This window comes from Felis catus, chromosome B4, assembly GCF_018350175.1.
Source record: "Felis catus isolate Fca126 chromosome B4, F.catus_Fca126_mat1.0, whole genome shotgun sequence".
NCBI classification, from domain to species: Eukaryota; Metazoa; Chordata; class Mammalia; order Carnivora; family Felidae; genus Felis; species Felis catus.
Window position 1 is genome coordinate 42275615 of NC_058374.1, and position 68553 is coordinate 42344167.

Here is a 68553-nt window from a genome sequence, read left to right on the forward strand (position 1 = left end):
GGGTGCTGGCTTTCAGCAGACTTACAGAACGCTGGATGAAAAGGCCACGTGGACAATACGCACACCTCTCCCCACACACTGTACGTGGAAGAGACGAGTGTGAGACAGACTCAGGAGCGACACGCACATTTCCATGGGAGGAAAACTGTAGTTGATACTTAAGTAGACCCTCCTCCTCCTCCTGGCTCATCTGTGGGGTCAGCAGGGCTGGTGAAGCCCAAACTGGGGCCTGAATGGGGGGTTGCTGAGGACAGGGGATATTCTGCAGGGGATCAGGGACGGCGGGGTGGGGGAAGGCTTCTCAGGCATGAGGGAAGCATGAGAAAAAAAAACTTACGAGGAAGAAAACGGGGTGCTGGCTGGTTTGGGCATCCATGTGGAAGACGAGTGAGGACCAGGAGGGCCAAGGGTTAGTGGCCGCACCTGCAGCTGGTAACTGACGGAGCTCGTGCTGGGGGTCCAGTCCCTTAAATGGTGTGGCTTCAGTGTGTGCTGTGGGGGAGAGACCCCTGAGGAACTCGGGGGTGCTGCTGGAGCCTGATGGCTCTGTGTGAGCTATCGCTTCAGTGGCAGTGGCGCCGGGGCTGGGCGGCTGCCTGCAGTCGGCTCCCTCTCCCCTGCAGAGAAGCCTTCTCTCGATGGGAAGGCAAGAGTGGCTGTTGCTCCTGCAAGACTAGCAGGCAGGAGCAAACGTAGCTGTCCAGTTTGCAGCACAGGGGTTCTGCAGGGCAGCACTGTCTGGGACAGCACACTTGTCCTCATGGGGATGAGGGGACCACAGGATACAGGGAGAGGTTCTCTTTCTGGAGGCCTGGGGGAGGCAACACCCCTCCATCTCCCCACCGGCCCCAGGCAGACATTTTATCTGCCTGAGTAGCCAAGGTGAAGGCTATACTGTCTCTGAATCTCTGATCTCAGTCCCTTAACACTTGGGTATAAATATAAGGCACTGTGTGACTTCACAGGCATTGGCAGGGATGCCTTATCCTTAACGGCAGAGTGCAAGACTTTGCTTCCGGTTAAGAGAATTGCGATCATCCAGTCAAGAGGTAAGAGAGAATAGAAATAATAATAGCTAATATTCACCAGTTCTTATTCTGTTCCAGGTATTATGCTGAGTGATTTCACATGGAATTGTCACAAAATTCCCTGGACGAAGGAAATACTCGGTATTGCTTTGTATGACCAGCAAATGGGTCTTATTTACTGAAGGTTGGTGGATGGATATGCTCACACAGCTGGTAAGATGTGGCAATTTGACACCAGACCCTACTCACTTGACCACTATGGAATACTCCTTCCCAATTTTGGCGGGATTTTAGGTTGATCTAGAGCCTCTGAGGCAAGTGATTTATCCATGAACCCAATGGCTTGGTGACGCTGGTGACCCTCTGCTTGGGCACTGGCCATGGGGGACAGAAAAGAGGCTCCTAGGGATGCCCCTTCTCTCTCGAGGAGCCAGAACAAAAGGGAGGGCAGAAGGAAGTGAGACGTGGGACTGGGTGGGTGGAGGAAGGCAGGAGCCCCAGCTAGACAGTGGGCCAGGAAGTCCTTGAGAGAACAGTGGTGCCCTTGTCTTGCTGGAAGGTCAGCTCCATCTCATGCCTTTGGAATCTAAATGGCCTCTGGTGAGAGTGGGTATACAGTGTGGAGCTGTCCCAGAGCCATCCTGTTGGCTGAGATCTAGGGGAGGAGGAGGCCCTGATGGATGCAGATCCTGGCTCCTGGTCAGGCAGGGCCACTGCTTGCATGCTTGGCCTCAGAGACTTTGGCTACCTTCGTTCTTTTTTCCTTCCTTCCTTCCTTCCTTCCTTCCTTCCTTCCTTCCTTTCTTTCTTTCTTTCTTGCAAACCCAGGTCACAGAGCCCCTTTGATTTAGCCGTCATCCCCTCACCTGCTATCTTTTCCCTTTCTGCTATACCTACAAGGTCTCCCCATCCTCACCTGACCATAATCATGGACACAGCCCTGGGATGGCTCCAGATCAGTCCCTGGGGACCCTGATGGCATGGGTGCTGCTGTGATTGAGGGGATTAGAGCCAGGGGGAAGTGGGGGGAGATATGTCAGAGAGCTGGATGGAGGTACCGGAGGTGGTCCCCAGGCTGGGTAGGAGCAGCGAGTTCCAGAAGAGGAGGAAGAGCCTGTGGAAGAGCAGGGAGAGGCAGGAGGGGAGGGGCAGGTCATGGTCAGGGTCAGCCATATCAGCAACTGCTGGCCTCTTACTGGCCTTTGGGTACTGAAGTCTAGACCAGATGTAGTTTTTGCCTCCTAGGGGATAACATTTGCGTTGGGGAAAGGAGTCAATATGGCCAAGCCTCTGCTGTCTCTTGGGCTCCCAGGATTTGCAGTGCCTTTTAAGGGTTCCCTTCTGCTAGTAAGGGGTCCAACCCTGTTATAGAATGGAGCTCCTGGCTGCGATGGCCTTTGTGCTTTAAGAGTTGAGGAATTTCCTGCTTTTTTCCTGGGCTTTCTTTTCAACATGCGGGTCTGGGCATGTGGAGTGGGGGGTCACATGGGAGACAGTGGCTGAAGGGAGGGGGCAGTGGGGAGGAGCGTCTGGCTAGACTTTGCTGCTCCTGCCTACTCTCTGGTCCCCTACCAGAACGTGGAGCCCGAGGCCTCGGGCAACACGTGGCTCTCTGCTTCAGAAGACACACACCTGCTCTTGGCGTATACGCTGTTGCTTACTTTCTTCTGAGATGAGGATCTGTATTGATATAAGGGATCAAGACTAAAGGACCATCTGAATTTCAGGCCAGAGGTTGTTTGTGACCATATGGTGCTATCTGGGCCTGAGGAAGAGGGAATGGGGTAGGGGCCCTGCATGGGGCTGGCTCAGAGGGATGCAGTTATTCCCTCTCACATGGAAATAAACATTTTGGATCCCTGATCATCTCCCTGGGGGTGAAGATTCTGGTCAAAAAAGTCAAAGTTGGTCCCCTGGATTCACAGTTTTGTGTGCTCCAAGACAGGCAGGTGGTGGGACTTTCCTTGAGGGCTATTTCGCTCTGGCCTGGTTTTTCTTCTTTCACAGGTTGGTGTCCCTCCCAACCATCTCTTCCATCTGAAGACAGAGGGAGCAGCCTGATCTGAATGAAGGGTTGGGGTTTTGTCAGGGTGAGTATGTGGGTTCAAAATTGATGGGGGTGGGGGTGTGGTGTGTATGTGCGTGCGTGTGTGCGTGCGTGTGTGTGGTGGGGAATGGAATATTCGACAATGTGGCAGAAGAGGGAAGATTAAACTTGGTGCTTCTTCAGCTCCCACTGCACTGAGTGGCGCCCCCTGCTTCCCACAGGGGAAACAGCAGCCCCAGCTGCCCAGTCTCAGGTACCTGCTTTCACCCACCCCCTTTCCCACCCACCCCCTTGGTGATGTTTCTGAAGCTGCTCAGTCATCCTCTGACTGCTTGTGCTCTTTTGCGGATCTCCAGGCTTCTTGTTGGACTCTGGCTCCTGAAGGGGTGAGGTCAAGTGAAGGATTTGAACTTGCAGCGTGGATGGCTGGATATTCATGTCACACGGGTTTTGAGGGGTTCAGCTTGGACCTGTCAGTTGCCATGGAGGACTCCAAGCTACCGGGTCAGGCCCTCTGGCAAGACTGCAGTGAGGGGTGCTGGACCAGCATGCAGAGCACAGGGGACTGTCCTGTGGGGAGAGGCTTGGACATGCACTGTAAACTCAGAGTGACTAGGACGTCGCATTGCCCTGGTGACTTAGGCAATGGGTGTCTACACATGGAACATCTGCCTTTGCCTTCGCTGTTCCTTGGAAAGGGACAAGGTAGGATCCAGCAGTCCTCAGAGCTTCTGCTGGTTGGCTTTGTCCAGAGAAGGGCTTTCTACATCCTACTCTACTGGGGACATTTGCAGAGAGGCTGGCAGGGAATAAGCTATTCAGTTCCACTCAGTTCTTTCCCAAACTCATTCCAGAGTGTATAGTAGGATCAGTGTTTCAAAACTAGTGACTGTCTTGAATGGGTAGGGGCTTAGCCATTGCAGGAAGAAGGGGCAGTGGTGATCATCTAATGAGCCAGGGACTTTCCAACAAGCCCTGCCTCCCACACAGTCAGGCTCTGTCCCCACCCCATACAGCCCTCTGGCCCCATGGGACTTTTATTCTGAAAGGACCAAGGCCCCTGGCGGTTTGGGTGTGTGTGGGGGGTATCCAGAGGCTGGAGCTGGCCCTGACCCTGAACAGGCCCTGCCCTCTGGGCTGTTTTCCCGGTAGTGATTCCAGGACCCTAAAGGAGGGGACTTACTGTCCTCACTTCTCCCCCTTATCCTCTGTCCCGGCCTTGCTGGCCTTCAAGCAAAGGGTCCCGATAGCCAGGCGTGTTGGTCTTCTCCCTACTGTTGCCTTCACGCCCCTGTGTCCTCATCTTTCTAGCCCTTAGCCTTATATCTTCCGTCGGTTTCTAGCCTTCTTGCTGCCTGTCCTTCCCAAAGCAGACATGGAGGCCAGGTCACTATTCTGAAGCTTTGTAGCCTCCCCCAGCACTGAACAAGGGTCTTACTCTGTCCCATCCCTCTTCCCCAAAGTGTAGGATGGAGAAAGAAGATAGCTAGGATTCATTCAGACATTGGTACGTGTGGTCTGTTGAACTCTGTGTGGGTGAGGCTGTGCCTTGGGATGGGTTCTGTTGAGCACATGAGGCTTTCTTGAGAATAAGGACAAGGAAACAGACAACAACAACAACAACAACAACAACAACAACAACAACTCTACCAGTAGCTCCTGTTTACATTCTTGAACCCAACTCAGTTTTCCAGAAGTTTCACCAGGAAGAGTTCTCACTAGTCCTCAAATGCTCAAAGCTTAGTTCTTTCTTAGATGGAAAAGAAGAAACCAAATGAAATGAAGAGAGTTGAGACCCACTGTTCTCAAGGGGTCTTTCCCCTTTGCCTGTTTCTTTCATCCAGGAGGCCAGACCTTGAACCAGATGTGAGGCAGTGGAGTGTGACAAAAGACTTTGGCCTGGGGGCTACAAGTTATAGATTAACGTGGGGAGGAGGGAGGAGGGACCTGGAGGGAGAGTAAGTGGCCCAAAAAAAGGGACTGCTGACCTGGAACAATCTGGCTTGAAGGGGTATAAGGCCTCCTCCCCAGGAGGAGCCTGGGGACCGGTGCAGTCTGGAGGGCCCCTCAGCTCCTCTCTGGCTATTTGACCTTCCTGAAGACCTGCTCGCACACTGCATCCCTTGCAGTCAGTTCCTGGGGACACAGTAGGAATAATGAGGAGAGAGAAAGAAGGTTCTTGCCAGCCAGAGTTCCTTTCTTGAGGTCCTGGAGCCCCATTTGATCCTTCAGGATACAGCAGTCGGAGTGCTTGATGTATGGGGAATTGTATCATTGTCCCAAACCTTCAACTTTTCACCCCAGAGGAAGGAAGGAAGCTGGGTCACAGAATGTGAAACGGCTAAGTCTCCATCGCTCCAGTCATGATTTATGGACATTCATCTGATTTGTAGCCAGGGGCCCAACTGGCCCCTCTATTTCTTCCTCTCGCTCCTCTTCCCAGTGCTTTTGTTTTCCTTTCTTGCTTGCCTTCCTTGGAGGGGGGGCAGGGAGTGGAGTAGGAGACTGCTTTGATTTGGGCAAGAGGATGTGTCTTAGCCCAAACAGGGGGATGAAACCCGTCTCCCAGCCCTCACCGAGCTTACCAGATACAGCGTCTCTCCCTCCAGCCAGTGTCTCCAGCCTCGGTTGGGGACCTCCCCTTTCTGCACACATACTAGCTGCTCCTCCTCCCAGGTTACTATGGTCTATAGGGAAAGCAAGAATAAGGGAAGATTTGGAGGCAGAACACCCCAAATGCATCCAACTCACTCTGGGCTGCCCCACTTCACACTGCAGAAGATACTGTCTTGCTCCAGCCTCTTCATTCTGAGTGAGAGGGTAGTTTTGATTCAACATGACTCCCCCACCCCCCCTGCCAACTCCTACAGGCTACTGAGGCCATAGTTTGTCTATGGTGACTACTAGGGTAGGGCAGGGATGGAGCAGGATAAACCACGGGTAGAATTGGGTGGTGGGTGATGAAGAACAAAGACTTGGTCCTTGGGATACTTCCAGCTGGCCTGGAAGGTCATTTGGGAAAGAAGAGAGATTGGTTGGGAGTCCCACCAGGGAATCTCTCCTCTTTCTCAGTTTCAAGGACAGCTGAAGTGTCCCTGAGAGTAAAGAATCACCCCCCCTCCCCCATCGGAGTGGGGCGGGCCTGGTATTCCAATCAGCATTTCTTAAACCCTCCTATAGAATAGGCCTTGCTAACCAAGGTGCTGAGAATCTTGATCAGATTGAGCAGGAAACAGGTGTCTACGATGCCAGGCAAGCGCTGGGGAAGAGCTGAGTCTTCAAGGAAGCGAGGGGTTAGTTAGATTGGAGATACTGGGACATTTCCAGCAAGGAAAGGAACAGATAGAGGTAAGAGAGAAGGTCAAGTAGTTGTAAGAGGCTCTAAACTAGGGTGTTTGTGGAAAAGACCCTTGTATTCCATGGACCTCATCTGGAACATAATGGATTGCCACTGAAAGGGTTTAATTCATGGTCACTTTTACATTTTTGATGAATCCTTGTGGCTATAGCATGCAGAGTAGATTAGAGGAGGATTAAGCCTGGGGGCCAATTTCGGGCACCAGGCGAGAAGAGAGGGCTTAAATAAAGGTAGTAATCGCAAGAAAGGCTAGGAAGGATCAGTGATGTTCAGTGAAGTAAAATGGGCCATGAACATAAGTCACATATGTAACTGCAAGATTTCTAGAAGCCACATTAGAAAAGGAAGAAGAAACAGGTGAAACTAATTTTAATGACATATTTTATTTAACCTAGAATATCCCAAACACTACAATTTCAGCACGTGATTAAAATAAAAATTACTGAGACGTTTTACATTTTTTTTGTACTGTCTTAAAAAACTCACTATGTGGGGCGCCTGGGTGGCGCAGTCGGTTAAGCGTCCGACTTCAGCCAGGTCACGATCTCGCGGTCCGTGAGTTCGAGCCCCGCGTCGGGCTCTGGGCTGATGGCTCGGAGCCTGGAGCCTGTTTCCGATTCTGTGTCTCCCTCTCTCTCTGACCCTCCCCCGTTCATGCTCTGTCTCTCTCTGTCCCAAAAATAAATAAAAAACGTTGAAAAAAAAATTAAAAAAAAAACTCACTATGTATTTATACTTATAACACACCTCGGTTTGGACTAGTTACATCTCAAGTGTTCAATAACTGTATATGGCTAGTAGCAACTATATCAGACAGTGTAGATCTTGTAAGGATTTCTTGACCAACTAGATGTGGGGTGTGTGTGTGTGTGTGTGTGTGTGTATGTGTGTGCATGTGTTGGGGTGCAGGGGTAAGGGAACAGAACATGTTGACTGTGATTCCCAGGTCTCTGGTCTGCCTGGTTATCACCATTAACAAAGGCAGTAAATATAAAAGCAGAAATAGGTTTGGGTAGGAAGATAATGAATTTGGATTTGAGCTTGGCGCGTGCAGATGGAAACATTGTCCGACAGACGAAAGCTTCACCCTGAAGTTCGGGAGACAGATCTGGCTGGAGAATACAAGTTAAGGACAGTTTACAGATGGTAGCAGAATGCATGGGTATAGATGATTTAGCTGATGGCTGTGTACAGACAAGAGAGACAAAGTCAAGAACAAAACACTGTGGGGGAACCCCAGATAAAGGGGTTAATAGGGGAACTAGGGTCTGCAAAAAAGACCAAAAAGACGGCATGAGAAACAGAAAGAAGTAGAAAAGAGTGGAGTCAGAGAGGCTAAGGGAAAGGAGACTCTGCATTGACCAACTGTGTCACAGGCTAGAGGGTGAGCAAATATTTCTTCTTTGGACTGAAGGTGACCTGCTCTTTTTGTCCTTTAGCTGGTGATAAGAGGGGGCAGGAGAGAGTGGTTTGGGGGAAGCACCCGGAGACTGTTACCTTGGGGATTCTGCAGCCTGCTGTGGTGGTCACTTTCTCTGGCTGGGAGAGGTCCCTTAGTTTTGCCTCAGACTGTTAAGAGGCACCTATCTGCTCTCCACATGCCCTCCCCCAATCCCCCGGGAAAAGTACCTGGCATTTTCGTCCATCCACGATCCTTAGATCTTCTTCAAACTCAACTCCCACATCGAATTCCAGAATGTAGTTGCGGAAGGTGCTGAGGGTCTTGACTACCACGTGGTTGCCCTGATGGTCAATCTCCTTGTCTGGCTTGAGCAGCAGCGCTATCTTCCGCAAGGCCATGCCGATGTCTGTGGGGGGCTAGCTGTTAGCAGGGGTCCCACCAGCCGGCCAGGAACTTCCCTCCTGCAGGAGTACCTTGGGGCTGTGAGCTTCCCTTTAGCTGGGTGTAAGACTAGAGATTGACTCTCCTACCAGTGCTCCTGGCTAGAAACGGATCCCAGCTCACCTGCCCCCACCTGAGCCTTTCCACAGCTTCTAACCCCAGCACTCCTCCTTGTCAGTGGGATAGAGAGGAAGGAAGGGAAAGGGAAAAAGGGGAGTGAATGGGGCCTGGGGGAGGGGTGAGGCCATTACTTAGGGCTTGCAGGTAATGTTCCATGTTCTTCTGCGAGACAAAGCGGTAGTAGCCGGTGAGGTTGGGAGGCATTGTCTGGGCTGGCCAAGATGGAGATGGAAATTTCAGGAGAATACAGCAGACAGGATGAGGAGGGAGCAGATGTTGTCTGGCAGGTGAGGTTGAGAGACTCCAGGCCAGCCTCTATACACACACACAGTCACAGGCGCGCGCGCACACACACACACACACACACACACACACACACAGAACACTCTCGAACACAGAGGCTGAGTAAAGGTCTGTGCTTACCAGGGCTTTTATAGGGCTGGGCCCTGGTGCAATAAGAGCTCCTACCAGACTTTCCCCCCTCCCCCCATGATGAGTTTGGGACTGGTGCCTGCAGCCTGAGGGAGGGGTAGGAACTTGGCAGCTTTGTGCCTGACCTCGGCTTTTCCTGAGGAAGGAACCTGAAGTAGTATCTGGGGCTGTCTGTCATCCAAGACTTGACCCTTTTCGAAGGTCAGTTTTGGCTTCCAGCCCATTTCTGGCAGGTTTGGGAACTGTTCCAGAGCTCTGAGGGGGGCAGTCTCCCCTGGGAGAGGTCCGGTCCTGCTGTGTGGTGGGGGCGGGGGGAGCTTCCAGACTCATCCAGGGACGAGTTCTAACAATATCCTGAGATCCTGGGATTGAGTCAGGGATCCCGAAAGGTATGAGGGGAAGAGGTGGGGAAAGAAGGGGTGACAGTCAGCTGGCCAGGAGCCACTGTGAAGAGAATTCTCCAGTGCTGCCTCCCACAACTCCCTCAGACAGCTTCACCGAGTTGGGGCCCCAACTCTGGATTCCAAACTCTTTGTCCAATAGTGCTCTTCCCAAGCACAGAGAGGGTTGTCAGCGCGAGGTATCGGGTTCAAAGTCCAGAGCAGAAAGTGAGGGAGGAGTTTGGTTAGCTATTTTGGAGAATTTTCTACTCTTTGGCTTGGGACCCAGGGGTTTCCCTCTCCCTCTGAAGTCACTGATGGAACCATCACCCCCCAGTTCTCAGCCTTTGGACAGCCCATGCTTACCAGATGTATTCCCGTGGCTGGGGCTGCCTAAATTATTGTGTACCTCGCCTCCACCCCCTACCACCTTCTCTCTCTCCCCCTCTCTCTCAGACCTACCAACTTCCCTGGCTTCAGAATCAGCTGGATTGGTTCATCATGGTTTAAGGTGGGAAAAGCAGGGAGAGGGAGGCAGAGAGCCTAGGCAATGGAAAAAAATCCCACCTGCTAGCGACTTGTTTCCACAGGTGTGTGTGTGTTGGGGGGTACACAAACAGCACACTCTTCCTCCAGTCCTGGAACTCTTTCCACCTCCCTGCTGACCATCCCATGGTTTCCTCAGATACTGGGGCCAGAAACTGAAGTGCTACAATCTCTCCGGTTTAGTCTGGGTTTTGCTTCACGGGCTCCCGGGAGGCACGCAGCAGGAACCTGCTGTTGGAAAGGGCTGTGAAAAGAGGTTAATGCAGAGCTGCAGCTGGTGGTGGTGGTGGTGGTGGTGGTGGGGTGACGTGAATAGTGCCCCTCCTCGCCTCGCTCAGGTCTTCGTTGACGTCTCCCCTTCCCTCCCCCGGGCATCTAGCTTCTCGATTCTCCCAATGTCCCTCTTATTTCCCACCCCCTCTACGGCTTTCCAGCTTCCTCCCCAGCCCCCGCAGTTTCCTTGCGCCCGCAAATTGCAGTCTAGGGAAAAAGCCCTAACACATTCTCCCGCCCCTGCTCCCCAGTCCCATTGGCTCCCTCCCCCGCCCTGCAGCACCTGGGCCCCCCCCCGCCACCCGATTGGCCAGAGACCCCATCAATCCTCGCCTCGCTGTGCTGACGTCATCCTGCAGTAGCGGGGATGGGTTGGGAATGAGGGAGAGAGTGAGGACGCCCGGCTCCAGAGCAAACGAGAAGCCTCTGCAAGTCCCCCACCTCAGCCACCCGGGTTGAGGTCTGCCCAGGTCTGCTGTATGGACCAGTGTGGGCGGCAGGCTCCTTTCTGTCTGTGCCCTGCTGCCCCCTAGCTTCCCCCCCACTGCTTGGAGAGCCCCTGCCTCCCTCCCCCAAGGTGGAATCAGCCGGCTAGAGGCTCTCGGGGGAGAGCGATCGCCTGGCCCTGCCCTGCCCTGCCCTGCCCACACCACACCATGACCCTCCTGCTGTTGCCCCTCTTGCTGGCCTCCCTGCTCCCCTCCAGCTCCTGTAACAAAGGTGAGTGAGGTGGGGGAGGGGGCCACTGAAAGAGGGGTATGGGGAGAGCCATGTGGGGGTAGGGGTGGGCAGGGGCTGTTGAAGCTCTCGGGCAAATGACAGGTGTGGGTTCTTGCCACCATCCCCCTTCCCACCCGTTTTCTCGGAGCTGCCCCCTTCTCGGCCTCACATCCCCTTCCCCACACCATCCTCTCTGGTCTGTTTCTACCCATGTGCTTCTCTTGCTCCCGTTTAGTCCTCATTTCTATCCTGGGCTCTCTGCATCCTCCCCGCCCCCCCCCCCCCCCTTCAATTTCACCTCGGGGAGCTATCTCAGGTCTCAGAAGGCCTTGCCCCTGGAGGGTAATGTACATCTCTGGGGGGTTCTCCGTTGTCACTGGGGTGTGCCCGCACTAAGGGTGTGTGGTAGATCCATCTGGTTCATTTCCATCCCATCCTGGATGGAAACAGTTGCTTGCAGCAGCTCAGCAATTCGGAGCACGTATGTTTTGGCGTGTTCCTCTGCGTCCATACCCGGCATACAGCTGGGCTGAGGGTTACCAGAGCTGCCCTCTCTGGCAGACAGCAGATAAATTCAGCTGGGTGAGGCCATCAGAGGGACGAGGGGCGAGGGGCGAGGGGCGAGGGGCGAGGGGCCAAGGCTCAGGTAGGTGGAGGAAAGCAGGCAAGGGCAAAAGTGGGTGTGTAGGGGGTGCCAGATGAGCGGTGAGAGGAAAAAGCTGAGGACGACGGACATGAGGTGTGGGAGGGGGGTAAGAAGGAGATGGATGGAAGAGGGTAAAGGTGGAGGCAAAAAAAGAGAGAGGATTGAAAGGGACAGAAGAGGGGGAAGGGGAAGTCGAGGAAGGAAGGGCCGGGAGCCAGCAGCGAGTGAAGGAAAAGAACACAAGGAGAGTCTGTGGCCAAGAGGAGAGGAGCAGGGAGACTGGGGGTGAGCTGTGGAGAAGGCGCCCAGCCCTGGCCCTGCGGCACCACAACCCTTCCATCTTCAGGCTGTGGCTCCTCGCCTCAGTGTCTGACCTCAACCCAGCTTCTTAGCCTCCTGCCACTTCCCGTGCTGCCTTTTTGAGCACCATCTTGTGGCTTCCTCCTCTGCCATTCGAGAAGGGGCTTCTGGTGGTCATCTGCTAGAAAGGGGCAGGCATTCCGATACCAGAAGCCTTTTTTTTTTTTTTTTTTTTTTTTTTGTGGTGTAGTTGGAAGAAAGACTGGAAGACAGGATTTTTTGCTCACCATGACATCCTGGGGAAGTTTCCTTTTGGTGACTCAGTTTCCCTCTGATGATATGTCTTCTTCCACCCATGTTCCATTGATGGGCCATCATGAATGTGCTTCGGGAGTCTGGGGGCTGGCATGGTGGGATTACATAGAGCAAATGGTGGCAGCTGAGGTGGAGGTGATGTAGAAGGGAAGGGAGCACACTGTGCCTTCCCTAAGGCCCCTCACCGGGCTAGGGGGAGATCGGTCCCGGGGAGGAGACACAAATGAGCTGAGTCTGGCAAGAGGTAGGGAAATCTAGAGGCTGAGTGAGTCCTGTATCCTTCCTGGCTTGGCTGGTGGTTGAAGGGAAGAAAGAGGTAAGCAAGAAGGAGGACTAACTCATGAGTCGGAATAAGAAGTGGGGGTCAGGGAGTGTGGGGTTTGGTGGCCTTGTGGGGGACGTAGCAATGTGCTGGCTACGATTGTGCTCTCTTGGGTGTAGGGATGAGAGGCAGGCAGGAGATTTGTCGTGTTTCTAGGCCAGCTCAATAATCCCTTAGGATGTCGGCTGTGCTGGGTCCGGTCATTTGGCATTGATTCCTCACCTCCATCCCTGCCCCTTTCTGTCCCCCTCCTTCTGTCCTATATATTTTCTCTTCTCTTAGGTTGGATGGATTTAGGCTGGGGCTTGGCTTGGAGAAGGGCAGAGTGAGGGGATCAGGACTGAAATGGGGGTGGGGGTGGTGATGGTGGTGGAGAAGATAAACACGCAGGATCTCAGGAAACGTCTAGATCTTTTTTCTCTAATCTCAACTCTGCCCTTTCCCAGGGCCTTCTGATGGCCCACCACTGCTCTCCGAATCTCCAGTCTCCACTCACTAGCACTTGAAATCCCTCAAGAAAATTCTTTACCCCCTGACCATGTTTCCCAGGGGAGATAGTGGTCCTCCTCCTCCTCCTCCTCCTCCTCCTCCTCCTCCTCCCCCAGGGTAGGCTGTTGCCATGGAAACGGTCTATCCTGCCATGGGCAGAAGGCTGTGACATCCCACAGACCCTCTGACTCCTTTAATGCTGATTTCTTGACCTCAGCCCTTCCTCCTGCACGTGCTTCTGCAGAGGGTGGAAAGGGGGATAATAGTGGAGTGTAAGTGGGTCGGGGTTGTGCAGGAGTGGAGGGCCAGCTCACAGGTGCGTCCTCTCCTCTCCCTGGGCGGGGGTCAGCCAACAAGCACAAGCCATGGATCGAGGCAGAATACCAGGGCATCGTCATGGAGAATGACAACACGGTCCTGCTGAACCCACCACTCTTTGCCCTGGACAAGGATGCTCCCCTGCGCTATGCAGGTAGTTGGGGTTGGGGGATGCCAAGGTGGGTGGGACGGAGAAAAGTGGTTGGGCCGGCAGAGGGCAAGGTGGGGAGAGGGGAGGTCCTGGGAGAGGAGAGCAGAGGAAGTGGGGAAGAGGCCTCGGCAAAGTGGTAGAAGTAGGCTTAAGGATGGTGGCTGAGTACAGGGAGCCAGAGAGAAGGACGCGGGCAGGCAGAGGTTAACCGCATCACGATTTGGTCAGATCTCAGACCCAGTAGCTCTGAGAGGCTGCAGCTTGGGGACGCTGGTGTTGGAGCTATATGTCTGATAATTAACACTGTCGCACGTACAAGAGAAGGGACGGGGGTTTGGGAGGAGAGGCGAAGTGGAACGGAGGCGGGGAGGCTGGGCAGAAGGTGCTGGAAGTGGTGAAGGAGAAGGAGCCTCATCCCTCCTTCCCCCCCTGGGTCAGGTGAGATCTGTGGCTTCCGGCTCCATGGGTCTGGGGTGCCCTTTGAGGCCGTGATTCTGGACAAAGCAACCGGAGAAGGGCTGATCCGGGCCAAGGAGCCAGTGGACTGTGAGACCCAGAAGGAGCACACCTTCACCATCCAGGCCTACGACTGTGGCGAGGGCCCCGATGGGGCCAACACCAAGAAGTCCCACAAGTGAGGAGACCCTTGTCCCCTGCTTCCGGCTGCTGAGCCCTCCCTGCTCCTCCCAAGCCCCTCACCCTCCTCTGTCCATGCTGCCATTGAATACCTACCCCCTCCCCTCTCTGTTCATCGGGGTCTTTTCTTCCAGGAGCTTTCACTCTAGGTGACAGAAACGTGTAGAAGAACTCATGGGATCTAATCCTAGTTCCGCCTCTTATGACCTTGGGCAACTTACTTAGCCTTCCTGGATCCGCTTTTACTGCTCTATAAGATGGGGCGAATGACGATCCTCCTTCCTTAGATTGCCGTGAAGAGTAAAGGCGATGGTTTATGTAAAAAGCAGGCACCACAGTGCCTGATGCACGGGAGAGGCTCAGTACATGGGTCATGAGGAGGAGGAGGGGAACGAGGAGGAGGAGGATGAGCACATCAGCACACATCCGGATTTCTTCCCCCTGCCCCACCAGTCTGCAGCGCGTCCCACACTCACATACTCACGATGTACACATGCACGATGCTAGGAGAGGGTGCGCAGGAAATGGCTCCGGCACGGCCAAGCCTGGGGCCCGAGACTCCTATGTCTGTTCCCAGCCGGCTTCTCATCAGAGAATGGGAGAAAGGTTGGCAGTCAGGGTTCCCGGGCCGCTAAGAGGCACCGGTGGCAAACCGCACCTTGTGACTCAGTTTCCCATTTGGAGACAGGACCCTGCCTCTGGGCCCCGGGTGCCTAGATCTTGGTGGGAGGCCGCGCTCCGCATGAAAGGCATAGCCCCAGGGCTGTCCGCCCCATGGGCCCCGAGTAGGGGGGCCACACCTGTCAAACACTTTGCACACGTGTGCACAGAAGACGGCCCTCCGCTCACGCTCGTGTCGGATGACTTAATGGCTTTTATATAAATACCACTTCCCTTCCCCTGGTTGGTTTTAAAGATTTTATTTTTAAGTAATTTCTACACCCAATGCGGGGCTCGAACTCACAACCCCGACCCCAAGAGTTGAATGCTCCACTGACCGAGCCAGCCAGGCGCCCCACCCCCCAGTTGCTTTTAATTTGGCTTTTATCCTGTGTCTTCCTCGGTTATCCCGTTGGATCTGACTGTTGTGGAGGAACAACCAGCTGGATGCAAAATTCTGTCTTAGCCCTTGTCTTAGCACCGAACCTATAGGACTCTGTACAGGAGTTCTCCAAGTCAGCTGAGGGTGTCCTCTGAGGTTGTCCTTTACCCCTGACATCAGTCACCCCTTCCTGTGTGGTGCCTGGTGCCCTGGAGGGTGGGATGAGCATGCCCACAGCCCTAGGCTCGGGACACACTGGCTCCTGTGTGCTCTGACTCCCTGTCTGCATTCCCCTCTTTGAGTTTTGAGGCCGGCTGACTCTTGCTTGTCCCCCCTTCTGCTCGGGTACTGTGCAGGGCGACTGTGCACGTGCGGGTCAATGACGTAAATGAGTTTGCCCCCGTGTTTGTGGAGCGGCTGTACCGCGCTGCGGTAACTGAGGGGAAGCTGTACGACCGCATTCTGCGGGTGGAAGCCATCGATGGTGACTGCTCCCCCCAGTACAGTCAGATCTGCTACTATGAGATCCTCACCCCCAACACGCCCTTCCTCATCGACAATGACGGTGAGTGCATCCCCTGCGGCCCCGGGCCCCGCCCCTGGGCGCCCACATCCCTCCGAACACCCCGGGGCCTGAACTCTCCACTCGTGTCCCTCAGATCCTCTTTCCACACCCGCCTTCCCAATGGAGAGCCTTTTTCCCCCAGACACCTCCTTCCCCGTCTTCTGCTGCCTGATTCACCTGTTGCCCAATTGGCTCACGAGTCCTCCCCTTTCCTCCCTAGCCTTTCCCTGGCGCACCTTACCCTCTTTGTCTTCCCCCCACACCTATCCCAGGAAACATCGAGAACACGGAGAAGCTGCAGTACAGTGGCGAGAGACTCTACAAGTTCACGGTGACAGCTTACGACTGCGGGAAGAAGCGGGCAGCGGATGATGCCGAGGTGGAGATCCAGGTGAAGCCCACCTGTAAACCCAGCTGGCAAGGTGAGGAGCTCCGCGCTGTGCTGTCACCCATCTTGTACATCATCTCTCACCTGGGTCTCCCTTTTGTCCCTTCTGACAATCACAGGGCTAGGTTAAGAGCCAGGGGAGAGAGATTTGGGGGCAGGCTTGCAGCTGTCTACCTTGGCTGTCTACCCAAGGGTGTCAGCGGACACGACAATGGCAGAATGGATAAGAGGGACTGCCTTCCTCTCTCTCCGCTACCCTCTCCCTGTCCCCCGTGCAGGCTGGAACAAAAGGATTGAATATGCACCAGGCGCAGGGAGCCTGGCTTTGTTCCCTGGTATCCGCCTGGAGACCTGTGATGAACCTCTCTGGAACATTCAGGCCACCATAGAGCTACAGACGAGCCATGTGGCCAAGGGCTGTGACCGTGACAACTACTCAGAACGGGCACTGCGGAAACTCTGTGGTGAGTGTGCCCTCCCCTCCCCAGGCTTCTGCCTGACCCTCCTCTGCCTCTTTCCGAAGAATCTGCCTCACATCTTCCCTTGCCCACCCACGGGTGTATATGTATATATATATCCACAGAGGTTGTAGCACGTGGTTAACTCCTGTGGCCCCCAAAGCAAATCATTGGGTCATTGGCAATGATGCATAACCATAATCGTAGCACAAGACAGTCACCAGGTACATTGCGGAACAATGGTAGGGAGAGATGACGAGTTGGAGATTGAGTTCATTGGAGAGCCATTTCTGGAAGAGAGGTCCACCCTCTGGTGTCTTTGAGGGGCCGGGAGAGGGGGTGAGACTAGCTGGGGGGAACCTCTCTCCTTCATTCGCTCTTTCCCTGGCTGCTTCCCATTTCCGCATCTGCTGTGTCTCAGCTCTGACACTTGTGCTTTCTGGGGCTTCTGCAGGTGCCGCCACCGGGGAGGTAGACCTGTTGCCCATGCCCGGCCCCAATGCCAACTGGACGGCCGGACTCTCGGTGCACTACAGCCAGGACAGCAGCCTTATCTACTGGTTCAACGGCACCCAAGCCGTGCAGGTGCCCCTAGGTGGCACAGCCGGGCTGGGCTCTGGGCCCCAGAACAGCCTCAGTGACCATTTTACTCTGTCCTTCTGGATGAAGCATGGTGTGACCCCCAACAAGGGCAAGAAGGAAGAGGAAACCATCGTGTGTAACACTGTCCAGAATGGTGAGCCTTCCCCAGGCCACTGGTCTGAGAGTGAGGAAACTGGCTTTTTATCCTGCTTCTGTCACCATCCAGTTTGTGGCTGTGGACAGGCCACTGCCTCTTTCTTCATTTGTAAGAGGTGGTGCTGGCTTTGGTGCTCCCTGAAGCTGTGTGGTTTACTGCCTGCATGAGTTGAGACCTTGCTTACTCTCAGAGGGCAATGGGACTGCTCACTGCCCTTCTCACCTGCAGTTGCCCAATCCCCCTGCCTCCCACCATGTGGTAGGCTGCTCCCCAGTCTACTCCCATTAAAACCTGTTCACTGCAGTGGAGAAGCCTGGATAGTGGTGTGCCCCATTCTTCCTCTCCTACCACTATCCCGTCCTCCTCTTTGAAGGGCTAGTTGGCTCCATTTCCAAGTCCCCATCTTCCTCCAACTGCATAGCACGTCCTTCCTAGGAGGGCTCAGTCTTGACCTGACCTCTCATTTCTGCCACTTCTCCGAGCTCACTTCTCTTGACCTAAGAAGGGTTATCACCCATGTATTAACCAAAGGAGTAGTAGAAATCTGGGTGGGAACAGGCTGCCCAGTGTTGCACCTTGGCCGATCAGAATGCTCGAGAAGCCCTAGTTATCGCTTGGCCTGGACTCTGTGCATGTGTCAGAGAGAAAGAGAAGAGACACTAGGGAATACGGGAGGGAGAGCACCTAAGAGAGTAATGAGAGTAATGAGAACCTGTTCTTGCCTCAGGCCCTGTGTTTGACCCCTGTCTCTGTCCTCTCTCCTCAGAGGATGGCTTCTCTCACTACTCGCTGACCGTCCATGGCTGCAGAATTGCCTTCCTCTACTGGCCTCTGCTTGAGAGTGCCCGCCCAGTCAAGTTCCTCTGGAAGCTGGAGCAGGTGAGGCCAGTGCCAGGCTCCTGGGAGAGCTGGGTGGTTGGAAGAAGGGTCCCGGGACCAGGGTTGGCATTTTCTGCATTGCCCTGGGCCCCTCTTCATGCTCCACCTTCAGTTCCTGACCACTCTACTCCCAGGTTCTCTGGTTCTTTTCCAAGGCTTGTCTCCTGCAGGAAGCACTCCAAGATTAAAAGGAATTTGGGAGCACATTACTATTAACACCATATCCAACCAACTATCTTTTCCCGCTTGTTTGATTTCATCTCTTTCTTACCTACAACCTTAACAGTACATATCCCTGACTCTCAAGCAGTTAGCATGCTGTAGTAAGCGAGAAAGTAAGTAATTCTGGGGGACGCAGCCAGGGGAACTCACTAGCCAAGAAATCTCTATTAGTATGTCTAAATCCCAATTTCTTGGCCTATTAAATGGGAAGAATATGAACTTTATTTAAAAAAATTTTTTTTAATGTTTTATTTATTTTTAAGGAAGAGAGACAGAGCATGAGTGGGAAGGGGCAGAGAGAGAGGGAGACACAGAATCCGAAGCAGGCTCCAGGCTCTGAGCTGTCAGCACAGAGCCCAATGCGGGGCTCGAACTCACGAACTGTGAGATCATGACCTGAGCTGAAGTTGGACGCTTAACCAACTGAGCCACCCAGGTGCCCCAATAATATGAACTTTATATCCGAGGGTTGTTGCAGGAGCGAATGATGGAGTAGACCTTGTAGGCAGGAAGGATGTCAATTTTCACTATTATTACGCATGATTATGAAGGATAAATAAAAACGGACAAAAAATATGTAAAATCCTCTCTTGAGTCGACAGTTACAACCTCTTCTTTACTCGCCCTGTAAGCTGACCGTGAGGACAAATGGGGACTAATTTGAGTTCCCATCTCCTTCTACTTTTCTTGCAGGCCCCAGTAGAGTGGCTGAGTAAGCAAATAGCTGCAAAAAGGCAGGAAGTGGAAGAGAGAGAAAGAGAAAGGAGGGGCCTAGAAAATCCACAGACTGGATAATTGAGGGCTGTCTACAAAAGCTTTTGTTTTCTCTGGTACTCTGTGAAGGAGACAGTCTGCCATTTGCTGCTTCTTGATCTTTCCCTCTTGTTGCTAATGTTAGTAACATCTGTTTTTCTTTTATTTTCCTTTATTTATTCAACACATGTTAAATATCAAGTACGTGTCTGCCATTCTGCTTGGTTCTAGGGATACAGTGGAGTATAAGGGAAAGAAAATATTTGCCTTCTTTGAGCTTACATTTTAGTTGGAGAGGTAGATTTTTAGAAAGTAGGGAGACCTATGTAAATGGTAAATTGTGATGAATTCTCTGAAAGAACAAGCAGGGACTGAAGTAGAGAGTGGGGGAGGACAAAGAGGGGGAATTCACTTTAGATCTAATGCTCAGGGAAGTCCTGATGGAGGTGAAATCTAAGTTTTGTTCTAAAGGATGGGAAATAGCTGAGAAGAAAGTGTTCTAGGTAGAGGGAAGGGCTGATGCAAAGGCCCTGAGGCAGGAAAGCGCTTTGCCTGTTCCAAGCATGGGAAGAAGGTCAGTGGGCTGGAATACAATGAATAAGGGGGAAAGACTGGCATAAGGTTGGAGAGCTGGGCAGTGATCAGGTTGTGCAATGGACTTTGTCCAGCTGTAGTTTGTTTAGATTTTTTTAAGGTTAGGGTTTTTTTTTTAATGTTTTATTTATTTATTTTTGAGAGAGAGAGAATGTGAGCAGGGGAGGGGCAGAGAGAGAGGAGGACAGAGGATCTGAAGCAGGCTCTGTGCTGACAGCAGAGAGCTCAATGTGGGGCTCAAACTCAAGAACCATGACATCATGACCTAAGCTGAAGTTGGACACTTAACCAACTGAGCCACCCAGGTGCCCCAGTTTGTTTAGGTTTTGTCCTGTAAGAGGTAGGAAGCCTTTTGAAGGGTTGAAAGCAGGGAGGTGATCCAATCAGATCAGATTTATATCTGCAACTCTAATCAGATGTGTATTTTAAGAAGATCCCTTTGGCAACTATGGGAGGAACTTATAGAAAAGACATAAAAAGGTAAAGACCCAGACAAGACTGTTGCCATGGTAAGGTTGAGGACTGGACTGATGCAGCTTTTGGCTCTGTTTGGATCTGGGATCAACAGCACTGCTGATGGGTCGGATGTGTAAGGTGATGGAAAGAGAAGGATCAAAGGCATCCTGTAGGTCATCCGTTTGAGCAACTGGATGGACAGTGGAGTGTTGATGCTGCCCCAGGGAAAAGTGAGGTGATTGGGAAGGGGTGTGGGCTTCTGTCTTACACATGTTAAATTTGAGATACCTCTGAGACATCCAAGTGGAGAGCCCAGGGTTCAAAGGAGAGCTCTGGGCTGGAGATGCAGATTCTGGAATTAACAGCATAAATATGGTATCTGAACTCATGGGAACAGATGAGGTAACTCCTAGGAAGAGTGTGTAGAGAGAAAAGGGAGAAAAAGGGCCTAGGTTGAACCGTGAGGCATTCCAGCACTTGGAAGCTAATAAGGCAGAGAACTGGCTACCCCTCATTCCTCTGACCATCCCCCACACCCATCTTGATTGACCCTAGGAGAAACTGCCAAGGAGAGCGGGTTTGTTTTACTGTTGGGATACAAACTACTGTGGACCTTCCAGTGCCATGCATACATACAGTTTTGGGCAAAAAATTATTCAGAAAATAGTGTATTACTTCTCTTAGGAATGTTTATAGTTTTAGAGATTTGCCTGAAGAACGGAATTTTAGGTACCTACTTGGTTGATGCCTGATAGATTTTGGGCAGGGATGTTATTTCCTGAGCTGGGTAGGCAACAATTCACTAGTAAGCCCTGCTGATAGAGCTGAGAATATAAGGGACTGTACCCTGTCTCCCAGGAGAAGGGGCAGTGCCTTGTGTTAGTTCCCTGGAGATAAAGCACCTGAGGGTTCTTACCCTTACACTGCTTTGCCAGGTCTGTGATGATGAATGGCACCACTATGCTTTGAACCTGGAGTTCCCCACAGTCACGCTTTATGCCGATGGCATCTCATTTGACCCTGCCCTCATCCATGACAATGGTCTCATCCACCCGCCCCGAAGGGAACCTGCTCTCATGATTGGGGCCTGCTGGACTGGTAAGTCCCTCTGAGCTTCTCAGTGAAGACACTGAAGGTTGGAGCCTTTAGAAAGTTAGGATTAATGAAGGAGCAAGGGTAGCCTGACTTCATGCATCTCTCCTTGCAGTTGGGCATGGTGACTCAGAGAGATCTCTGTGGAGGAGACCGCAGGACCCCTCCCCCCCACCCAGTATCTCCCACCTGTTCAACTAGTCATTACCTCAGGCATCACCAGAATCTCTCTTTCTGTAACTTTGGCCAATGCCCACATTGTTCCATCAAAGAGATGATGTCCACAGTGCATTCCCTTGCTGGAGGCCAGTAATACCAGTAATACTTCAGAGAGTTCTCAATCTTCCTTAAGCTATTTCTTTCATTTTTTTCCCCTTCTGGGAACTTGGGTGCATGCCTGCATTTGTGTGTGTGTGTGTGTGTGTGTGTGTGTGTGTGTGTGTGTGTCTTCACCAAAGCCCTTGTGTTTTCTCAGCCATGTATTTGGGGGCTGGTTTTCAACAGAAGCTGGAGAGATTGAGATGTGAAATTGGTGAACAGGTTGCAAGCCCTACATTGGCGGGGAGAGAACAGGGAAGACCCCTTCTTCCTTGCGGTCAGTCTGTCCCCACAGCACTGAATTCATTGCTACTTTTTTTTTCCTCCAGAGGAGAAGAACAAAGAGAAGGAAAAGGGAGGAGACAACAGTACAGACACCACACAAGGTACTCTGTGCATAAGAACTGGAGACCAGAGAGCTCTCACCTTAACTTTCTGTGCTATGCTCCTGACTCCACCCCAACCCCAAATCCCAGCCAGCCTCATAGTTACTGCTGCACATGCCACCAGGGGGCAGAGCCTCCATGAACTACTGCAGGGCAGGGCTCCCTTGGAGAGGTAAGGCCAAAGGGAGCTTGGTGGCCTCCTGAGTGTCCCTTCCTGCTCACAGAAGGAAGTGGGAGAGTGCTCTTGCTGGCTTTCCACGTAGCAGATCGTGGGAGGCAGGAGGTGGTCCCACACAGGGAGATCTGGGCATCTGTGAAGCTCCACACGTTCCCCTGGGTCCCCTTGCATGCCCTGTGACCATGTCCTCTCGCCCTCCCCTTCTTTTCCTCCATGGGCTCCTCTTTCCTCCCTTTGGTCCCACTTTCCTCCTTCCCTTTCTCCCTCTCCTGGGGGGCTTTTCTCATTTCTGTTGCTTCTGTTTTTCACCCTTCTCTTCTCCTTGGATTTATTCCCTCTTCTCTCCTCTTTTCTGCATTCTCCAGTCCCCCCCCCCCACCGCCCCCACCAAGCCTCACTTCCTGGTCTCTTCTTTCCTTTCCATTTCCACATTTCTCCTTCTTACACTTTTACTCCAGCCTTCTGCCCTTTCTTTCTGCCCCATTTCCTGCTCCAGCTGCCTCTCCCCTCACCTGCTCTTACCTCCCTTCCATCCCTGTGTTCCTGCCCTAGGAGACCCCTTGCCGATCCACCACTACTTCCATGGCTACCTGGCTGGTTTCAGCGTGCGCTCAGGCCGCCTGGAGAGCCGCGAGGTCATCGAGTGCCTCTATGCATGTCGGGAGGGGCTGGACTATAGGGATTTCGAGAGCCTGGGCAAAGGCATGAAGGTATCGCCCCTTCCTCTAGCCCTGTCCTTCCGGGCATGCCCCCTGCCCCGACCTCTGCCCACCTCTCTCCCTCTGCTCCCTTCCTCTCCCACCTCCTGGTCCTGCTCTCAGCTGTCTGTGTCTGGGGCCCAGGTCCACGTGAACCCCTCGCAGTCCCTGCTCACCCTGGAGGGGGATGATGTGGAGACCTTCAACCATGCCCTGCAGCATGTGGCTTACATGAACACTCTGCGCTTTGCCACGCCTGGCGTCAGGCCCCTGCGCCTCACCACTGCTGTCAAGTGAGTGTTGGGTGGGGCGGGCAAATCACAGCGCAGAGGTAGACGGTGTCAGAACTCCTTGGTCTCAGAGGTCACCCAGGGCTAGGCGCACCTCCGTCACCGTATGGATGGGGAGATTGGGCCCCAAAGACAACTGACCTGCTCAGTTGACAGCCGCGTTTGTAGAAGAGCCTGGACTAGACTCGGATTTAAACAACGGACTCATTACTCTTTCCACTAACCACCCTTCCAGGACCCTGGGGTTTTAATTTTCTCTGTGCCTCTTTGCTGATACGTAAAGTGGTACAGAGAAGGTACTGGATTGGGAGCTGGGAGATCTGATGTTGCTTCTGACACTGTCTTAATCGCCTGGATGACCTTGAGCAAATAGCTCTAGTTGTTTCACCTGTTTTCATCTCGATTCAGCAAGCCCTTGCAAGATCAAATAGGATCATTGAAGTCTAGGGATTGGTAACCTGTGGCCCTGGGGCCAAATCTGGCCTGTTGCTTGCTTTTGTAAGTAAAGTTTTATTAGAACACAGCCATTCCCATTCATTTGCATATTATTTCACAGTATGATGGCAGGGCTAGCGGTTGGGACGGAGTCTGTATGGCCCCAAAAGCCAAAAATATTTGTTGTCTGGCCCTTCACTGAAAGTTTTCTGACCTTTGAACGCTAAGTAAATAATTTTAATTCTTTAAAAGAAAAGTTGTACATTATTTTCAAGGTTTGAGTATGTTGCTAAACATGCAGAATAACTGAGAGGCACCTGGGTGGCTCAGTTGGGTGAGTGTCTGACTTTGGCTCAGGTCATGATCTTGTGGTTCGTGAATTCAAGCTCCACATCAGACTCACTGCTATCAGCACAGAGCCTGCTTCCGATCCTCTGTCCCTCTCTCTCTGCCCCTCTCCTGTTTGCACTCTCTCGAAAGCAAAGAAAACATTTTTAAAAATGCAGAATAACTGAGAGGTCACGAAAGCATAATAGTTATGGACACAGAGTCTGTTATGTACTGGCTTTTTGCACTGAGCAAACGCTATAAAACAGGGATAACAATAGAATCTAACTCCTGGGATTGTTTTGAGAGCTAAATGATACAGTCCAGATTGAGCACCTAGCCCGGTGCCTATTCCGCCAATGCTGGCTATTTTCACCCCCTAGAATGTTTGCGGGGCAGTTTTTAGGAGATACTGCTATCCGGTGGGCGGATTACACAATGCAGGAGACTAGATTCCTGAGCAAGCATGCCTTTCTCCCCTACTGTGCCTCAGTTTCTCCATAAGCAACCTGAAGATAAATATCTCTGGCTTGTTCCTATCCCAGGAAGGGTGGCTTTAGAGAGGAGAGAGAGGAGAGGGCTCTGAGCCCTACACAGTGACTGGGCATGATTATCAGGCCTCACAATTACAGCTCTGGAAGGCAGAGGCAGCAGCTTTTGGGAATCGGGCTGCTAGCTCACGGGGGTGGTCACAGTGTGGAGCTGAAGGCCACAAGTAGCTGGGGTCATGTGGGCACAGACCAGAGCTGAGCGTGCAGCCTACCACGTTCTAGCCAGAACTCAAGTTGTTAAAAGGGCAGTCGTGCAGCTATGAAGGGTTTAACCCACTAGAAACCGAGTAATTGCCTCCTCGCCTTCACTCTGCTCAGAAGCCACATCAAGGGAGGGCGCTGTCTTTTGGCTTATGGTGGAGCTTTGCAAGGGGAGGGGAGTCCCACAGTGGGAGGAGGTGACATCCTTTGTGGATGGACTCAGCTGAATTCCTCCTACCTCTTTCATGCCTGGGGAGAGGCTTATCCACCAGCTAGGAACCTGACTTTGATCCTTTAGTGGGGGAGGGGGCCTTGTTTTCTTTGTGAGAGCTCTCAGTTTTTCCGTTTGTAGAGCTATCATGTGGTTAGTGCTACCCTAATACTTCCTTGAGGTCATTGGAGAAAATATAGGCGCGCGTGTGTGTGTGTGTGTGTGCGCGCACGTGCTTATGCACATGAGTGAAAGAGAGAGAGACCTCCTCTTCTCTGATACACATCCTTGCCCTAGTCCACGTGGCTTCCCCAAGTTCCAGGGTTCAGTTCTTGAAGCTCTGTCCGTTGAAAGCCAGATTTATCTAACTATTTGGTCAATGCAGACTTTCCCTAAGGTATTTTGTCCCCCTACCTCTTTCTTGGAAAGCCCGCCTCCTTTGTGGCATTAGCCCCTGAGCAAATGGTTACCACATCTTTTTTCTCTAGCTTTGTCTTTTTCCCATAGCCCTTAAATTTCTGCTTGCTATAACCTCTATCTAGAAAGTTCTGCCAGCACCTCACAGAAATGAGCTCAAGATGGAATAATGGCCTTCAATATCCAAACGTGCCCTTCCCCCTGAATTCTCCATTTCTGTAATGGTGTCTCTGCCCTTGCGGGTATCCAGGCTTGAAACCTCTGAGTCATCTTGGATTTCTCCCTGTCTATCCTCCACGCTCCATCCGTTGCCAGGTCACCCTGATCCTGCCTGTGCTGGGTGCTGGGAATCTGTCTCCTCTTTTTCCATTTCTGCTGTTATTACTCCAGCCCCGTCTCTGATTACCTCTCGCCCAGCCTATTGCCATAATCTCCTAACGAGTTGACCTATCTCTAGTATTCTAACGTCACCAGAGGCTAGGTTAGTGGTCATAAATCAGAATTTTCATCCTCATTATTTCCTGATATAGAAGAATTTAATGACCTCCCCTTGGCCAGTGCTCAAAATTTGCACTCAAAGCCTTCAACCATCTGACCCCAGATTTCTGCCTCATGTTCCTTCGTTCCCCTTGGTACACTCCTCACCACCCATTCTATGGTCTACCTTCTGCCTAGCGAAGTCCTACCCTCCTTCAAAGGCTATCTCACTTGCTACTTCCCTTGATTATTCCTCTCCTCCCTGGCCAAATGCCCCATTCCCATCCTAGCCAGAAATAACCTTTGCCTCTCTAAACCCTTGTGATTTTTTGTTTGTTCCATTTACACGATGGTGACCATATTTGCCCTTATTTTAAGGTTGTGTGCTATATATAACTAAGCTCTAGACCAGATCATCAGTGCCTTTGGGTCAGGGCCGGCCCCCTGTTCCCCTTTGGGTCCCCTTGGGATTGCTCATTGCAGTGGGGATGTCTGTTGGAGCCTGGGCTCTCAAGGTCAGCTTAGGTGGTTTTCCAGGAGGCTTTGATCCGGGCCTCTCAGAATGACCGTGCAGATTCTTGGGCCCCACCCCTTGTGGCACAGGAACTCTGCAAGCTGTGGACATTGGCAGCTTCAGGGGCTTTGAGTTCATCGTATCTGCTGAGGTTACCCCTTCCTGTTTTGGCTCCTGCAGTCAAGCTGGGCATTTCAGTTAGCACAAGCATATGGACCGCAGGCCCTGCTCCTGTGCTACTAACTTCCTTGTGAAGGCTGCTTGTTCAAGGGGTGCTTCTTTTTTTTTTTTTAAATTCTTTTTTTAACGTTTATTTATTTTTGAGACAGAGCATGAATGGGGGAGGGTCAGAGAGAACGAGACACAGAATCGGAAACAGGCTCCAGGCTCCGAGCTGTCAGCACAGAGCCTGACGCGGGACTCGAACTCACGGACTGCGAGATCATGACCTGAGCCAAAGTCGGCCGCTTAACCGACTGAGCCACCCAGATGCCCCAGGGGGTGCTTCTTTATAAATAAATCAGACTGGTGCAAACCCAGGCGCCAAATAGTGGCTGTGGTTCAGCGGAAAGAGTGGGATCTTGGCATAAGAACTATGGGTTTAAGCCTTGACTCTGATGCCTATTTCTTTTTCTAAAAAAATTTTTTTAATGTTTGTTTCTTTTTGAGAGAGAGACAGCGTATGAGTGGGGGAGGGGTAGAGAGGGGTAGAGAGAGAGAGGGAGACACAGAATCAGAAGGAGGCTCCGGGCTCTGAGCTGTCAGCACCGAGCCCAGTGCGGGCTCGAGCTCATGAACCGCAAGATCATGACCTGAGCCGAAGTCGGATGCTTAACCCACTGAGCCACCCAGGCACCCCTGTTGCCTATTTCTTGTGTGGCCAAGATGCTTGATCATCTTTGGTTTCTTACCCCTTTTCCACAGGTTGAAATAAGGTTGCATGAAAGAGTATGTGTAAACGCTTCAGAAACCAGCAGGTGTGATGAGAAAGTGAGGTGTCATTCTGATCGATTGGCAAAGGATGGGGCGGGAGGTGACCCTGGGAGCGCCTTCCTGAGCAGCTGTGCTGTGCATTGGTTGGCCTGGCTGAGTGCTTGAGGGAGTCTGTCCTGGTGCCAAGGTCCACGAGGCTTCATGGGACCATGGATGCAGGTCCGAGATTGTCACATTAGCTCACCGACCAAAGGAGGTTTCTCTGATCTTGAAGGGAAGAAACACCAAGGAGGAGGACATCCTTGGATAGGCTCCTCCACCACATCCTTCCCCTCCACTTTTGTTGTTGAGTATTTTTTGGGCATGTGTCTGCCGTGTGTTTTACTGAACACACTTCTTTTTTTTTTTAATTTTTTTTCAATGTTTATTTATTTTTGGGACAGAGAGAGACAGAGCATGAACGGGGGAGGGGCAGAGAGAGAGGGAGACACAGAATCGGAAACAGGCTCCAGGCTCCAAGCCATCAGCCCAGAGCCTGACGCGGGGCTCGAACTCACGGACCGTGAGATCGTGACCTGGCTGAAGTCGGATGCTTAACTGACTGCGCCACCCAGGCGCCCCTGAACACACTTCTTAATTCAAATCTCCTAAGTAAGGAACTGTGTATGTGTAAACATTTTGGCAAGTTCGGTTTGTAAAATGAAATTTGATAGGTGTTCCATAGTCTTAGGTCAGGGCGTTGGTGATGTGATCACCCCTGCAGGTCTGGGTTGCCTGATCTGTCTCTGACCCTTTCCCACAGTGGCATCTTCCCAGGAAAGGGTATCTCCTCTCCAGCTTTGCCCCGGTGGGGTAGTTGTGCTGCCACAGGGACACTATCCCTCTTTCCTCCCTTCCCCTCCCTGACGTGGGGTGCTCTGCTGTAGAGATGGACGCCCGGAGGGGTGAAACAGAATAGGGATCATTAGACAGGAGGTGTTGGGGTCACAAGCTGCCTCTCTCCCCTCTGCTCTGCAGGTGCTTCAGCGAAGAATCCTGTGTCTCCATCCCCGAAGTGGAGGGGTACGTGGTGGTCCTTCAGCCTGATGCCCCCCAGATCCTGCTGAGTGGCACTGCTCATTTTGCTCGCCCGGCTGTGGACTTTGAGGGACCTGAGGGGATCCCCTTGTTCCCCGATCTTCAAATCACTTGCTCCATTTCCCACCAGGTGGAGGCCAAAAAGGATGAGAATTGGCAGGGCACAGGTAAGGATGACTCCAGGGAGTGATATCATCCCGAGAAGGGGCTCATGTCCACAACTGGAGTGACTCCATCCCACATTCGCTTGTCTGGAGCCACTTACATGGGTAGAGCCGGGAGGAGGCCTGTGGGTGTGAGGAAAGTCCTGGATAATGACGTTCTTGAAGATGCTGCCTACTGCTCTCGGGGAATGAGCCTGGAAAGGGAGGAAGCATGGCCATGAGGTGGGCCCTGTGGCTCTGATCCCGATCCCGACTCTCTCCCATCCAGTGACAGACACACGCATGTCAGATGAGATCGTGCACAACCTGGATGGCTGTGAGATTTCTCTGGTCGGGGATGATCTGGACCCCGAGCGGGAAAGCCTGCTCCTAGACATGGCGTCCTTGCAGCAGCGAGGGCTGGAACTCACCAACACGTCTGCCTACCTCACCATTGCCGGTCAGTGGGGACTGAGTGCCTGTCCTCTTTTTCTGTGTGCGCCCCTCCCCAGTATCAGGTATCTAGGAATTCGAGAGGGTCCTCCTCCCAGGTCCCCAGGGATAGAGGCAAGTGCCATCTTGTACCTCCCCAGACTGGAAGCTCCTCAGGCTTCCAGATTGCCCCTAGAGGAGGTGTGCTGGGGTTCAGGCTCCCAAGTGGTTCTTTCTCCCCGCTTCTCTCTATAGCCTGGCTCCCCTCTGCTGCTCCCTCCTCCTGTGGCTCAGCCTTCTCTGACGAGCCTTCGATCCTCTAGCTGTTTGGTCCTAGCCATCTTCTCTACACCTTCCATCTCTCTGATCTCATGTACACACCAGATCTTTATAAATTTTTTTTTTAATGTTTATTTATTTTTGAGACAGAGAGAGACAGAGCATGCACGGAGGAGGGTCAGAGAGAGAGAGGGAGACACAGAATCTGAAACAGGCTCCAGGCTCTGAGCTGTCAGCACAGAGCCTGACGCGGGGCTCGAACTCACGGACGGAGAGATCATGACCTGAGCTGAAGTCGGACGCTTAACCGACTGAGCCACCCAGGCGCCCCCACACCAGATCTTTAACTCGCGTGCTCACGTCGTAGTGAATCATGGCCATGACTTGGTAGCTTTCAGAGGAAACCTGTTATTCTCTGAAGGAAACCTCCATAGGTGGGGATGGGAGAAGCTGGTCATAACCGGCCCCTTCCTGTTTCCATCCCCTTCCAGAACCTCACCGAGGACTTCTGTATTTTCCCCTCTCTCCGTTTCCCCCCTGCTGGCCTCCTCCCTTCTGTCTTGCAGGGGGTCCTTAATGCCTTCTCTCCATCTCTACCCAGAAGCCGCAGAGTTTTCAGAGAAGAGCAGAGCAGGAAATGGACCCCAGTCACTCTCTCCCAATCAGTCAGAGCCGGGCTGGGGGCGGAGGGGTACATCTCTTGGGAGAACTCAGGTCATTCCCCTGCTGAGGCGCGGGACCGACCCATTCTGTGGCTGCGTCTGCTCTCAGCTGGCGGGAGTCTGAGAGAGAGGGGCCTGCCGGGCCCTTTTGGCTGGCTCCCCGCCCTGAGCTGCTTCCTCGTCCCCCAGGGGTGGAGAGCATCACTGTGTACGAAGAGATCCTGAGGCAGGCTCATTATCGGCTGCGACACGGAGCTGCCCTCTATGCTAGGAAATTCCGGCTGTCCTGCTCAGAAATGAATGGCCGTTACTCCAGCAATGAATTCATCGTGGAGGTATTCAGGGAGTCTCCTTCCCTCCCCTCCTCCCCCACTAGCGAGGAGCCCTGGAGGAGTGGACTGAGACCCATAGTTGGCGGGAATGGACATTGCAGCACGGAGGAGCCCAGAACCTGTCTGCTCAGAGGGGGAGGAGCTGTGGGGCATGGTTAGCAGATGGCCTCTAGTGAGGTGGGACAAGACTCTAGTGGATAGGAATAGGAGAGGCGGGTGCCCACTGAGCTCTCCCTCCCCCAGGTCAATGTCCTGCACAGCATGAACCGGGTCGCCCACCCCAGCCACATGCTCAGCTCCCAGCAGTTCCTGCACCGCGGCCACCAGCCCCCTCCTGAGATGGCCGGACACAGCCTGGCCAGCTCCCACCGAAACTCCAGTACGTAAGAGTGCTCGGGGCCAGGCAGGGCAGGGAGGGTGGCGGGGGGTGGGCTGGGCACGGGCATCCTCTCTCCTCTACCACTGGGAGTGGGGCAGGCCGGTGGAGCTATGGTTCTGTTCCCTGTGCTGACTTAACTGATCACTCTCTTCCAATCATTGTAACCCCTGGACCATTAACTTTCCCTCCCGAAGAATATGAGTCAATGTCATTCATCGCTGGGGTGCTCATGTCTGGAATCATAAAGTCGGTGTGGGGTTTAGGCGCCTTTTTTGTTCCTGCTCCCTCCCCCAGGAATATCAAATTAGCCCTGGACCTAGTGAAGCCATCAAGTATTTATGAAGCACCTACTGTGTACTAGCACTGTCCTAAAGTGGTATTAGGGACATAAAAGAATTATGGGTTAGATACAGTCTCTATCCTCAAGGAGAAAGTTGGGGCTAATACGTGTGTAATTATGTGCTATCTATAATGTCATAAGTCTTTTTTTTTTAATGCTTATTTTTGAGAGACAGAGAGAGAGAGAGAGAGAGGGAGAAAGAGAATGAGAATGAGCGGGGGAGGGGCAGAGAGTGAGGGAGACTCCAGACTCTGAGCTGTGAGCACAGAGTCAGACGAGGGGCTCAAATTCACCAACTGTGAGATCATGCCCTGAGCCAAAGTCGGATGCTTAACTGACTGAGCCACCCAGGCGCCCCTATAATGTCATAAGTCTTTCTAACGCCAAGTGTGCAACTTGGCAAAGTATTAAATCCAGCTGGAGAGCTGCCCTCATGTTCCCTGGCCGTGGCACTTTACCAGTGATGCGAGTTTTAATTTCCAATCTAAGAGTTGGTTTATTGTAGAAAAACTAGAAACTACAAGTATGAAGAAGAAAAATCAGCCATAATTCCACCCCAGAGAAGAAGCCATTGTTAATGTTCCTTTTTTTTTTCCTATGCCTTATTTTTTTTTCTTTTTCCAAAGTTGGGATCAAACTATTTTACTTAACCTGGTATTTACACATAATATTATGAAATGAGTTTTCTTCCGCATACTAAACACTGTAAAATGATTCTGTTGATGCCAAAAATGATTTTTGGAATCCCTTTTAGAATTGCTTTCAAAGCCTATTTACATGATGCATTTATGTTTATTACTTCTTAGATATGCTTTGCTTTTGACCCATTTCAGTTTTACCCAATTTCATCATCCACTTTTGTCAGAGTTGGCTCTGGATATCATTTTATTTTTTTTTTATTTTTTTTTTCAATGTTTATTTATTTTTGGGACAGAGAGAGACAGAGCATGAACGGGGGAGGGGCAGAGAGAGAGGAAGACACAGAATCGGAAACAGGCTCCAGGCTCTGAGCCATCAGCCCAGAGCCCGACGCGGGGCTCGAACTCACGGACCGCGAGATCGTGACCTGGCTGAAGTCGGACGCTTAACCGACTGCGCCACCCAGGCGCCCCTCTGGATATCATTTTAAATTCTTAAATATACAAACCCACAAAGGGCACAGGTTTGTCACTTTTGAAAAAAGCCAAAAGGTGTGTCACAGGCTCTGAAGGCAATTCCCTAAAGAATTCTGAAAATGCTTCCTTGAAAAAGCTCATTTCAATACATACAATAATAAGACTATTGAACACATCAGTGTGTGCCATGAGCTATTCTACATATTGACTCATTTAGTCATTACAAACAGCAAATGAAATGGGCACTAGCATTATCCCTTTTAAAGGGGAGGGAATGGAAGCCCAGAGAGGTTAAGCATTTTTTTTTTTTTAATGTTTATTTATTCTTCAGAAAGAGAGACAGAGCACGAGCAGGGGAGGGGCAGAGAGAGAGGGAGACACAGAATCTGAAGCAGGCTCCAGGCTCCGAGCTGTCAGCACAGAGCCCAACGTGGGGTTTGAACTCACAAACCTGTGAGATCATGACCTGAGCCGAAGTCGGATGCCTAACCGACTGAGCCACCCAGGGGCCCCATAATTTTTTTTTTTTACATTTATTCATTTTTGAGAGACAGAGGGAGACAGAGCACAAGCGGGGAAGGGGCAGAGAAAGAGGGAGACACAGAATCTGAAGCAGGCTCCAGGCTCCGAGCCGTCAGCACAGAGCCCAACGCAGGGCTTCAACTTAGAAACCGGTGAGATCATGACCTGAGCCGAAGTTGGATGCTTAACCGACTAAGCCACCCAGGCGCCCCGAGAGGTTAAGCATGTTATTCAAGATCACACAGCTAGGAAGTGGTAGGAGCCAGGATTCAAATCTAGGTGGCAGGATTCCAGAGCCTGTACATTACTGTGCATTAACCATTGACCTCCATACCTTCTCCATTTATGCTTGATGCTTGCCCACTCTTCCTTTTCTTCCTTCCTCTTTCTTCCTTCCTTCCTTCCTTCCTTCCTTCCTTCCTTCCTTCCTTCCTTCCTTCCTTCTTTCTTTCTCTTGTTATAGTTGCATCTAATTTGGTGGGGGGGGGGGGCTCCTGAGGGCTTCCTAGGGCTTTTTTGACTGAGGCTAGCTCCCTGGTATCCCCAGGGATTCCATCTGGCTTCCTCCCTTTAAGTGGTGGCCACCACTACAGAGTCTCTTGTGTTCCCTTTTCCCTGGGGCTGGCTCCCTTTTTCCTTCCTCTCTCTGAAAAGAGAGGCCTTTTTAAGTATTTACTCACTATAGGAAAGCAGATGGGGGTAGGGGTATAGGGAGTAGGGAAGTAGGGGTGAAGAGGGGAGCATAATGCGTAATCAAGTTGCAAAGATTCATAGAAACTTCACACAATTTTTAGAGACCTGTGAGCAAACTAACCCTGTTTGTTAAATAGACCCTTGGGGCCAGCTTTTTTTTCCCCCCTCATAATTTCCTAGCTCTTTTTCCAGTTCTTTCCTTTTTTTTTTTTTTTAATGTTTATTTATTTTTGAAAGAGTGCAAATGGGGGAGGGGTAGAGAGAGAGGGGGACAGAGAATCCGAAGAGGGCTCTGTGCTAACAGCAGCCAGCCTGATGTGGGACTTGAACTCAGGCACCGTGAGATCATGACCTGAGCCGAAATTGGACGCTCAACTGACTGAGCCACCCAGGCGCTCCAGGCAGGCGTCGATGGTTTTTAAAGATCCCCAAGTGCTTCCAATGTGCAGCAAAGTTTGGGAATTGTTTCCCTACTTTGTTTCTTAAGAGTACCTGAAGCTTTGCAGACAGACCTACAATGAAATAGAGTAAGCATAGAAAATGAACTCGGGAGTGGGGAGGGAAGGACGATTCTGAAAGAAGAATAAGATGTAGGAGGGGAATAAAGTCAGTTCACAAAAGACATACTCTGAGAGTTGCTAGAATGGTAGAATGGGCCGGCACGTTGGCTCTGAGCTTCCCTGCAGTTTAAGCAAAAGGAAACCTGAGCGGTTAGGAAAGTCATGTGATGAGAGCCAACCAGTATTTCAAGAGAAGCCCTGGGACTGAGAGCGGAAAGAAGTTTCTCCCCAGGGTCTTCATAAAGGGGGCACCATGCAGGACTGTGGATGGGGCTTTAACTGTGTCCTCACACCCACCTGAAACCAGAAGTGGCACAAGGGCCGTTTGATGAAACGCCCCTTCATGTCGGCGGTGCCAGTCATTCGAGGCCACGGTCACCTGCTCGGGTCTCATGCAGCAAGCGAGGCTGATTGCGCTTTTTCAAACTCTTGATTTTTGTTTGTGGCTAATTGAAAAATCCTGCCATCTCGCTGGCTTCCAGCCTCATTTTAAACTAATTAACTCTACTTGTTTGCCTGCAGATAACAGTGTCTGCATTTTGTCTTTCCTGTGGTCATTTCTTATTCCTGGCAATCGACTTGCCATTTCCTTCACCAGGCTGGGGGCTCAGAAGAACAAATGCATTTGATCAAGGCACAAACCAGAAACTTTGGCCTGTCATCATCAGTGTGCTCCTAGAGTAGGTTCACCTGCTGCGGCCTCCACTCGGAGGTGTGGAGGGGCGGGTCTCCATTCCTTCTAGAGCCTGAGCTTAGCTACAGGGGCCACCTGCTGGCAGGGTCACTGTTCCTGGCTCTTGCCCACTGACACGGGGACCTGGGAGGGACCATTTCCTGCAGATGGTCGGGAAAAGCACCTCTGTCCCCTTCTTCCCTCCTCCCCCATCCCCAGGCAGTTGAGAAGTGCTGATCCAGCCAGGCCCATCTCTGCCCTAGAGCCCGTGCCCAGGGAGCCTGCCTGCCCTGCCAAACAGGATTGGCTCTCCTTGGCGAGCGGCCACAGGCAAGCTATGGGTTGGGTCAGGATAGGGACCAACTTGGCAGGGAGCCGTCAGGGTGGCCTCAGGGAGGTGTGAGGCTAGTGTGCCCACTCAGGCAGGGCCTTCTGCACACACCTGGTTGGCCCCGGAGCTTGTGACAGCCTGCCGTGCCGCTTGCCTGGGAGGAGTGGTGTGTGTGGGACAGGGTGTGTGTGCGGCTCCCGTGCTCTTGGCTTCTTTGCGTTCCGCTCTGTCTCTCAACACGTCTCAAAGGCTGTGGGTAAATCGGGGACTGGGAGGTAGATGTATGGGCTGGAACACAGTGTGATTACACGGGTAATCACCCCTTAGCAACGGGACTCTCCAGATTTGGGGCCTCACGGGGCCTCTGTGGCTGGGAGAGCCGCTGCGGGCGCAAACAGTGAGCAGGGGTGTGCACCCATGTGGCGTGCAGCGACCCAGCTGCCTACGCGGGCCCTCAGCCTGGGGACACGTGTGCGGGGTCTCTGCCTCCACTTGCTGTCCCGGGGGCTGCGGGCTCTCCTGCTCTGCGTGCCCATGCTTCCCCGAGCGCTGTGTGCGTGTGTGCGGGAGGTGGCCCGCCCTGTGCTCACGGCTGCTGGCTCCGTGGCCCTCGCGGTGCACATCTGTGGCGTTTACATCTTCCTTCAGGGGGTCGCCTGGTGTGCCCAGCTGGTGGGGAGCTGGGTGACGCTGCACGTGTGGTTCTGCCGTGCCTTGCTGGAGGCCCTCAGACGCAGCCCTTTGCTCCTGCTGTGTGAGCAGGCCGCCAGGCTGCTGGTGCGGGCAGGTGTGCAGACCGGCAGAGTCCTGGCTCGGGTGAAGGGGGTGGCCGTCCTTGTTCAGCTGTGTGCCTGTGCGGTCCTCCTGGGCACGTGCTGGTGCATGCACGTCTGCTTTGCCGCCATCAGCTCCACGGTCCGCGTGAGAGTGCACGCGCCTTTCTCTGTCTCACTGCCCTTCAGGGTCCTCGCTCCCCTGAGCCTAGGCATCAAAGTGAGGCTGCGGGGCCAGAGGCATGACAGGGCCGAGGGGGAGGTAGGTAATCCTCAGGGGGAGATTCGGGAGGAGCAGAAGCCCCAGGTGTCCAGGAGGCCCAGGCCCGCGAGAAGAAGGGAGGAGTCACAGAACAGGAATGAGTGCGGTTCAGGTGGGTGAGTGAGGGGGCTGCTCCCGGCCCCTTGGACGTGTCCCCCCAGCCTTGGGTGCCAGCAGCTTCTCCTGGCTGCCAGGCCAGCTTGGGGCCTGTTTCTCAAGATGCGGGAGGACATTCTCTCCGATTACACCGTTGAGCCTATGTGGCGCCTTTCACCTTACCCCACTGGGCTCGAGCTCCAGCCTGGCCCTCTGCCTGCTGAGAACAGGGCTGTTCTGAGAGCGTTGGGCCAGGAGCTCTTCTCCCCCTGCCCGTGCCCCCCTTTGCATACCTCCCTCCCTCTGCCTCTCTGTCCCTTTGGCCTTAAGCGGCCCTTCAGCACCTTTCCCTCCCTGTGTCCTGTTCTTCTCAATAGGGGTCTCTTTCTCCTCTAGCTCGTACAGGGCACTCCCCGCTTCGGGACCATCCTGTCTTCTCTCTCTCTCTCTCTTTTGAAATGTTTATTGAACATTTATTTATTTATTTTTATAACAATGTTTATTGAACATTTTTTTTAAATTTTTTTCCATGTTTTTATTTATTTTTGGGACAGAGAGAGACAGAGCATGAACGGGGGAGGGGCAGAGAGAGAGGGAGACACAGAATCGGAAACAGGCTCCAGGCTCCGAGCCATCAGCCCAGAGCCCGACGCGGGGCTCGAACTCACGGACCGCGAGATCGTGACCTGGCTGAAGTCGGACGCTCAACCGACTGCGCCACCCAGGCACCCCAAGTTTATTGAACATTTAAAGAGAGAGCGCATGCTCGCAGGGGAGGGGCAGGGGCATGTGAGCAGGGAGAGAGAGAGAGAAAGAGAGGGAGAGAGAGAATCCCAGGCAGGCTCCACGCTGTCAGTGCAGCGCCTGCCTCGGGGCTCCGTCTCACAGACTGCGAGATGGTGGCCTGAGCCGAAATCAAGACTCGGATGCTTAACCTACTGAGCCACCCAGGCGCTCCCATCCTTCTTCTCTTATTCCAGGACTCCCTCTTCCCCCGTCTCCCTCCATCCCGCCCCCCCCCCCCGCCCCGTGGTGCCAAGTCCATTTACTCTCCCCACAGTGGTCCCCAGCGCAGCGACTCTCATCATTGTGGTGTGTGTGGGGTTCCTGGTGCTCATGGTCATCCTGGGCCTCGTGCGTATCCACTCCCTTCACCGCCGTGTCTCAGGGGCTGGCGGGCCTCCAGAGGCCTCCAGTGACCCCAAAGACCCTGACCTCTTCTGGGATGACTCGGCACTCACCATTATCGTGAACCCCATGGAGGTGAGTGGCAGTGGGAAGGGGGGAAGCCTAGAGTCCAGATTCAGCTGGAGCACAGAGTGGCCAGGCCCTGGGGCAAAAGGCTCCGGGCAGAGCTGCCATGAGTGGGAAGGAGAGAGGTTAAAAGGGAGGTCGGGGGTGGGGCAAGGGGCCTGAGGGGAGCATGGCCCCCAAAGGAGAGGCTCTGGGGTGCGTGCAGACTGTTGAGCCCTGTGCTCTCTGCTCCTACCTCATCCAGTCCTACCAGAATCGGCAGGCCTGTGTGGCGGGGGCTGCCGGTGGCCAGCAGGAGGACGAGGACAGCAGCGACTCGGAGGCAGCCGACTCCCCCAGCAGCAACGAGAGACGCATCATCGAGACCCCTCCACACCGCTACTGATGCTGCACCCTTCCCCGAACAGAGAGAGATTTCTGCCCTGGTGAGACAGAGACACCCCCAGAAAGGAGAGAAGGACCTTCTGAGAGAAGAGACCAAGAGGGAGAGAGCTCTTTGGAACGAGTCTTCCTTTAATCCCCAAATCCCAGTGGGCCGCACTGGGGTCTGCCTCCCCCCCCCCCCCGGCCCCCAGCCCACCTCCCTCCTGTGCCTCTGGGCTCCTGTTCCCTGGAAGACTTTGGCTGCCTTCTCTGCCCCCCCCCCCCGGCAGTGGCCCCTTAGCTCGCCCATGTCTCTGTCTCTCCCCCACCAGGCGCACCCTGCATGGAGTGGGGGTCACTAGCAGTGGCAGGGGCCCGGGTGGAATTGAAGGGGGAACCCTTCCCTACTCTCCTGTCCACGGAGGCCTGTCTTCCCCAGGGCTTCCGCAGCTGGGAGGAAGCTTCCGTCCTCTCCTCCCTCTCTTTCCGCTTCATTCTGGGGATCCCTGCTTCTTCACCTTGCCCGCTCTCCTTCCTTTTCTGTCCTCTTTCCCCTCTTCTCCTTGCCTGAGGGCCTGCAGCCCCTGCCCCTTCCTACATGACCTGGTTGAGGCTGGGTTGTGGGGATGGCAGGGGGAGCGGGGGCCCCAGGTGTATTATATATAATGTATATTTTTTCATGTTGCTGTGAGCGCAGCCCCCGTGTTCTGTGTGCAGCTCACGGCCTTGTGTGTGTGTGTGTGTGTGGCATCGTCATGTCCTGGGAGGGGGGAGAGGGGGGAGGGGGATGGGCGTGGTGAGGGAGGGGATGCACCCTAGGGTTTTCAAATAAAACAACCAGAAAAAGCTCCGTGAGCTGCCTCCTGCCTGCCTGATCCTGTGTGGGTGCTACGGAGGTGGTAGGAGCTCAGGTCTCAGGGTCCATTTGGGGTCTGAGCAGGGCTGAAGTGAGGGGGCAGGGCCATCAAAGCAACCCCCCCCCAGATAAATCCCCAGAAGGCCAGGCCACTGGGTATGTGCGGCTATGGTGCCCACTGCCTTCTTCCTTCAGCACCGCCTAGAAAAAGCACAGACAGTTCAGAGGGTGCCACAGATGTCTGGGCCTTGCGGGAGACACTGTCAGTCCCTCCCCATCTCTTGGACATTCTGCCTGTAGCTTCTAGCCCCAGGGCCCAGGGCGAGAGGGCAGGAAACCCTGCTACTTGTAGCAAGAGAACGAGCTTTGGTTCATCTTCCCCACATAGTCGGGGGCAGTAACAAGACCAGCTCATTTCAGAAGAGGGAACTGTAGAGGGAGCATCCTTCTGGTGCCTTCCCCGTCACAGGAAAGACCAGGGATCCACGTCTTAACCCCTTTCTGTTGAAGAGGGGGCTCCGACCATCAGTGGTTCTCCATGGTTCTCGTTAACACAGGTGGGGTGAAGGGGAAGCTCACTGGCCCTTCCCAGGCTCCATCCAGGACCCGGTGTGACTTCTGCCAGGTGCCCTGTCCTGGCCCACGGCTTCGTCTACCAGCTCTGTGCTGATGCGTCCCCATTTATGTCTCCCACCCAGACCTCTTTCCCCACCCCCGGTCACAGCTACGTACTGGTGCCTCTGCCCAGGCAGCCTGTGCCTCGAAGCCAACCTTTGCCCAAATTCTGCTCTAGTACCTGTTACCTGTCCCTTTGCCCTTTCATGTAGTTACCTAAGCCAGAATCTTGGGAGGCAGTCTTTCTCCCTCACCCTTAACCTCATGTCCAAGCGGTGAGTAGACCCTGTCCTTTTTACCCCTTAACATCTCTCAGATACGTCTTTCTTTCTCTTCCCCCTACTGCCGCTGCTGCCTCAGTTGATACTTTTTCAAGATACACCTGTTGCTGATCTGTTGCCAGACCCTTCTACCTGCCTCCTACCTGTTCTTGCCCGGGGTGTCTTGCTCTAGTCCAGCCCAACTCTGGGCCCGAGTCAACTTTCTGAAGTGCAACTCTGGTCACACCACTCTGCTTTTTACAGCCGTCCCAACCTCCCCGTCACCGCCAGGGTTAAGTCCTGATACCTTGGGAGGCTCCCTAACCCAGTGGGTCAGGCCCCGCCTCCCTCCCTGGCCCTCTCTGCCTCCACCACCCCCATGTACCTGGGCTCCAGTTGCACAAACCACTGGGGCTGCTCCAAACTCACCGCGCTCTTCCTTTGCCTCCATGTCTTTGCATGTACTGTTCCCCCCGCGCCTGGCACACCCTTTCCCTCGGTGTGCCTAGTGGTCTTCCACGTATCCCTGAAGACTCAGTTGGGATATTGCCTCTTCCAGGAAGTCTGTGCTCTGGTGCCCCTTATTCACGCCTCCATCACAGCACTTCCTCCTGGGCTGTGGCAGATATCTGTCTCCACCACTGGGTCTGCTGTGTCCCCAGCAACTCGCATAGTGCCTGGCACGGGGTAGGAGCTCCATAAATAATGCGCGAGGTGATGTGTGTGGCTCTCAGGCTGAGAGAAGACTTTATTAGCTGGGGGAGAGGGGCTCTGGGAGCGTCTGGCCTGGGGCGTCAGTGCACAGAGGACCTAGCAGGTGCCCCGCAGCAGCCTGTCTATAGCGGGGCCCTCCCAGATGCCAAGGTGATGTTTCCGTGTCTGGAGCAATACCAAGTGGGAGGCAGCGCTACCTGTTCAGCCTGCAGACCCTCAGAGGCTCAGGCGATGGCTCCAAAGGTAGAGCCTTCAGACATCTGAGAGCCTTGTTCTCAAAGGGGTGCAAGAGAGAGTGTTTAGCCTGTGGTCTTGAATTTCAGTGAATTGCCTCCTTCTCCTCCCTCTTATCATCCCTTCCAGTCTTCACCCAGCCCTAGTCTCAGGGGCTACAGCTTTCCATGCAGTGGAGTGAAAGCCAAGTAGATCCCATTTTTCTTGGGTTTGCCCTTGGACCCCCTACCGTGTGGCGGAGACTGGTGATTTGGGGGTCTGTGTTGACCTCTTGTTCAAGTCCTGGCCCCAGGGAGCAGGGGGAGGAGAGGGCCACCTTGTTGTGAACTCTGTCCCCTGCTTGATGTGCATACATGTGCAGCATGGGAAGCACGTGGCAGCACGAAGTCTTGCCCCTAACACCTGCCCAAATGTATCATTCTGCACTTGTTTCCTGGAGACTCAATCCAGAATCAGAACCACTGGCCACCATGTCCTATAGGTGTAAGCTTTCCTCTCCTTTTTACCCTCAATGTCTGATACCATAGACCTCAGCCCTTGCTGACCATTATCTCCCTGTTTGACAATTGGGCAGGTAGACGTGTCATGGCAGGCTGAGCGTATAAGTAGGAGCCTGGAGGCCTGGAGAAGACCTTGAACTCCTTATGCCATCACATGCCCCAAACTGCTGCTCTTGCTGGCCTGCCTTCCCTCTCTCAGTCTCTCTGTCTCTGTTTCTTTGTCTCTCTCCTCCTCACGCTCCATTACACACACACACACACACACACACACACACACACACACACACACACAGTAGGAATCAGGAGTGAGGCAAAATGCCACCTCCAACCATGTAGACAAAGGGCACCAGGCAGGGGTCCACATGGGTTTTTATTTTGTTGCTCAAGTTCTCCTGGAAGGATGTTCCCTAACCTCCCTCACAGCAGCTGGCAAAGCCTCAGGATGCCAGGCCTTGGACAGGGTTTCCAATTTGCCTCTTCTCAACTTAATTGGAAACGGCAAACACATCTCCTTTGGCCTAACTCAGATCTTTCCTTCTGCATTGGAAGGCTGTTTTCCCCTTAAGTTCACTCTCCACAGTGTAAATTGATTAGCTTCCTAAGAGGCGTGTGATGAAAAGCTATGCCCTTGGGAAAAGCCGCGCCGTTGAAGCAGATATGGTACCGCTAGTTCAAGAATAGGTGGCATGTGCCCTTCTTCCTGTTACCAGACCAGACACCTGAAAACTCACCTGTGCCTTCCAGGCAGGTGGACACAGACACATTGGTGGTATTTAAACACGGCACGCTGGCCACTTCAGGCGTCGCCGCAACCTTCGGGAGGATGCACTAATCAGCGCCAATTTGGAGGCCTCCGTTTCCCCACCCACCAGCCCCCACCCCCGTGGGCTTTGTTGGGGTAGGTCAAGGATGACGAGTTTGCTGCCGGTCTTCTAGGAGCTATGGAAGATCTCCTATTCCCTTCAGATTTTAATCTCCGTGCTGGGCACTCCTTAAAGCGTATCCCCCAGATCCCCCAGACTTATCACACCTCAGGGCTCCTCTGGGCGGTGTGTTGATCCGCGTGTCCCTCAGACCCTGGGGGTGTTTGGTGGAGGTGTCCGTGAGCCTGGACCGAGGTGAGTTTGTGTCCATTATGTTCCTCTGTGGTACTGTGGGTACTGCTTTCCTGGACTCCACCTCCTGGGGGTCCTCTCCTCACCCAGTGCCCTGCTGAGGGCTCACGGTGAGCTCTCTCCTGGGAGAGAGTCAGAGCAGGAGGCAGGGGGCTAGGTGCGGAGGGAGATGGGCGAGTCCCTGGTGGGCAGGTTCATCTGACAGACAGAGAGGAGGAGCTGGCACGCTTATTTTCACTGTGCTGCCATCACTGCTTCTCCTGCGGCCCCACGCTGTCACTCCCTTAAAATACCCACATCCGACAGGAAGAGGACAGATGAGGGTGTAAATTTAGCAACAGTGGGTAGGAGGAGGGGATACAGGCTCTGGGACGTGGTGGAGTTGGCAGTGTCAGAACAGGAGTAGGAAGCCCATGGTGCCGGGTGGGGATTCTGACTCAGGAGGATAAGGGGACCTCTGTCCCGAATATCCAGTCTCAAAGACCTGGCCCCAACTCTTGAAGTTCTCACCCCAACTCTACAGCCCTCTCCCATCTCCCCCATCATATGTGGTCTTTTCTCCTCAAGTACGTGCATGTGGGGATTATGCCGACCTTTTCCCATGGGCTGCAGTGTGGCTGGCTCTGGGGGTGGGGTGGGGAAGAGGTTGTTAACGGGCCAAAGCAATACTTGAGAAGACCTCTGATCTTTACCTAGGCCCCTGGAGGGGGAGCAGTCTTCCTTCATTCCGTGGCACCACAGAGAGGGTAGAGTCCAAAAAGCACGAAGCAGTGAAGAGTCTAATACCACCTTCACCCAACAACTGGATGAGGCCCCCGGGGTACCAGGCCTAAGGTGGACTTGGGCTATTCATGCTACCGTGTCCCCTGAAAGTTCAGCCGTCCCCTCACAGACTGCTGGGCCAATGACCTTCTACCTCAGGACTCTACTTGTGAACGGCCATCTTGTTTGAGGAAATCCCAAAGCCCAGAAGGGCGTCTCTTGCCAACCTCACCTGGCAAGATGAGGTGGTGGGGAGGAGAGCTTGAGGTGGGCTTTGCTCTCAGGCTCCTATGTTCACATCCCAGACCCGTAGTGGTCTTGGTCTTTAACTTCTCTAAGCTTTGGTTTATCACCTATCAAGGCGAATTGTTGCTCAAAGGGTTGAATGAGGCTTAACTAAGATAACTTTCTCTGAAGTAACTCAGAATCAGCATGTAGCTATCATTATCCCTGATTATCGGGAGATGGAAAAAACCATCCCCAGCCCCGGGGGGCAGTGGGGTCTTGAGAAACACAAAGTCTTGAGGATGGAAGGATCCCCGAAGTTCCTTTCCTCCAAAGCCCAGGCTTATGGTTTTGAACACATACCTTGGAGTCAGGCACACCTGGGTTTTCTTTCACCTTAGCAGCTTGCAGAAGCTTAGTGTGGCTAATGCCCAAAGGAGAGTGACTATTTTTTACAGTTGCCAGGCTGTTTTAAAATAACAAGGGTTATTTTTTAATAGATGGGGGCTTAAGCAACATGAGCTGCCAGGGTCTTAATAAGCAGGAGCTCACAGGCTTTCAGGTGCCGACTCCTGCGGCTGACCTTGGGCTAGATGGGCGACGATGACCTGGAACTGCGGTTAAAGCACAAACAGGGATTAGTTCACCAAAGGGAGGGTCTTTTGGTCTCACTTCAAAATGGGCAGAATTTTAGCTATGAAGTCTTTCCAGGTAAGGTGGTGGTGGATGGAATAGCTTTTTGTTATGCTGTGTTTTTTCAGCCAGGGTTTCAGGTTGGGTTGCGCACCTCGAAGGAGGGAAGTGTGTGAACTTTGTGTAGGCCCAAGTAAGCCACGCCCGGTCAGCCTCTTACTGTCATTGTGAGCTGTGTCATGGGACAAGGGGATGGAGTGTGGAGAGGCCTGGAGTTACCTCCTGTCATCTCAAGGGGGTCTGGAATTGTAACCTTTATACTCCTTTGGTTAATGATCCAGTCCTTGGCTGTGACTTTGAGTCTTGTAGGTAGACCCAGACTGCAGCTTTCCCTACCAAAAATATTGGCATATTTTTTCCAATAAAGAGATAAAAAGAAGTGGGGATCCTTTAGTATACAGGGGACATGCCATTTTCTTGGTGAGGTAAATAACTGAACTTACAGCAAGCCCAAAGACTCAAGAAGGTCAAGAAGGTGATTAAAAAGGCCTCTGTCTGGAACTTTCAGACTCTGAGAATCGCGTTTGCTCAAGTTGTCAGGAAGAACGGCTTAAAAACAACAGCTTCTTGGCCTCCTGGCTGAGATCAAGTGAGAAACGACACCAGCACCAGAACAATGTAGGATTTGCTTTTACGTAGGGTTTTGGAGAGGTAGAAAATTGAAAAATAGAAGGCTGATTAAGCTGGAGGAAGGGACAGATTTCACTGAAAGGAAGGTTTTATGGTCTTTCGAGACAGGCTAGACACATAGGAGAGGAGCATGAGGTCTCAGAGGCCAGGCCAGGCAGGTATGAATGGGAAGAGATTTCTGTGGGACTGATGACCCTGAATCAGAGGATTAGAAAAGAGGCCAGTGATGGGGCTCCGGAATTGGATAAGACAAGAGAAACAGAGAAGGAGTGGAGGACCTGATAAGTAAAGGGAAGTTTGCTGAGAGCTAGGTGGGGGTACAGTCGCAGTTCATCTATCTAAGATGGGACGAGGTGCCATGCAAAAGATGCCCTGATTTGAATTGCAAATTGTGAGCCGGTCCAGCTGAAAGCCCAGCCCTGTGGTCCGCACAGGTTAACGCCACCAGGAGCATGCTCAGTGAGTTCACCAGTAAAAATTACTTTGGCATCAGGTAGCCCCTTACCACCGCCCCCCAGCCCCTGCCCCGCTGTGTGTTCCTGTCCTGCTCTTCACCGATAACAGTTTTATGGCACTAATTGTTTGACCTAATGATCTCAGCCTTCCCGAGACAGTCAAATGGATCTTCTGAGAAGGTATAAAATTTAGCATAGAGACAGTGAATCATAATATTTTGATGTGAAGTTTCAGGGAAGTTTAAAAATCTGTTATGCAGTTAAGGTAAGCTTTGCATTTTCAGCTTGGAGTATCTGTTGATTTTAGAGTTATGGCTTTTAGTTGAAAGTTGTAAGGTATTTCTCAAGCTTATAAACAGGGTTAGAACAGTTAAGACAAATCTAACATCCGAACAAGGTAAATCAAGTAATTAGATTTACAAGAGTCACTTATGTTATAAGGAAGATTTTGCATGTTATAAGGAAGATTTTACCTTGTCAGATTTTACCTTATGTTATAAGGAAGATTTTACCTTGTCAGGCAAATGAAGTGAATGAGGAAAAAAATAAAAAAGTCAAGTATATTAAGCATATGAATGTGGTCTAAACCAGTTATGGAAATTTTAGTACATTTGTAGACGGAACTAATTGTAAGGAAATTTAAATCTGTTCAAGTTGAGTTAAACACCAATCAAAGAACAAGTAGGAGTGATTAAAATGTACCATTCAGTACATTTATATATAGCATGTCAGGATTTGTAAGTTGAATTTAAAGATTTAAGCAAAACCAGATTTTATATTTACAAGGTTGATAAATTAAATACTAAATTTAAAACCCAGAGCACCGGAAGTAGTCTCTTCCACACACATTGGACGTTGTAGCTATTCACAACGACGCCGTGTGGGTGGGCCTCCTATCATTGTTGGATCAGAAACAGTGATGGGGTCCAAAGAAATCTAAGATAGAGGAGTCCTGTACCACAGAAGACAGGGGATATCATGAGATATCTCGAAATTACAAGATCGAAAGATTGAAACAGCTATACCAACCTGTTTATTGGAAAATTCTCTCAGTGGAGTTTAATTTCATAGTTCTACTGGTGAGCAAAAGGGTAGCCTGTCATAGAGATTGCCAGGTGCTCACCAAACCTTGGTCCAGCTCACCGTGGGGTACAGCCAAACTACATTTCCCAGCTTCTGGACGACTGAGCATTGGCCCAAATGGAACGTGAGCATTCTACTACATCAACCTTGCGATTGGAGAATCCTCTCACTGATGTTTAATTTCATGGCTATGGGCATAGCCTGACATTGAAAACACTATTCTCATTACTCTTTTTCTCTAGTTACTCCTAAGTTTCTACTACGGCTTTGGCTGCATCCAATTCTGAAATCCCCAAATCTCTGAAAAGCAAAAGTGTTTTTATTTTTTATTTTATTTTTAAATTTCCAATTCTTTAAAAAATTTTTTTTAATGTTCATTTTTGAGAGAGAGAGAGAGAGAGAGAGAGAGAGAACAGGGGAGAGGCAGAGAGAGAGGGAGACACAGAATCTGAAGCAGGCTCCAGGCTCCAAGCCGTCAGCACAGAGCCTGACGTGGGGCTCGAACTCATTAGCTATGACACCATGACCTGAGCTGAAGTCAGATGCTTAACCTACTGAGCCACCCAGGCGCCCCCCCAAAAGTGTTTTTAATAAGTCTGATGCCAAAACTCATTTGGGAGCAAAACCTGGCCTGAACAGGTGAGGCTCTTTATAGACTTCATCTCAAAGTAAATATTCACATATTTTTGCAGAAAGAAGTATTAATGTGTTTGATTCTAGGGTGCTGGCTGGGGAAGGTATGTAATTCACGTACTGTATTTACCTTATTAAAATCCCAAAAGTTCTGAATAGTGAGACACATCTGCCTCCAAGAGCTTAAGATGACGGACTGTGGACCTGAGAAAATGTAGGTCTCGGTTGTAAGTGTATTGTCCCGGATTCTGGGAAATCTTGCTTAGGATAATGACTTCTGAGTTAGAGACTCAGGTGCCTCTGCCATTTCAACACATGATTTCCAAGGTCACTATGCACGGATGGCTGCACCAAGCTGGAAAGAGCAAGAGTCAGAGGATGGCACATGGCAAGATTTCACAGGCCAGATCTCCAAGTAGTGCTTATCATTCTGCTCAGGTTCTGTGAGCTAATGTTTGGTCATCTGCCCCCCTCCCTTACAGTGGAGGAAGCTGGGAAATGTAGTTTGGTTGTGTGCCCATGATGAGGAGGAATGAGGTTTAGTAATCAGCCTGCAGTCTCTACAACAGGCCATCTTTCTGGTATTTTTGGCAAAATATCCATTTAATCCTTCTTCCCAGAAGGGTGCTCAAATTCATCTCTCCCTCTTCCCTGTCCCTGCTGGAAACCATTGATTTTTTTTTTAATGTTTTATTTATTTTTGAGAGAGCGAGAGGGGGGGTGCATGAGTGGAAGAGGGGCAGAGAGAGAGGGGGACAGAGGATCTGAAAAGGGCGCTGTGCTGACGGCAGTGAGCCAGATGTCACGCTGAAACCCATGAACTGTGAGATCATGACCTGAGCTGAAGCTGGACACTCAACTGACTGAGCCACCCAGGTGCTCCAGAAACCACTGATCTTTTGTTCTTATTACTGTCTCCATAGTTTTGTCTTTTCCAGAATGCTACACAGTTGGAATCATACAGCATGCAGCCTTTTTGGATTGACTTCTTTCACTTAAGATTCCTTTATTTCTTTTTTAAGGGTTGAAAGCTCATTTCTTTTTCTTTTTAAATTTTAGACCGTTTCTTTTTCTTTTTTTTATCATCAAATAATATTTTTTTAAAAAGTTTTTTTTTAATGTTTATTTATTTTTGAGACAGAGGGAGACAGAGTGCCAGTGGGGGAGGGGCGGGGAGAGAGGGAGACACAGAATCTGAAACAGGCTCCAGGCTGTGAGCTGTCAGCACAGAGCCTGATGCGGGGCTCGAACCCACAAACCGGGAGATCATGATCTGAGCTGAAGTCGGACACTTAACTGACTGAGCCACCCAGGTGCCCCTCAAATAATATTCTACTGTATGAATGTATCACAGTTTATCCATTCACCTGCTGAAGGACATCTTGGCTGTTTCCAAGTTTGGGCAATTATGTGTGAAGCTGCTATAACATTCATGTGTAGGGTTTCATGTGGACAAACGTTTTCAATTCATTGGTTAAATACCAAGGATCACTACTGCTGGATTGTTTGGTAAGCGTATGTTTAGTTTTGCAAGGAAATTCCAAACTGTTTTCCAAGTGGCTGTACCATTTTGCATTCCTACCAGCAATAAATGAGAGTTCCTGTTTCTCTACATCGTTGACAGCATTTGGTGTTTTCAGAGTTTTGGATTTTGGTTATTCAAATAGGTGTTTAGTAGTAACTTGTTCTTTTAATTTGCAATTCCCTAATGACATATGATGTTGAGCATCTTTTCATATACTTATTGGCCACCTGTAAATCTTGTTTGGTAATGTGTATATTCAGATCTTTTGTTCATTTTTAAATTGGGGCTGTTTATCTTCTTTTTAAAAAAATTTTTTAAATGTTTTTATTTATTTTTGAAGGAGAGACAGAACATGAACGGGGGAGCAGGGAGAGAGGGAGACACAGAATTTGAAGCAGGTTCCAGGCTCTGAGCTGTCAACACAGAGCCTGATGCGGGGCTCAAACTCACGAACTGTGAAACCATGACCTGAGCTGATGTCAGACGCTTAACCACTGAGTCATCCAGGGCCCCGGGGCTGTTTATCTTCTTTCTGAGTTTTAAGAGTTCTTTGTACATTTTGGCTACCACTTTTTTTTTAAGTTTATTTATTTTTTTTTATTTTGAGAGAGTGAGAAAGTGTGAGAGGGGGAGGGGCGGAGAGAGAGAGAACCCCAAGCAGGCTGCATGCTGTCAGTGCATAGCCTGACTCGGGGCTTGATCCCATGACCCTGGGATCATGACCTGAGCTGAAATCAAGAGTCAGATGCTCAACCAACTGAGCCACCCAGATGGTCTCCACAGTTTTTTATTTAGTGTTTCGCTGGAGCAGAGTGGCTGTCTAAAAGATTTTGTCTTTGCAGGCCACCCCGTTCCTGGTCTTTGGCCAGGGAGAGTAGGGCTTTTATTGGAGCTTTAAAAATTTTTTTTTTATCTGTGTATGTTGGTATTTCTAGGTTACTGACCTTTCTAGCACCCAGTCTGGCATATAAGAGGCAAAAAGGAAACCCACAGAACCCACTACTATGTTGTTTCTTGGGTACCGAGGTCCCTAGCCAGTCTGCTTTCTTTTTTCCACCTTTTGGAATCTCCTTATGTTTATTTTACCTACAATGTCCAGGGTTTTTTTTAGTTGTACTTAGTGGGAGGAATAGAGAAAAGTAGATCTACTCCATTCTTCCTGAAAACAAACACACTGCTTATCTATGTACGCTACAGATTTTTGGTGAAAAGTGCTGAGGAAGGAGCAAAACTCATTTGGGGAAAGACCCCCAAGTCAAAAACCTTGACTTCTTTTTCCCTTCCTTCCTTCCTTCCTTCCTTCCTTCCTTCCTTCCTTCCTTCCTTCCATTCTTTGAGGGAGAGAGGATCAAAAGGTTCCCAGTTGGATTTTGGCAAGGGTGACCTATTCTGACACTTCTCCGGATTTCCGAAGGTGGTAAAATTCTGCTATAAGCAGGGATAGAGGGAGTATGTATTACAGTCCTTGTTGTTACCTGGGGAGTTCCCTGCTGTGTGGCCAGGAGATGGAGTTGGGTACTTTGCACCTAAAGCTAGGTTGATAGCACTGGATACACCCAGCTATATCTAGATCTCACTATACTGAACACTTGAAGGAAACGGAGATTTTTATCCAGGTATATTTAGATGGGCCCCGCTTTGGGATTTGCTGTGTCTCACTACACATACAGCTTTCTTTCTCTGCCGAGTTATTTCTGCCAGCGATGGCTACTGAGAGGAAGGGAGGATGGGCGAATCATAGCCAACAAGCCCTTCCAAATGTACAGGTGTAAAGACTGTACCTTGATATGCAACTTCCAGAGCGTGGACAGTGGCATAGCACTACATCTTATAGCATTAGGAAAGCAAAGAATCGAACCAGAGGAGGTGGTTCCCATTTCCAACTCCTCTTCCAACCAAAAGGAATACAGAATTCAACACTTCTACAATAATTTGTTTACTCAACTTCAGTCGAGTAAAGAAATTAGTTGCACCTAAAGGAGACAACAAAAAAACAGGTAAAACTGTAACCTGTGAGTTGGAATGCTGCATTAGTTGAAGGAAATGGCCTTAGAGACTATGACACAGCAGACAGAACTCATCTCTAAAATTGGGTTGAGAGTGTTTACTCGTGATTCAGATAGCACTGTCTTGGGAATATGGAGCTCCTAAGGTTTGTGCCTTGGTCTCAAATATGACTTTTAAAGACCTTTACTGTGATTCCAAATTTAGCTTAGTAATCTTGACCTACCTGAGCCAGTAAGTTTGCTTTCCAGAGGTATAGGTAAGTGACTTTACGAATTAAAATATTTGATGTTGAAGAGAATCTGATGTATTAGCCTGCCATTTGGGAAGTAAAATTTTGGACTTGAGATTTTAGGAGGATTAAAAGAATTGGATAAATGTTTTATAAGTTTAATGTATTAGATGCACAGGGTTGAATAAGTTTAGAAAAGTTTTGCCTGAAAAGGTTGTTTGTCCTGTTAGGCATTTAAAATGCTTAGGGGCCCCTGGGTGGCTCAGTCAGCTGGGGGGGTCCTGACTTTGGCTCAGGTCATGATCTCACGCACTGTTGAGTTTGAGCCCCGTGTCAAGCTTTGTGCTGACAGCTTGGAGCCTGGAGCCTGTTTTGGATTCTGTGTCTCCCTCTCTCTCTGCCGCCCAACCCCCCCCTCCCCCCCCTCATGCTCTGTCTCTCTCTCTCTCAAAAACACAAGCATTAAAAAAAAATAAAATGCCTAAAAATATATGTATATTAAATGCCAGGTAGTTAAAAATGTTCAAGGAAATCTAATTTATATATATATATTTTTTTTTTTAATTTTTTTTCAAAGTTTATTTATTTTTGGGACAGAGAGAGACAGAGCATGAACAGGGGAGGAACAGAGAGAGAGGGAGACACAGAATCGGAAACAGGCTCCAGGCTCTGAGCCACCAGCCCAGAGCCTGACTCGGGGCTCGAACTCACGGACCGCGAGATCGTGACCTGGCTGAAGTCGGACGCTTAACCGACTGCGCCACCCAGGCGCCCCTAATTTATCTTTTTAAAAAGGTAAAGTCTACCATAACGTTTCAGAACATGGACTCTGGAACCAGATTATGTAGAGAGGTCAGCAAACTAGGGCCTGCCGACTGTTTTTATACAGTCTGCAATCTAAGAATGGTTTTGACATTTTTAAATGGTTAAAAAAAGATCGAAAGGATTCTTCTGTGATATATGAAAATTATATAAAATTTGAATTTCAGTGTCCATAAAATTTTTTATTGGAACATAAACATGCTCATTCATTTGTATATTATCTTTGGCTGGGTATGTGCTATGAGAGCAGAGCTGAGTGGTTGTGACAGAGACTGTATGAGCTGAAGAGACAAAAATACTTACTGTTTGGCTCTTTACAGATAAAGTTTGATGATCCTGGTGTGGGTTCAAATTATAGCTTTGTTATTTAGTATAAACTTGGGCCAATCATTTAACCGCTCTGTGCCTCAGTTTCCTCATCTGTAAAGTGGGGATTAATTATAGTTGCTATTATTAAATTATTGTGAGGATTAAATAAATTGATATTTGAAAAATGCTTAGAACAATGCCTGGCACACAGTAAATATAGTCTATATCTAAAATTAAGGGGGCTTTAACCTGTTCAATTTGAATTAATCAAACATTAATTTTTTTTAATATTTTTTTTCAACGTTTATTTATTTTTGGGACAGAGAAAGACAGAGCATGAACGGGGGAGGGGCAGAGAGAGAGGGAGACACAGAATTGGAAACAGGCTCCAGGCTCTGAGCCATCAGCCCAGAGCCCGATGCGGGGCTCGAACTCACGGACCGTGAGATCGTGACCTGGCTGAAGTCGGACGCTTAACCGACTGCGCCACCCAGGCGCCCCAATCAAACATTAATTAAAGAATATGTAGAATTAAAAATTAAAGCATGAAGTAAAATTTCTATTCTATAAAAATTATTACTGGGGCGCCTGGGTGGCTCAGTCAGTTAGTTGAGTGCCCAACTTTTGATTTTGGCTCAGGTCACAATCCCAGGGTTGTGGGATCGAGCCCTGTGTCGGGCGCTGTGCTGAGTGTGGAACTTACTTGAGAATCTCCCTCTCCCTCTCCCTCTCTCTGTCTCTCTCTCCCTCTCTCTCTTTCTCTCTCCCTCTACCCTTCTCCCCTGCTCACATGGTCTCTCTCTAAAATAAAAAAAATAGAAAATAAGTCTCTTTAAAAAAAGTATTACTTGGGGCGCCTGGGTGGCGCAGTCGGTTAAGCGTCCGACTTCAGCCAGGTCACGATCTCACGGTCCGTGAATTCGAGCCCCGCGTTGGGCTCTGGGCTGATGGCTCAGAGCCTGGAGCCTGTTTCTGATTCTGTGTCTCCCTCTCTCTCTGCCCCTCCCCCGTTCATGCTCTGTCTCTCTCTGTCCCAAAAATAAATAAAAAACGTTGAAAAAAAAATTAAAAAAAAGTATTACTTTTATGAATAGAATAATAATTTAAAGTTGAACCTGGGATTTTAAATCTAAAACATCAATAAATTGAATGTTGAACACCTAACTAGCTTTATTAGTCTTTTCTTAGCACCAGAGTCCCCCTTGAACTTGTGGGCCAGGTTCTGTGCAGAATTCTATGGCCTGGGAGACAAAGTTCTCCAGGGCTTATAAACAAGGCTTCTCTAAGACTGGGAGGCAGTGTTGTATAATGGGTAGGTATTTGGAGTTGTGTCTGGATTGAATTTTGACTTCCTAGCTGTGTGATTTTGGGTAAGTGTTATCTGTAAAGTGGGGTTGGTTGGTGATTCCTATTTCATAGAGGGTATTATGAAGATTAAAAGCACTAATGCCCATGAAGTGTTTAGTGCAATGCCTGGGTTTTAGTAAGCATTAAATAAACATCAGTTACTATCATTATTATCATTCTCCTAGCAGGTGGGCACATAATGAATTATTGCTAATCGGTTACTAAACTCCTAGCAGAGTAGGTGGTTGTGTGTGTGCTACGGTTTGAATGGTACTTGGAAGTTTTTTCCGGTTGCCTTGATTTTCTAAAATTCTACCATATCATATGCTTTCTGTTAAACATTGCCTTCTCCAGGGATCCTTTACACTTTACAGAGAGCACCCCTTCCTCCTTGGCATGGTTTAGTTTATTAGGTACTAGGCATTTTCCCCTCTCCTCTGACGCTTGCTCTGTCTCTCGCTCTCCCTCTCTCTCTCTTCCTCTCGGGAGGGCAGCCTGGGAGCAGTGAACAGGCAAGGGCGGGGATATGTGTTCTCCAGGGAAAAGGGGGTGGGGGTCTGGAAGATGGTGAAAAAGTAAGGAAAAGGAGAAATTTTGCACAATCTTCAGGTCTGCCCTGCCATTCCGTTCCTCTGAGGTGTCATAACAGCCTCTTTACTTTCCCAGGGATGAGTTTTACCGAGCCAAGCCCCTTTGGTCCCCTTGTGCCTCGGCCTTTGAAATCTGCGGGACACCAGGAAACAAGCTTGGTGCGGAGCGCCACCTGCTGTATACCTGCCTCCTCTCCTGCACCCCGGGCTGGGAGGGTGCTTCGTGTTTTGGTACTAACTCATCCTTGCTCAATTACCAGCAGCTCTGAGCACCTTCTGCCCTTCTTTATGGCACCGGGACTCTCTTGGTCTTGGAGCCAGGTGAGATATTAGGGTTTATTTCCCAGTGAACTTGAAGTTTGACACCAGAGCCAATTCTGTGGCAGATGGTGAGCCTGAGGCTTATTCTGTGATTAAAAATCATTTCTTGCATCATGTCTATCCTTTCAGTCTGGAGCAGTGGGGAATATGGCCACCATGGTGACCTTGACGGCGGTGAGGGAAGAAGGAAGGGAGAGGAGTGATTCACTGTGCACCTTTGTTGTATGTTACCAGCTTAGGACTCAGGATGCGTTGGACCCAATTTTAGTCTCTGGAATTGTCATCATCCAGTGCTATTTTCCCCATTACGCAGAGGTGGCAGAGGGATTGGGGGGGGGGGCAGGCCTCTGTCTCCAAGGAGACTGTGACGATGTCCCAGTAGGGGCAATTTGGAAGTGGGCATCCCTAGAAGGCTGAGGGAGGCCTCGGATTTGACTCTCGCGACTCCCGCGTTAGGGACTTTCTCTTACCAAAAGACTAGTCAGCCCCTTTTTAGAAGAGGAAACTGAGGCCCAGAAAGGGCAGGGAATCTCCTTGGGTCACAATGTGCCGTCAAGGAAGGGTCAGGAGGAGCTGGGTCCAGGATTATGCGCCCTCGGCTTTCCCCCCAAAGCTCAGGAAGCCCCTCTTGGCTCCACTCTTCTTTGAGCTTTCTATCAAACAAGTCCTAGCGCCGGTGATCTTTTTGAACGTTCTGCGTCTCCACTCTGAGACTTCCCCTTTAAGGCGTTCTTCCCCTTTAAGATTCACGGCCCCTCCCGTCACGCTGCGTCGCAGTCTTAAGGCCCCGCCCCTTCAAACAGCTTTGGCCGGGCCGCGGCTGCTGCGCGACCGCCACGGCCCCTTTAAGCTCGAGCCCCGCCCCTGGTTCCCCATTCCCTTCCCTCCCCTCCCCTCCCCCTTCTGCCCGCACCAGGTGCCCCGGCCGGTCGTGCGGCGCGGCGCGGCGCGCGACGGTGAGCGCCGGGCCCCGAGGGGGTGCGAGGACACGTTCCCGGTCTTCCTCGGCCCTGGCCAGCTCCTCGCGGGTGCCAGGAGGCGGGGCCGGAGCTGCGACTGGGGCGGGGGAGAGGGGTGGGCCGGGGGCGGGAGGGGTGGGCCGGGACCGGCCGAATGCGGGGGAGGGGCTCAGGTGACTTACGGGGGAAGGAATGGCTCCCTTCGGAGCTCGCCTGTCCACAGGGGGTGTGGGGAACCTGGCTTACGCTCGGCGGCGTTCCCACTCTCCGTTGCCCGGCCAGTGCTCCGGTACAGCCCGATCGCGGAATTGTCCCCCTCAGACCCATGGGGTCCAGGCCCTTCTGTAGGGGGTGGCTGCCGGCCGGTCCCGCCGCCTGACCCCGCAGTCGTGGAGGCGGCCGGAGAGGCCCAGACTGAAAGCGGTGGCCTTTGAGCGGGGGCGGCAGGAGGGCACCAGCCCCCTCTCGGACCTCCTGGCAGAGGTGGGGGCCGTAGCAAAAGGCACAGGGGTGGAGCGTGGCCAGGGGCTAACCAGCTGGAACGGACGTCTGCCCGCTTCCCCCAGATACATGCTGAGCTGTGGGCTGGGGAAGGATCTGGCTGCCGGACCTCAGTTCCAAACCCTTGCCCGTCAGTGAGCTGGCGGTCACCATGGCAATGCGGGAGCTGGTGGAGGCCGAATGCGGGGGTGCCAACCCACTCATGAAGCTGGCCGGGCACTTCACCCAGGACAAGGCCCTTCGGCAGGAGGGGTTGAGGCCAGGCCCTTGGCCCCCAGGAGCCCCCGCCTCTGAGGCGGTGAGTATTTTTGATGTAGAAACACAAGCGGTGGCCTGGGATGGGGGGGGGGGCAAAGGAACACTGGGGGATAACTGCTCTCTCTGATGTGTCGCAAATGATAGTTACCACTTAATGAGTGTTTACTTAACACCGCGCTAAGCATTGTGCATCTTCAGATGGATGAAGGCCGTCGTTTTATAGATGAAGAAACTGAGGCTCAGAGAAGTTTTGTGACTTGCTCAAGGTTATTTATACATGCCGGAGCTGGAATTTTAACCCCTGTTTAACTGAGTTGTGTGTGGTCTTCACCACTGTACCATATTGCCCCCCCCCCCTTCTTTTCTTCTGTCTTAGGTCTCTAAGCCTTTGGGAGTAGCCTCGGAAGATGAGGTAAACATACCAGTCTCTTGCGTTGCATATTTCTTTTGCCCGTTGCGTTTTCACTTTAAACTTGGCTCACCCATATTTCAACCTGTGGACCTTCCTGACCAAATGAGATTTGCCTTATTCCACCTGCTTGCTTTTAAAAATGTATTCTTTTGAGTGTTTGCAAATCTATAGTTTCTTTGCTTCCCTTTCCTTGTATTTAGCATCCCCCATTCATGGGGCGTTATCTCCTGCTGAGTTCATTTCATCACGTCTCTCCTGGCAGTTGGTGGCCGAATTTCTCCAGGACCAGAATGCACCACTTGTATCCCGCGCCCCTCAGACTTTCAAGATGGATGATCTCCTGGCAGAGATGCAAGAGATTGAACAGTCAAACTTCCGCCAGGCACCCCAGAGAGGTGGGTCCAGAGTCTGGTGGGAGGGGAGTGCACCATTTTCTGTGCACAGAGGGCCAAGGGGGTTCCATATTTGGATGCTGCTGGCGTTGGGGAATTGAGATGCAGAAGGAGACAAAAGGCACAGAGTGTTTTCATGTGCACTGAGAGCTCCTTAGGCATGATAGAATGATACGTATTTCTTTTTTTTTTCTTAGTTCTCTCTCTTTCTTTTAAGCTCCTGGTGTGGCAGACTTGGCCTTGTCTGAGAACTGGGCCCAGGAGTTTCTTGCAGCTGGAGATGCTGTGGATGTAACTCAGGATTATAATGAGACTGACTGGTCCCAAGAATTCATCTCTGAAGTCACAGGTGAGGCTTGCATGGGGCAAAGTTCTCTTTGGTTCCCCAGTTCATCTTAGGATATAGAGCGATTTTAGCTTCTATGACTTTTCTGGATTCTTGACTCATTTCTCTAGGGCACTGAGCCTCAGGTGATAATAGGGAATTGTTGAAACTTATATGAAGCAGGGGACTGGGTTTGAACTGGATAAGAGATTTTGGAGATTATATCTCTGCATCTCTGTATCTCTCTCTATTTAAAGAGAATGGGAGAGAGGACAGGGAGAGAGAACACGAGGGGTTAGGTACTTCTTTCTTATCTGGAACTTTATTACTGTAATTTGGTGGTGAGGATCCCCAGATTGGATGAATGGCAGTATTGCCCAGGAAGAAATATTCAGCACAGCCTGTGGGATTCTGGCATTAAGTCATCTTGAAAAGAGTTGAGGCCTTGGAAAGTGGGATTGGGGAGTTCAAGGGCCTGAAGTACAGGGTCTTAGAGGGCAAAGACCATATCCTGATGATGATAATAAAAATTAATAGCTAATATTTACTTATCATGTTCTGGATTTTGTATTAAGTGCTCTGAATGCATTATCTATTTAATTCCCATGAGAATTCTCGAGGTAGCTACTGTTTTTATAACTAGCATATACATAAGAAAACAGAGGCTTTGGGATTAAGGGACTTGCCAAAGGTGATTCAGTTTTGTAGGTGGTGGAGTTGGGATTTGACTCTGGGTTTGAATGATTCCAGACCCTGTGGGCTTAACCATGGTGCTCTACTGGTGGGCCTGCACCCTAAGCTCTTCAGGGTCCCAGCCTATTTCTTGCTCTTTGAAAGGGTCCATGCTCATTACGTCCCTCGGGATTGATTCCTCTCCCCCAGGCCTGTCTGAATAGGGGCATGGGGGAAGGGCATTCTCTTCAGCTTTCCTCTTCTTCTTTGCTGTCAAAGGGAAGTACTTGTTAGCCTTTTTCCAATTTAACAAATTAAGAATAACAAGAGATACAAACGGACAAAGTTACAGAGATTATAGACTCTCAGGGCATTCACATTGTCATCGTTTTTAAATATTCCTGAGGTCACTAAAGGGACCTAATTGTTTTCTCCCTCCATCATTTTTATTCTTCTAAAAGTAGGGCTTTCTGTATTTAGGAAAAAAAACCCCAAATCTAACAGTTAAAAGCTGTTGGCCTCTTTTAACATGACTCCCTTTCCTCCAGCGCTGAAGTTGGAGTTTAAGGTAGAACAGTAGATGTTCTTTGTTTCTTGAATCATGCTTTGCACTTTATAATCTTAAAGTCGTTTGGTCTTCACAGTTATACTTACAAGGTAGGTATTCCTTCCCTATTGTGTAGACAAAGAAACTGAGATTTCGAAAGGTTAAATACTTTATCCAAAGTCATTCAGTAACAGAGATGACATTCAGACTCCTATCTTTCTGACTCTAGGCTCCATACTTAGAGCCATTACACTATCATTGAGAATCTTCTTTGTGGAATTTCCTCAGTGAAGCTCTGAGCTGTAACAAAGACACTCCCCCAGACCAACACTGTTTTTCATACAAACTGTAGACTTAAATGCTGTGTCTTATTGTAGAGAGACTTCTGTTGTAATGTTGGGCGTCATTTTTGATAACTCAGGAAAAAAATTATTGCTACCGTAAGCATTGAGATTGATGAGATTTCTGTTATGATTACCTTTAGAAAAACACGTTGGACTTGTCTCATTAAGTTCTCTTTGGGAGATCTCTTCTGTTTTGTCTGTTCTTTTGGGACTGTGCCTGCTTCATGGAGGCAGGGATAGGGAGAGGCGGAAAGGGAAGTTGAGCTGTTTGGGGCCTGCCTTCATAAAAATGTGCAATTGCATTAGTTATTGCTTTGTACGTAGTGGACCTTCAGTATTTATTGAACAAATGAATTGAGATCTGGGAGAAAGCTAAAGGAAATTAATTTTCTGGTCATTCATTTTTTATTATTCTCATAACATTCGTGGCTGATATTATTATATTGATGATATAGGTTACCTATTACTTTATGGATAAGTTGACTTCAAGATGAAAGGTTATATGCTTTAAATCCTTATTATTTTCAAACTCCTATTGTTAAGATTCCAGACTCAAGTTTACAAAGAACCTAGATGTGCATTTATTGTCTTGTCTTGTTCTATTTGAAAATAATTGATAGTTTCACTGGAAGTTGCAAAAAAGGTAGAAGAAGGTTCTGTGTATCTTTCATTCTGTTTTCCCTGGTGGTAATATTTTGCATGACCGTTTGTTATGTCCGACATCAAAATCGGGAAACTGCCATTGGTACAATCCACAGAGTGTATTAAATCTCACTGGTTTGACATGCCTTTGTGTGTGTGTGTTTATGGTTTTATGCGGTTTTATCACTTGTGTAGATTTGTGTAACTACCATCACAGTCGAGTTACAGAATTATTCCATTTGCCACATGAAGCTCATTTTTCAGTCTGCCATATTTCTTTTTAAAAATTTTTTTTCAATGTTTATTTATTTTTGCGACAGAGAGAGACAGAGCATGGACGGGGGAGGGGCAGAGAGAGAGGGAGACACAGAATCCGAAACAGGCTCCAGGCTCCGAGCCATCAGCCCGGAGCCTGACGCGGGGCTCGAACTCCCGGACCGCGAGATCGTGACCTGGCCAAAGTCGGACGCTTAACCGACTGCGCCACCCAGGCGCCCCAAGTCTGCCATATTTCTTGATGGAATCCACCCCCCGACCCCTGCCCCTAAATCTCCTGGGCCAAATAATTCCCCATCTTATGACTTGGCTGCAGGGATGAAATACGTCTTTAAGGGGTTTTGAATTCAGGCAGCCTCAGCTAACCTGGTGTGTGAGGTTCCTATGGTAATTACGAGAGAGAGACCTGTGCTGTAGGCAAGCAGCAGTGGCAGACGATGAGTGGCAACAGATCTCCCCCTGTGGCAGAGGAACAGACTGTGGAATAAAAGGAGTAACGATCTCATCGTGATGTTTTCTGCTTTCCCTATGGGTTTGCTCCCTGTGTGAACAGACAGTGATGTTAATAATAGAGAACATTTGTTACCCTGTGCCTTACGCATGCCTTATCTCGTTTGGTCTTTACAACCATCCCTATGAGGTAGCTGTTCTTATCTCTATTCATAGATCTATTTATATCTGTTTATAGATAAGGAAATGGAAACTTAAGGGTTAAGTAACTTGCACAGTGAATAAGAGGTGGTGTTGGGATTTGAGTGCCCAGAGGCTGACTCTAGAACCTACATTCTTTTTTTTTTTTTTTTTTTTTTAGGAAGAAACATAAAAATTTATTTAACAGGTGATAAAACTGAGGCATTGAAAGATTTAATAATTTATCCAATAAAATAGAGAATCGTAATTATAGAACCAGGGTAAGAACTCAGTCTTTCTGGGCTTTTATGGACAAAGTAGAACCTACATTCTTTACCACTGGGCTATTTAGCAAACTCAGGAATGTTTATGGATGAGGGTGGGAAGTTCTGAATTTTTGACTTTTGAGCTGGGGCTGGATGCGCCTAGGTGGAAGGAACACACAACGAGAAAGTAAGTAAGGTGAACATTCTGAATTGGATATTTGGTGTCAAGGTTGTGGGTTCTGACTCTACTGACTTACGTAAGCTAGGACAGTCCCTTCTCCTCTGCAGGCCTTAATTGCTCCAATCTCGAGTATCCAAATAGATCTGATTTTCTGTAAGAATTTCTCAAAAAATAGTGTGAAGGCCAAACAGAATTCTTTTGGTTCTTTCATTTTGACTCTGTTGGAGCAGGTTCACAATGCCAGAAAATTCTGAGTCTGATGGCTAAATATGGCCAAATACCAAATTACAGCTATTTGAGGATGACTTTTCTCATCCTGGGATTTTTTTTTCTAATCTGCCTCATGCCTCTTAAAGTCCAGATGCTTTATATTTTTTCCGTTGCTTCTTGTCCTTGAAAGGAGCATTTCACAAAAGACAGCATTCTCTCTAATTTGAGGAGCATTTGTGGCCAGAGCATGCTTCTGGAAGACACTCTAGTTGAGAGTAAGGAGTGGCTGGAGAGGAAGAGGAGTGGTGGTTAATTTGCAACAGAATGGGACGAAGGGATCAGAAGGCACTGGAAAGTCTACTTTAGTATTATGTGTCTCCTTCTTAGGTCTCCACTTTTGGGCCAGCAGTCTGTTGCCCATAATAACTAGTGAGGGAATCTGGATAAAAATGTTGAGAGTCTTTGAAATTAAGGACAAAAAAAAAAATGTCAACCATATCTTAATTTATTATATTAGTGATATTTATAGTTATGTGTATTTTGAGAGTCTGTATCCCCCTTTTTTTTCTCCTCCAGATTTTGACATTACTTTCCCACATGTTGAGCTTACTTTGTTGAAATTGTTCAGGCAAAGTCTCAGTTAAATGGAGTAGACATTTAATACCAAAGGGATACATCTGCCTTCTGTGTTGAAAGCAATGACAGATCTCCAAACTGGGGACAAAGATAGCATGACCATTTCAGTACTGATGGTGGAGAAGTGTGGATGCAGGGCAGAAGGAAAGCACACTGCTGGCTGGTGCCTTGTCTGTGTTGACTCATTCTTTAGGGCCCCTTTGTTGTTGTTTTTTTTAAATATTTATTTTTGAGAGAGTGCAAGCGGGGGAGGGGCAGAGAGAGAGGGACAGAGCTTCTGAAGCCGGCTGTATGCAGATAGGCTGACAGCAGAGAGCCCGATGCAGGGCTTGAACTCATGAACTATGAGATCACGACCTGAGCTGCAGTCGGACATTCAACTGACTGAGCCACCCAGGTACCCCTCTTTAGGGCCCCTTTGAATAATGTCTTAGTGCTTTTTGTTTTGTTTTGTTTTTTTCATTTTCCCCCGGCCCTAAAATAGTAAAGGACAAAGTCCTGGAGGTTGAGAAAGGGTTCAGTGCCCTCGTTCAATCTGTACCTTGCTAATCTTTACTATGATGTTGTGGCAGTGCCCTTTGTCACTAGGGCTTTTAAGACAGTTCCTAGAATTACACTTAAAAAACATAGCCCTAAAATGAATCAAAAGTGAGGGGTACCAGGGTGACTCAGTCAGCTAAGCATCTGACTCTTGATTTAGGCTCAGATCATTATGATCTCATGGATCATGGGTTCGAGCCCTGCATTGAATCCCTCGCATGGGATTCTCTCTCTCCCTCTCTCTGCCCCTTCCCTGCTGCTCTCTCACTCTTTCTCAAAATAAATAAACCAAAAAACAAACAAACGAATCAAAAGTGACAAGTCAGAATAATGTTTCTTTTTGGGGGAGGGAGGGCCCGACGGAGCCTGTGGGAGGTCTGAAACGTTCTGTGTCTTGATGTGGCTGGTGGTGATTTGCGTGTATTCACGTGTGGAGTTAATGAAGCAGTATGCTTACGCTTGGTACACTTTGTGTACATTCATGTTTGCATGTTGCATCTCAACTAAAAAAATGAAACCAACATCCAGTGGGAAGAGTGGCCCTAGGTATTTTTTAATTCTAGCCCGGCATTCTGCTTCTCAGGTTCTCCTGGTGGCTTTACTACAAGGAAATACGAGGCTCGTTTTATTGGGAGAGCGTGAACTCTGTCGATGGAGACCAGACCAGAGGTCTTCCGCTCTCCTTTAGCTCCTTACCCGTTTCTTGCAGTGCCTTTGAGGAAGGTGGAGGCCCCGAGTGCCTGCTGTTTCTTACTGAGGCCTCTGGCACTTCAACCAAAAGGGTTTGGACTCCTTTCCTGAGTCTCCTCATTTGTTTTCCTGTTTCCAGTCCAGTAAACTTTGGCCCCAGGCCCCTTGGGAGTGGGTTGGATATTGGGAGTTTAGTAGTGTTTTCTTTTGAGCAGGACTTTCTGAGGAATTCAGTAGGGTCTTATCTGCTTTGGCTTGGTTAAGAGGGTCAGTTGAATACGCGTGGTACTCTCCTTCTCCCTGACCCTCACGGAGCCCAGTGTGATTTCTCCAAATCCGTTCCTTGCAGATCCTTTGTCTGTGTCCCCAGCCCGCTGGGCTGAGGAATATCTGGAACAGTCCGAGGAGAAGTTGTGGCTGGGAGAGCCTGAGGGAACAGCTGCCACTGATCGCTGGTGAGTCCAGCTACTTCTTTCTGGATGGATCCCTGTGAAAGGAGCGTTGGGTAGTTTTCTCAGCCTCCCTCACCTCCTGCATCTGCATTCTCAAACTGATTTGCAGTCCCCTCATTTTCTTTTCTTTTCTTTCTTAAGTTTATTTATTTTGAGAGAGACAGACAGCATGCCAGAGGGGGAGGGGAAGAGAGACGGGGGGCACAGAGGATCTGAAGTGAGCTCTGTGCTGCCAGTAGAGATCCTGGTGTGGGCCTCAGACTCACAGAGTGTGGGATCACGACCTGAGCTGAAGTTGGATGCTTCACTGACTGAGTCACCCAGGAGCCCCCCCGCCCCTTTTTTAAAGTTTATTTATTTTGAGAGAGGGGCAGAGAAGGGGAGAGGGAGAGAATCCCAGGCAGGCTCTGCACCATCAGTGGAGCTTGAACTCAGGAACCATGAGATCATGACATGAGCTGAAGCCGGACACTTAACCGACTGAGCCACCTAAGCACCTCCCCTCATTTTCAGTGTTAAGGTTCTCACTTGTATTATTACCCCTACTCAAAGTGTGAGTGAGTCAAGAATCCTAAGTGTCGTAACCAGAAGTTTGTAACTTTACCTTACGTACCCTATTGCCTCTTTAATTTGGAGGCTGCTACTATATTCCTTCTCTCTGCAAAGGTGTGTTTGTGAATGGGAGAAGTAAAAGAATGTAGCTAATACTTTGCCACTTCCGCCCATGTCCCTTTTTTTTTCTTTATAAAATTTTTTTTGTTTATTTATTTATTTTGAGAGAGACAGAGACAGTGTGAGTGGGGGAGGGACAGAGAGAGAGGGAGACAGAGAATCCCAAGCAGGCTCCATACTGTCAACGCAGAGCCTGAAGCGGGGCTTGAACCCACAAACTGTGAGATTATGACCTGAACTGAAACCAAGAGTTGGATGCTTAAGGGACTGACCCAGGCACCTCCCCCTCCCCCACCAAGTTTCCTTTTTTAATGTAAATTGGAATTTGTAGGACCTCAACAAGAATGTGTGTCTTTTCCTTGATAAGAACTGTGATGCCAGGGGCTGGGGGGTGGGGAATAGCATGGGGAAGGTGGTGGCAGACGAGTGTGTGGAACCCGTTTGCCCTTACCTGTTCCAGGTATGATGAATATCATCCCGAGGAGGATCTGCAGCACACAGCCAGTGATTTTGTGGCCAAGGTGGATGACCCCAAGTTGGCTAACTCTGAGGTGAGCCACATCCCACTGCTATTTTGCCCAGCAGAGCTGGCCTTCAAAGCCAAGAGTCTAGCTTTTCATACCCCAGTGTAAAGAGAAGGAAATAAGATCCAGGGTCCATGCCTTCCTGTCTTGAGAATAGAGACTTCGCATCCTGCCTCTTACTTTCAGCATTCTTTCCCTCACTTCCTTGCATACTCACCCTGTTGCTTTTCTGTGTCTTCTCAAATCTTTAAAGCCAGAAATTCCTTTCTTTTTGTTCTCTACATTTTTCAGGGTCTTTTAGCAAATCTTGCCTGCAGCTAGAGATGGTCAGGGGGAGGGTGAGTGCAGGCTTCTCTTGGGCATGGTTGAGAGTGCACACCTGGAAGTCCTCTCCCAAGTGGCCTATGTGTGTCTCTGTGCCCCAGTTCCTGAAATTCGTGCGGCAGATTGGCGAGGGGCAGGTGTCCCTGGAGTCCGGTGCAGGGTCGGGCCGAGCTCAGGCAGAACAGTGGGCAGCAGAGTTTATACAGCAGCAGGTAGGACATTGTCACTTCCCAGTCCCACTTGAGAGCCGGCTGGTGCCCCAGGCCTTGGGTTCAGTGTTCAGTGGTCCTAGACGGGGAAGGGATTTTATTGCCAGCTTGTCTTGGTAGCATCGAGGTCCTGAGTGGGTGGGAAAGAGATCCTGAGAATGTTCTCAGAAGTGTGCAGGTTGCTGGTGTTTAGTGGGTATTTAGTCAGTAGAAAGTTGGTGGTGGTCTGACCATCCTTCTTTGTCACAGGGTACATCAGATGCCTGGGTTGACCAGTTCACAAGACCAGTAAACACAGCTGCCCTCGATATGGAGTTTGAACGAGCCAAGTCAGCTATAGAGGTGAGAGCAGGTAGCACAGGAGCAGACACCTCGAGAGAAAACACTCCTTTGGAGAGAGTGGGTGTTTTAACAGCAAGGAAACGTACCACGAATGTTGTATGTCCTAGTGTTCCTGGGCCCTCTGTGTCAGAATGCTTGGGGTAGGGCATCAGCTCACACTGCAGAATCAGGATCTGAGCGTAGGATCTAGGAATCTTCACTTAAAAAAGCTCTTCAGGAGATCTTAAATGCATTAACATTTAAGAACTACTGCCTTACGGAATCTGTCCTAGCGGCGCTGAGCGTCAGGTGGGGTGGTCATGATGGATCTCCTTTTTCTATCTGCCTTCCCTTCCTTACAGTCCGATGTCGATTTCTGGGACAAGTTGCAGGCAGAGTTGGAGGAGATGGCGAAACGGGACGCAGAGGCTCATCCCTGGCTTTCTGACTATGATGATCTCACGTCTGCTTCCTATGATAAGGTAAGAACTCGGTTTTCGGATTGCAGGGTTTCCTTGTTTTGTGCCTCCTTTAATCTTGAATTTGGAGGGTACCTACTTTCAAGTAATTACTACCTGGAACCCCTTTCCACGAAGGGAGGTCTAAATCATTCCCTTGCCCCGCTCCTCTCCAGTGTTTGAAGGTATGTTTTATTCTTAGGGTATAAGGATTAATAATAATAGACCATCCTTGTCAAATAATGGTAATACAGTGACATAGTACCTATAATAGAGATTTGCCCATGATGCATTCAGAACCTAGATGAAAGAGCTCTGCTTTGGAGATTGATTGAGAACATTTTTAAGGAGATAGATACCCCTTTGGTAGAGAGTGGTAATTGGTAGATTATCTGTCTTCCCACCTTCATATCTATTTACTTTTTTTTTTTTATGTTTATTTTTGAGAGAGAGAGACAGAGTGTGAGTGCCGGTGGGGGGGAGGGGGGGAACAGGGGCACAGAGAGAGGTAGACACAGAATTTGAACCAGGTTTCAGGCTCCGAGCTGTCAGTACAGAGCCTGATGCGGGGCTTGAACCCACAAACCGCGAGATCATGACCGAGCCGAAGTCAGATGCTTAACTGACTAAGCCACCCGGGCGCCCCTCTGTTTACTTTTTTTAACTCACAAATTCATTTTAAATTTGGATCTGTTCCTGTAGGGACTGACCACCTGTGCCAATTTAGGTGTTTTCAAAGAATTATATTAAATAACTTAAATGTTAGGAAAATATTCTAGCAGTCATTGGTGAAAGTTGATCTAGTTTTGCATATAGCATATACTTTAGACCAAGAAGCTTATGCTGTTTCAGAGGTATCACTGTGGAAAAAAATCTGCTTTGGGACTGTGAGGTATTTAGGGATGTGGGTAATAACTGAACTGCTGAGGGGGCGCCTGTGGCTCAGTCGGTTCAGCGTCCGACTTTTGATTTTGGCTCAAGTCATGATCTCACGGTTTGTGAATTTAAGCCCTGCTTGGGGCTCTGCGCTGACAGCATGGAACCTGCTTGGGATTCTCTCTCTCTCTCTCTCTCTCTCTCTCTCTCTCTCTCAAAATAAATAATAAATTAAAAAAAGAATTGAGCTGCTGAGCTGAAGCATGAGGGGGAAGGAGAGAACTGTTTGGTTTTGGAAGAGACGAAACAGGAACTGGGGAGGAGAGTACCAATACCTCTTCTCAGCTCAGATCTGGTTGGGAAAGGATTCTGGGGCTAGAACCAGGGCCTGAGATGTAAAGCAGGATGTCTGAGGTAGATCTTGACATAGGGGAGCTATGCAAAGGTAGGAAAGAGTAGGGTTCAAGATAACTATAAAAAGGCTAGCATTTGGGGCGCCTGGGTGGGTCAGTCGGTTGAGTGTCTGGCTCTTGATTTCAGTTGAAGTCATCATCCCAGGGTCGTGGGATCGAGTCCTGAGTCGGTCTCCACGTGGAGCCTGCTTAAGACTTTTTCTTTCTCTCACTCTGCCCCTCTCCCCTGCTCGTGCACTCTTGCTCTCTCACATAGGAAAAGAAAAAAAGAAAAGGCTAGCTTTTGAAAGCCAATGAAAAACTTAGTACTGGGAAAAATGGGATTTTGTTTACTGTTTATCTCAGTCTTAGTTTTTAAGAGCTATCCTCTTACAGGGAAGAGAGCTTACTTCTTGGACCCTGCCCTATGTTTTGCCACAATAAGAGTTTCTTCTGTGGAATTCTGAGGAGGAAGAACTGAAGGAAGTACCTGCACATAATACATTTATTAATTTGTATAAGTAATTTGATAAGTTGCAGAGTTCCATCATCTTACAAGTGGCAAATTATATATTTTAGATGAAAATTTCCATGCTTTTAATAAATATAGATATATCATTGATTTTGTATGAGTAGCATTTCTTAGCATTTTTTGCTCTCATATTAATGACATGCTAGGTGGAATAAAATTTTCTTGAATGCTTTTTTTTTTTTAAGAGGGGGTGAGGAGCAGAGAGAGAGGGAGAGAGAGAATCCCAAGCAGCCTCCATGCTCAGTTCAGAGCCTGATGCAGGGCTCAATCCCACAACACTGGGATCGTAATCTGAGCTGAAATCAAGAGTTGGACACTCAACTGACTAAGCCACCTAGGCGCCCCTATGCTATTATTGAATTATATGTCAATAGTGCATTTTTTGTTTTTAAATGTGGATCTGATCCTGATTGTCATATAAATTCATGGGTCTCTGAATATACTATTTTTTTACTGGATGGTCCTTAAATTTTCAAGACAACATCTGTAGCTCAAGCACATACTGTATCCCTTTAGCATAAAGAAGTTTCTCTGATGGGCTAGACTCTTAATAGTATCCTATTTCTGCTGCATGATCCTGTGAGATTTTGGAATAGACCAGACAGTGGATCAGACTGATTGGCTCGGCTTAGACTTTTTAGGTTGCAACAGCGATCATAAGCTCATGCTGCATTCTTTTGGTTTGAAGCTTCCTCCCGCATATTCTTTTTTCCATTTATGCAAATGTTCTAATTGTGAAAAATTCCTCTTTGATCACCAGTTGATAAAATGGCAAGGAGGGTAGATAGCATGGACAAGAGTATTTGGAGAACCTCCTGATGGCATTGATTTGTTACATTGTCTTTTGAGGATAATGCCTATTTTATGAATAGTATTTTATGCTTTTTGATAATAAGACTTCGGTGAATAATCTCACTTGATTATTAATAATCTCAGAACTCTGTAATTAATAATCTCAGAACTCTGTAGTTCTGAGAGGCAGGAATTGATTTCATGAGGAAATTATGTTATAGATGACAATGATCTCTGTTTCCTACAGGGTGGCTTAAAACATAGATCGTTGATGATAGTTGAAGTTGGTTGTGGAGGGATTTATGTCTAGGATGGGGGTTAGCAAACTATGGCCCACAGGTAAATCTGGCCTGCTAACTGTTTTTGCCTGGTCTATGAGCTGATAGTGGTTTTAACATTCTTAAACAGTTGAAAAAAATGAAAAGAAATATTTTGTGACCTGTGCAAATTATATACAATTCAAATTGCAGTGTCCATAAATAAAATTTTATTGGAACACAGTCATGCTTATGTGTTTTACATATTTGTGGCTCCTTTCTCTCTCCAAAGGTGGAGTTGACTAGTGACAGATTACTTATTATCTGGCCCTGATGAGAAAGGTTTGCTGATCCCTGGTCGAAGGTCATTTTCTACCTTCAGAGTTTTCATATTGTACAGAGACATCCCAGGAGCACTACTTATTCTCAACATGAATATACTTTTAATACATTTATTCCTAATCCATCTCCTGTAATATATCTTGCTTCTTAGACTTCCACTGTAATTATTTAAGTTTTGTCTGTCACAAGTAATTTTCATCTGATGACTTATGATGGTTCAGAACTTGGCCGGTAAAATTTAGGTGTTTCCAGTTCTTTAGCAGTTCCGTAGTAATAGTGAAAAAGGGTCTCACTCACGTCTTTATTGTAGACGGTTTCATTCTTATTTGTCCTTAGCTACATTTAGAAGGGCTCTGCCTGGTATTTTGCATCTTTTCATTCTGGTATATTGTTTTGTGATGGTAACTATTTACTTCCCAAAGAGGAACATTTTATTTGCTTGTCCCAAGTCATGTGGCTTACTAGAGACTTCCCTTTTACCTTATTACCTCTTTGCCTAACATGAAATACCAGTAGACAAAGCTTTGCACATAGCATCATAATCCTTCCCTGAAATGAGAAATCTTTAGCCAGAAGAGAACGGTGTTTTTCTGAAGCATTTTTTGCCGTCAGGATTTTGGGATCTAGGTTTCATTTACTATGAGATACAGATTAATATTAGT

At 49.9% G+C, this 68553-nt stretch overlaps 3 protein-coding genes across 11 annotated transcripts in view; 2 read left to right on the forward strand and 1 right to left on the reverse strand.

Moving 5' to 3' along the window:
- Positions 1–4720: 4720 nt before the first annotated feature.
- RBP5 (retinol binding protein 5) lies at positions 4721–10147 on the reverse strand. Of its 3 annotated transcripts, none has more exons than XM_019834456.3 (4): positions 9776–10147; positions 8063–8241; positions 5661–5762; positions 4721–5548 (listed from the first exon to the last, which is right to left on the reverse strand). In XM_019834456.3, the coding sequence occupies exons 2-4, from the start codon at positions 8231–8233 to the stop codon at positions 5444–5446; spliced, it is 378 nt and encodes a 125-aa protein (XP_019690015.1). In that variant the 5' UTR covers positions 8234–8241; positions 9776–10147; the 3' UTR covers positions 4721–5443. The 3 variants fall into 3 exon arrangements, with proteins under 3 accessions (XP_019690015.1, XP_019690014.1, XP_003988401.1); XM_019834455.3 differs by lacking the exon at positions 9776–10147 and adding an exon at positions 8528–8810; XM_003988352.5 differs by lacking the exon at positions 9776–10147 and adding an exon at positions 8528–8808 and having other exon boundaries at positions 4721–5211.
- A 234-nt stretch (positions 10148–10381) lies between these two features.
- Positions 10382–38030, forward strand: CLSTN3 (calsyntenin 3). Its single transcript, XM_023256740.2, has 18 exons — positions 10382–10747; positions 13169–13291; positions 13727–13922; positions 15323–15531; positions 15804–15953; positions 16198–16383; positions 16832–17113; positions 17883–17995; positions 20956–21118; positions 21760–21816; positions 22547–22704; positions 22837–22985; positions 28066–28292; positions 28558–28728; positions 29831–29976; positions 30217–30352; positions 36778–36980; positions 37216–38030. The coding sequence occupies exons 1-18, from the start codon at positions 10684–10686 to the stop codon at positions 37354–37356; spliced, it is 2874 nt and encodes a 957-aa protein (XP_023112508.2). The 5' UTR covers positions 10382–10683; the 3' UTR covers positions 37357–38030.
- A 16024-nt stretch (positions 38031–54054) lies between these two features.
- Positions 54055–68553, forward strand: part of PEX5 (peroxisomal biogenesis factor 5) — a 19423-nt gene continuing 4924 nt past the window's right edge. Inside the window, exons 1-10 of one of the 7 annotated variants that reach the window (XM_023256742.2) lie at positions 54055–54215; positions 54785–55017; positions 55354–55389; positions 55652–55784; positions 55999–56130; positions 62090–62195; positions 63325–63415; positions 63814–63924; positions 64171–64263; positions 64605–64724. In XM_023256742.2, the coding sequence (XP_023112510.1) occupies positions 54871–55017; positions 55354–55389; positions 55652–55784; positions 55999–56130; positions 62090–62195; positions 63325–63415; positions 63814–63924; positions 64171–64263; positions 64605–64724 (969 nt within the window). In that variant the 5' untranslated portion in view covers positions 54055–54215; positions 54785–54870. Of the gene's footprint in view, positions 54216–54361; positions 54508–54784; positions 55018–55353; positions 55390–55651; positions 55785–55998; positions 56131–62089; positions 62196–63324; positions 63416–63813; positions 63925–64170; positions 64264–64604; positions 64725–68553 lie in introns of those variants that run through there. The other 6 variants (XM_023256743.2, XM_003988355.5, XM_023256745.2 and 3 more) reach the window with 6 other exon arrangements.

Excerpts from the sequence above, each read along its gene's own strand:
- RBP5 (XM_019834455.3), bottom strand. The coding sequence starts at position 8,600 with ATGCCTCCCAACCTCACCGGCTACTACCGCTTTGTCTCGCAGAAGAAC. Across the intron at positions 8,242-8,527 it reads ACATTACCTGCAAGCCCTAA|ACATCGGCATGGCCTTGCGG; the intron begins GTAATGGCCTCA and ends AGCCCCCCACAG. Across the intron at positions 5,549-5,660 it reads AGGGAGAGACGCTGTATCTG|GAAGGCAAGCAAGAAAGGAA; the intron begins GTAAGCTCGGTG and ends CCCCCCTCCAAG.
- CLSTN3 (XM_023256740.2), top strand. The coding sequence starts at position 10,684 with ATGACCCTCCTGCTGTTGCCCCTCTTGCTGGCCTCCCTGCTCCCCTCC. Across the intron at positions 16,384-16,831 it reads GGCACTGCGGAAACTCTGTG|GTGCCGCCACCGGGGAGGTA; the intron begins GTGAGTGTGCCC and ends GGGCTTCTGCAG. Across the intron at positions 28,729-29,830 it reads TGCCTACCTCACCATTGCCG|GGGTGGAGAGCATCACTGTG; the intron begins GTCAGTGGGGAC and ends CTCGTCCCCCAG.